This window comes from Lepidochelys kempii, chromosome 7 (genome assembly GCF_965140285.1).
Source record: "Lepidochelys kempii isolate rLepKem1 chromosome 7, rLepKem1.hap1, whole genome shotgun sequence".
Lineage (NCBI taxonomy): Eukaryota > Metazoa > Chordata > Testudines > Cheloniidae > Lepidochelys > Lepidochelys kempii.
Genome location: NC_136386.1, coordinates 98,408,613 through 98,480,701, shown reverse-complemented (window position 1 = coordinate 98,480,701; position 72,089 = coordinate 98,408,613). Strand labels below are relative to the sequence as shown.

Sequence of the window (72,089 nt, the reverse complement as noted above, 5' to 3'; positions counted from 1 at the left end):
AATGATTTTTTCTTCCTCATGAGGATTTCTATGCTCTGATTTTCACCATTACTAATGTCATGGAATATTTCTGCTAGGGCTTCTGCTTTTTCTTCAATGGATTAATAACTCTAATGGCCTTCTACAATGAGGCCTGGTATAGAATTGCTCTTCCTCTGTATTCGATTAATCGTCCTGAACTACCTATATACTGCCCATGTTTTAGTATCTTTATTTTTTCACAAGACTTTCTCCAGCTTTCTTTTTTCCTTTTTAATAGCCCTTTGCATAACTGACTTGTTTATTTTATATTTCATTAAGTCCTCACTATTAATTATATTTTTTGGTTTCTTATATGTGTTGTTCCTTTCCATAATTGCTTTTTTACACTCCTCATTCCACCATAGTACATGGTTTCTACCTTTAGGGTAACTTGATATCTTAGGTATAGTTAACTCTGCTATCATCATGACTCCCTTAGTCATATTGCTACTAAATTCCTCAGTGTCACCACTTATACATTATTCATTCATATTTTATTACCTTTGTTTCTAAATAGTTCCCAGTTTGCTTTTGTTATTTTCCAAGTAGGGGGCCTTCTGCCTTCCTTAACATTGCTTTTACCTTGATATACTATAAGTACAAGGAAGTGATCACTTCCCATTCCCTCCTCTTTATGGACTTCCTAGCTGCATTTGCTCGCTATACTACTTGACACAATTCCCAGGTCTTGACAGGAAAGATTTCCATCAGCTGCATTAAACCTAGTGGGTGTATAGTCATTCAGTATTACAAAATTGTTTTCATGAGTTAATTGTTCTAGATACTTGCTTTTCTTTTATAACTTTTTTTCACTTCCCCACAATATCTTATGGCCATTTAAGGAATGGAGTTAGGGATGAAGACCTTGTTATAAGGGCACTGGACTGTTTATTTGTGGGACTTTGATATGCTGGAAGAGGAGAAACTTTTAAGTGACCTGGCTGGAGGGCAAAGTCACAAGTAGAGAGGCCACCACAGAGCCAGAGCTGCTATTCGGGGGAAAGGAAGCACCAGTTGACTAATGGGCTGCTATGCCAAACTCAGTCACAAGCAGTGTACCTGTGGTGAGTCTACTCATAGTTACATGAACAGGAGTTTTCTCATCTATTATTTAATTCCTGATTCACCAATTTTATTTAAAACCATATAGGTCACAGAACTAGATAATACACTGTAGTGCATAATCCTGCACCAGCAGGGTGATGACCTGACAGATCTTTTCCATATTTCAATTTCTATGATAACAAAATATAATCAGGTTTCTGAGTAGCAGCCGTGTTCGTCTCTATCCACAAAAAGAACAGGAGTACTTGTGGCACCTTAGAGACTAACAAATTTAGGAGAGCATAAGCTTTCGTGGGCTACAACCCACTTCATCCGATGCATGTAGTGGAAAATACAGTAGTACGACTTTATATGCACAGAGAACATGAAACAATGAGTGTTACCATACACACTATAACGAGAGTGATCAGTTAAGGTGAGCTATTACCAGCAGGAGAGAGGAAAAGAAAACCTTTTGTGTGATAATCAACACGTTATAATATAATATATGATATAATCAGTGTTAGAAAAGAAGTGATCAGGTGCTGCAGAATATCAGATCTGGTCATGAACTTTTTACTCCCTACAACTTAAATACACTGACTAGCAAAAGTTGTCTATTCATTTACTTATAAATACCAATGACAGACATTTCAACTGACAAACGTTCAAGCTGTCAAATTGCAATGATAAAGCTATGTAAGAAACTGCTTTTTTGTTAAGCACAATTCAATCTATACCAACTACTTAGACACAGCTTGTCATAAATAGAAGGCTACTGGTGTTACAGCATAGTGACTAACGGCCGATTTTGTATTCTGTTTGACTGCACAACTTTATCTAGATATGTTCTTGGCAGTCCATATGACAGTGAAAACACCAAGTACTTCACATAGTCTAATTGTGTGAGACACACAGATGCACAGTTTTGTGATGTGATAAATGGAAGAGGCAACAAAAAATGCTAAGTCTCATAGCCATACAACACACTAACAGCATAATAGTATTCACTCATTCTACATTCAAAGTGCTCTCCCATGCCTCCCAGCACTGAAGAAGGCACTGTGGCCGCCGCTTTTCTATGTCCTGGCCCTTTTGGCACTCATCCAGGTTATGATCCTATATCTGGATATTTTCTCTTCACTCTGTATTCAAGACTCTGTCTCCTGACACCCCACCAAGTCACTCCAGTCTATCCCCTTCCTCATTCACTCACCCTCATATTTCTGCACTTACATCTGTGGTTAGCAAAAAAGGCCAGAGGCCACTGATGAAGTGACACTGCTCCTATCTTCTACCTCTTTCTGAAAAGTGTTATGCGGCTTGCTGGCAAATGACTTTAAAAGGAGCATATAATACAGACACTTTTTCCTGCTCCTCAGCACCAGCAGGAGATTCTTATGATGATGTCAGGGATTCACAGCTTTTCTTATGCTGATAGTCCACAGCTCTCCCTTCATTGCCCCTTGCTGTTTTTCTCAGCCCTTTCCTACAAAGGCCAATCATAGGAGGAAGAGCAGACTTTGAAGACTTGCCTCCTGAACTTTGCCCCTTGGGGCACCTCATGAGAGCTGTTGGACTTTATTTCCACTGGTCACACAAGACATTTTCAAAAGGTTCTACTGGTGAACTGTGAATTTCTCCCACATGATGATTCTGAAAACTTTGGCCTAAGTGACTCTGCCAAGGTAGCACAAAAAGTCTGTAGCAGAGCCAGGAACTGAACCCACAGCTCTTAAAATCCCACTCAAGTGTCTTAATCTCGAGACCAACCTTCCTCTCCTTTTCACTCCTCTCTAGAATTACTGCAGGGTACAGAATCTCATTTAACTAGCTGTTGTGTGTCTAATGCCTAAATTTCAGACTGCCTGAATTTTGGACAGAATGCTTCCACAAGGCAAGAGATCAATATTGGTACCTATGGTGGTGTGAAGGTGAGAGTCAGCCTTGTTATAAAATAGATTGGATAGGCAGTGTGGGCAGGGTTGCTGGAACAGAGAGTGTCAGGGGCTATGGCTCTCTTACTTTTTACCAGCCAAAAGGGCGAGCAACGGGGCTCCGGAGAGGAGCGAGGCAAGGGGGTGGGGTTCTGGGGGGAAGAGGTGGCGCAGAAGTAGGGCCTCAGGGGGAAAGAGCAGTGTGAGGGCAGGGGCTTGGGTAGAAGAGGCGACGTGAGGGCAAGCCCTGAGAGGAAGGAGCAGCACGAGGGTGGGGGCTCTTGGAGAAGGAGCAGTGTGAGGGTGGGGACTCACTGAGAATGGGCAGCGGGAAGGCAGGGACTCAGGGAGAAGGGGTGGTGCAGGGGCTGTGCCTTGGGGGCGGGGTAGCATGGCATGGAGAGGGGTGGAGCCATGGTTTGAGCACCTGTGGCCCCCCCACTTTTAGGGTGCTTCTGCCACTCCTGAGTGTGGGGCTAAATTGTACAGGACTTTGAAAGTTTGCAGAGGACTTTGAAAGTAAGACACTTGTGTTGGAAGTGGGGAACTAGTGAAAGGACTTAAATAGGCTGTGATATAGTCAGAAGAATAGGCCATGAAGATGACTTTAGAAGCCAGTGGAGCCTGCAGCCCTATGCACATTCCGCATGGTGTATGTAATAGGCAGGTCCAGATTAAAGTATAGGCAACCTAGGCCTACACCTAACGTCTGGTTCAGGAAGGACTTTGGGTGAGCATTGTTCTACAAGACATGAAAATATCTCATTAAGTAAGTCTAGGTTCTAGTATATGTGTTATGGTTTTATTTTATATGTAATCATTTGTTTCCAATATTTCTACTTGTCATTACTTGAATCTCTATAATTTGTTAAATAAATGTTCACTTGTTTTTACTATAAACACATCTAAGTGCTGTGTGTCCAGTGGACCAGTGATCTGAGGTGTAACCGGTAAGGTGGATTGTACTGCTTCTCTGGAAGCAGTGAATTTGTGAATATTGTGTGTGTGTGTGAGGATCTGGACACTCCAGGAAGACACTTGGAGGTCTCAGGGGTTGAAGTGTGCCTATCTCTAACCTGTAGAGAGAGAGAAAGATGGGCCTATGTAGGCCTACAGGGCAGTGCTTGTGTTGCCCATGGCTGATGAAGTTGGAGAGCTGACCCATAGCAGGCAGAGACAAGGCTGCCTCACATAAAGGGCGGTAGTAGTAAGGTGTCTCAGAACTCTATGCACACCTGGGAAGCATCACAGAGTGCCATCAACTTTTTCCATTTATTATTACCTGTGTGAGGAAATGTTCCTCATTTCATTTCACAACAACATTCAGTTGTTACTTTCCTGCAGAGCAGAATCCTGACTCCATGGAATAATTTTTCAATACATGCAAGAAGAATTTGGTACACAGTGCCTCTTATGAGCTATGGGTCTTACTTATTAACTTGATACTCAATTCTATGTGCATTTGCACACCCAATTTTATGTAATAAATAAATTGCCACAATTATATCTATATATGCAAATGGCCAGTTACGTGTCTAGCCAGAAAACTGAATCCACAAATACTCAGTTTGGTAATTGCACACAAATTAGGTGTACAATCGTGCACACATTTTTGTATAGGAAACTGTGTGCAAGCCATTTATAAAATCTGGCCCACAGAACCTGGTTTTCAAAAGGTATTTAGGTGCCTTAAGACACAGACAGCCAACTAATTGGATTTTTGTAAGTGTGTAAGCAGGTTAGTTGCCTAATTCCTATTGAAACAAATGGGATTTTCACATTTAACCTGCTTATTGTGATTTTCCACATTGCCTGTGCCCCTAGTGACAATTAATGGAGATTCTCTCTTAGCTCATAAGGCCTGCATTTTAAAAAAACAAAGGCCCTGGGTCCTAAACTGCTGTTGCTAAGACTGCTGCTGTATGTCTTCAATTTAACTGTTGACCATGATATCTACATCTAGATTGATATACCACTAATTTCTAAAATATGGACTGCATACTCTGTTTTATGTTATTCTCTATTTTTATATTTATACTACTGTTAGCTATCGCTCCTGCAAATAGATGCATGGAACAGTCAGTAGCAAGACTGTTTCAATTATTAAGTAAGTTTCAATTATTTAAAATTTCAAAGTAGCCAACATATCATGTCAAACCGGTAGCTGACCTCAAACTCTCTTAGCAATATCCAATAGTAATTTAAATGCTCTTTTTCTTTCAATAGAGCCAAATTTAGTCCTAGCATAAACTGGTTCCCGCTCACTTCATAGCTGAATTGGACCCATTATTTCTGCACTAGAATCCAAGACTTCACATCTGCATAGTACCTTTTCTATGTAGCTTGAGAGCTTAATTTTTGTTGAAAGGGCAAACACTTTCAAAATGGCTGTGGATGACTTTCTGTACAACAAGCAAGCTGACATCATACCATTGGACAAGGAACATTAGCCAGTATGCCTGCTTATGTCTCAAGAGAATCCCAGAGTTTAATCCCACATCTCCAGTTTGCCAGATTCATATATTTTTTTAAAATACAATTGCTTCTCAGCGTCACTAAATTATTTCACTTTTTTTTTCTGATCAGAATTCCAGAGTAGATCTACAGCAATATATCTACATCAACTTTCTACTGCTCTTAAATATGTATTTATGGAGTAGTGGCTAAAGGAAAAGTAGCAGGGGAAGAAATTTTGCCAGCTTTGGCATAGTATGTTCTGGGAAGTGAGGAAATAGTCTGTTTCTTCCTTTGAACCAACTGTACAGCACTTCTTTACTCCAATGGAAATATGTGGGTGTCATCCAAAAACTTATTTCCTACAACTGAAATCAGCATGCAGATGTGCACACTAAATAAAAGAACTGACATCACTGTGAAATGCAGTCACTTCACTTCATGGTCAATTAAAAATTTACACCAGTAGGCTGTTTCCTTTGCAGGGGCCTTAACCTCTTCCAGGGGTAGCTCAGACAAACCAAAGGAAAATGAAGAAAATAAATGTATCTGTTTAAAGGCCAAAGTAAAAGTTACTATTCAATAAAATGGCCCTTGTTTATGACACCCAAAGTAGAAAAGTTCCAGCAAAAAAGAGAGATGGTCAGGCTACAGTCCATGTTTATGTCATTTTTCTTTTTCCCCTCAGTAAAGGCCTTTTGCAGACTTCTCCTGCACCATATTTATAAACTGTTTATATTCAGGCAAACAAATATTTGGTCTATGTTTAGAGCACAATGCTGTGGCAAAGTTTCTGAAACAAATATTTTTCAGATTTTGAAGGATGTTTTGGAGACCCACACCCTTAAAGTCTTCTAATTGCTCCCTCTGCAAAACGCAAATACTTTTTATTTATTAAATATCCATTTTAGTGCCTTACAAAGGTAGAAAAGGTCTGAACATATGAGTGCTGTCATGCTAAATCTGCCTTGGTTATAAATCCCAGATAGTGACTGTCTTCTTGGTTTTAGAGTATGAGTGGAGTATCAGGAACCACACCTAACTAAAGAAATGACTCACAACTTAGCTGCGACAGGTTTATAACATTTCTTCTGCCCTGGAAAAGACACGCATTGCATTTAGAATCTAGGTAGGGCTGGGCAAACCCAAAAATGTTTGGAATTTTTCTGAAGTTTTAATTAGGCTCCACAGAATGAAGGAGCTGTAGTTGGGTGGATATGTAACTGTGACATGTAGCAAAGTATCACAGAATAGAAATCTTATTACAATAATTATTACAATTATGACTAATTCACTAATATGTCTCTTTTGTCTTCTAAGAGAATTGTGAAATCAAGCACATTTATACTTCAGTCATGGAAGCATCACAGGGATGAGTAATTCCCTTCAAACTAAAGACTATCCCCTTCTATGGCATCTTGATTATGAAATGTCATAGACAGATGTTCCTTATATATCAACTGTGTGTTAAAATTACTTCACAGAAGTTCTCACTATTGTAGGTCTTAAAATGGCATAATGGAGAATCCCCTCCAATATGGTGCATTACAGATGGAGAGGTGTTCCTCCCTCACCCCCAAATACAAAGAAAAGTTTTCTGTACAAATCAGAACTTTAAATTCAGGGGATCTGGATTCTACAACATTATAAGACATAATAAAATAGAAAAAATATGAGTTTCTATTAAGTTAATTAATATTTCATCTCTGCTTTAAGTGGAAAGGTAATATTGGGTGTGTCCATCTGCGGCAGCAAATCTCAGATTCTGGGTCAACTGACTCAGGCTCACACTATGGGGCTAAAAATAACAGTGTAGACATTCCTGCTGGGGCTGGAGTCCGGGCTCTGACACCAATTACGCTTGCCTGGTATCAGAGCTCGGGCTCCAGCCTGAGCAGGAATATCTACATTGTTATTTTTATCCCCATAGCGTGAGCCTGGCCAGCCCAAGGCTGTTCTGAGACTCTCTGGAGCAGGTACTTTTTGTTCTGTTTTGAAGTGTAAACATACCCCCGTGATTCACCTGGGTACTCTTGCTTGCTATTTCCACTGAATAAAAAAAAAAAAAAAAATGTGTAGCACGTTTACATAGCAACTGACTCAGCAACTGGCGAGTATTGCCCCTGCAGCATGCAGGCAGGGAAAAGCAAAGAACCAATTGTGGAAAATGAAATAACTTTCAAGTGAACTGAGGGAAATTTAATTTGATTCTAGAGTTGACATGAGATATATGTCTGAAATTCTAGTGGTGATGCAAGCAGTATGCCTCATATGAACTGGATCTGTGCCTGTCCTGGCTGATGAAATTGGGTCATTTATTAGAAGACATGTCAGAGCAAATAGCTGGCAAACCTCAAAAAAGGTGCGGTCAACCCTCTGCTAAAGAAAACAACTTTGGATACCAATATCCTTCACACCTGTCTTCCAGGGTCAAACTTCACTTACCTAGGAAAGAGTTAAGAAGATGTCAGGACAAACTCTTTCAACAAGTCATATCCAGAAGTTTCATGGACATCATTATGAGGAAAATAGCCTTATGTGAGTGAGGACTAATATATAAACTTCAATTTTCTTTATAATGTATAAACTAGTTATTTTTAGTTTAAGTGGAACTTCTAGTAACAGGATCTCAGACAGCTCTGTCAACTTTGCAAAAAGGTGAACCTTTATCTGGTGAAGCTACAAACTGTTGCCCCAGTTGTCAGTAAAAAGCTCAGAATACGTTAGGAAATTAAGAGAGAATGAAATATTGACAAGTGTGAGGTATTGTACTCAAATAGTTCTCATTAGGTCATTAATCACATCCAGAATATGTAGGACACTTGAGGAACTTGGCACCATCTGCACACACCTATTGAACTCTGAGAAGATGTGTGTGGGGCAAACGGGAGCCTGAAATCATGTCTATGAAGTCATCTACCATTAAATCCCATGCTTTTTACACTTTTTGGAAGTACTGTACATCTGGTTTGCAGTACGGTGATGGATACTGTCAAAGAACTGCCAGTAAAATGAGAGGATTTTCCAAACTGACAAATTCAAGCTTGCCCATCATTAACCCTGATTCAAAAACATTACTGGGATGAGATCTGTGATCCCTTGACTTGCTCAGATCTCCAGGAAGGTGCCATGAGAATGGAGCAAGTAAGAATTGCAACCTTTAAGTACCAGGTAAATATAGAAGAGGGTATGATCCTCCTGGGCCACCCCAATATCAAGGAAAGCCAATATCTCTGCTTTCCCGAGGCAAGTTCAAAGGAAACAGGATGCCAAGATTCCACAGGCCATGCCAGCCTGACCAGCCAAGCGCCCAGAGAAAGCCAGCCAGCATGACATACCAAACACATCACCATGTCCCCTGAACTCCAGTCCTGACTTTGATGCTCCAAAGACTATGAAAGCTAGAGAATTCTTTCTCTAAGTAACCTTTTTTCTTTTTGTATTTTGTGATCATGGGGATTTGTGATCACTGTATTCCTGATTTTCCCTCTAACACTTTTTAAGATGTGAAGGTGTGTGCATAAAGTAATAGCAAGTGTGTATCCAAGTCCTAAGCAAGTTCTACCTCAAATCACCTTGTGCTGCCCTGGATTGTAAAAGCATTCCTGCATTTACCACTGTGCCCAAAAGGGAAGATTAAGAGTTGCTGACTACTCTATTACAGTGGGTAAGGTAGGAAAGTCTTTCAATATATGGCAACCTAGATATGGCTTCAAAGGGATGAAAAGTAAATTATTCCTCCTTAAGTTTCCAGGGTTAGTATTTGAAACCTAAGGAGGCAAACTTCAAGATCTGATGCTTGACTGTGTTCATCTAATGATCTGATTGTGATTCCATTCCATATCATTGTTAATTTATAGACTTATTGATTCAATTCCTATTGTAACTTTGATTTGATAACTGTGTGTTTAATTCCTGCTTAGTTTAGTAAGAAGGTACAGTAATTAGTCTTTTGCTGAAAGTTTAATTTTAAGTTTCTTTAATGTATAATAAAATCCATAAAAAAGCATATAGAACTGTTTTGTTTTCTTTTTTTCCACAATTACAACAAGGGTCATGAATCCTGAAGGCAAAGGTAATTTAAATGAGACATTTGCGAGCTATAGTTCTTCCCTTAAATTAATACCTACGTACGGCATATAATCCAATTAGACTTCAGATAGGACCTGGTACTAATTTGGGTGGTCAAGAATCTCCCTAGGATATTGGAGAGAGGAAAAATGCACTGCCTGACACTTCAGTGGCCTTTGATATTGCTGGTCACAGGATGTTGCTCAAATCATGGCAGGACTTGGCCTGGGTGAACAGAACCTGCACCTGCTCATTCTGTTCTGAGTGATCCTTCACAATGGTTTGGGGCAACCGCTCTCAGCTGTGCAGGACCTGGGCTCAATCCTAACATCTTTTCAGTTCAACATCAATATGAAGTCCCTCTAGGAGATCATCCAAAAGGGCTGCGGTGTCCTCAGTATGCTTATGATACCCAGTTTTATATCTCCCTTTTATTCACTCCAGGCTGGCACATCATCCGATGTCTGCCAGTAACTGGAATCTGAATGAAAACCAACTAGCTGAAGCTCAGTCTGGACAAGACAAGTGTGATGGTCAACAGCAGGAAGAAGGGGAAAGTCCTTAACCACTCTATCAACTGGGGGCAGCTGCCTGACCATTAGTAAAGTGAGCCTATATCTCAGGGTCTTATTAGTGTAAGGAAGACTTGTCTGTGCCTGCTGTGGCTCAGCTCCCTGATTCCATCTGCCACAGGCAACACACTCACTCTCCTCTAAGCCTACACAGACCCACACTCTCTCTCCAGGTTAGTGGTAAGCACACACCAATCCCTGTGCTCTCTTAGCATCGCCCTGTAGTGCCTAGCCTGTCCAAAGGACACTCACAGAACTCATACATTCGCTGCTTCCAAAGGAAAAGTATACCACAGCTTACCAGTCATACCTCAGATCACCACTCCACTTAACATATAGCAGGTAAATAGGTTTATAATGAAAACAAGTAAAAGTTTATTTAACAAAGTATAGATTCAAGTAGCAGAAACAAGTAGTTACATATAAAATAAAAATCATCTCATACATTATAGAACCTAGAGTTAATTAGATACTTAAATTAGACACTTAATTCGATACTTTAATATCTAACAGAGCAGCGCTCACCAAAATCCTTCTAACATTTTACAGCCACGCTTGGCTGTGACCCTCCAATCACGAGACAAGTCACACTGTCAGCTTTCCTCCTCAGTTCATCCTGGGATATATCCCAACAATCCACTGTCTTTATGGGATCCCTTCTTGCTGTGTATTTCCTCCTATAAATTTCTTCTCTTGCAGATTTCACAATCTCTTAATTAACATTTGGCTCAATATGTGAATAGGTATCCGTTGTGAGACAAACAATGTCCAATACACACATCACACATGAAGAGACAGAGAGAAAAGTGGCTGTTACCTCTTGCTTGAAAGAACCTGTACAAGATGCGTCACTTCCTGGTTACTTGCCTTAAGAACAAAATTCTCTGTCCAGACACACACCTCCTTAAATACGGTATTATCCATCCATACATTTCACAATGATTATGCTGACCAAGGGGCTACTGGCTCTTGGTAGAGATCTCACATGCCACCTTAGTGAATTCTTATGAACACATCTGACCCAAAGGATCTCTCTGCTAGCTGGCATCAAGACCTTAATGGATCATACCATCCTCTTGCCCCCCTTTTTTTTGCATCATGCCAACTGCTCACCAGTTCTCAGTCCAGTGCTGGGGTAGAGAGAGGCAGCTACTAAAAGCACTTTTTTTTGCATTACAATGAGTACAGATGCTGAATGCTAGGTCTGTGTCTCTCTGGACACTGCTAAGCAACCTATGGCATCAAACCCTAACGCTTCTCTCATCTGGTAATTAATACTATATTGTTTTATATATGAAAAAAATTCCACTGGCATATTGGTAAAAATAACTTCACAGCCATGAGGAAGTGAGCAGAGTGCAATATTTCACAGATGTAAGCAAAACCCAGCAACCTTTGCAGCATTTTAAACAGGTTTATAGCATACAAATGAATACAAGTATGATGATTAAGTTATTTCTTATCAGTATTTATTATTATTATTCATTTGTATTATGGCGCTTAGGAGCCTCAGTCATGAACCAGGACAAAATTGTGCTAGGTGCTGTACAAACACAGAAGACGACAGTCCCTGCCCCAAAGAGCTTACAATCTAAATATCTGATCATGCCCTCTCACTTTCCACCATACCACTCTTCAGAATTGTCTTGAAATCAAGCTGTAAGTTGAGAAAGTTTACATAACAACAGGAAAATAGTCCAAGTTAGTGTAACATTCTAACAAAGTAAATAAATAAATAGGTCACGCAGACCAATTCTGTGCATATGTATTCATGGATGCTGGAACAATTTTTATAGTGGGGGTACTGAGAGCCATTGAACCAAACTGTAAACCCTGTATATAATGGAAACCACTTCTAGCCAGGGGATGCAACAGCACTCCTGGCACCCTTAGCTCCAGCACCTATGTATGTATTTAATAAAAACATTTTTCTACTAAAATTGTGTGAAATTTTTCAAATATATAAAAGCCATAATTGGAATACTGAATGTGTCTACACACATCCTCAGGGCCCTAAGTTTTGGACTTGTGGTTCCCATGCTGCTGCCAGAACATGCTTACTTGTGTAAATATTCATATCTTCTCAACTGAAACCTAGAGACTCATATGCTATTATACAATATGTGTAAAGCAGCTAGCTTACTCCATAGATATACTGACACACAAAAATGCTATGTTGCAAGTTATTGTTACATATGTAACATATTAACATATAACCACAAAAGGTAAGGCATCTAACAGTACATGTCTTTTCCTGTCTCACCCAGAGAGACACAGCTCACCATTAGAACCACCACACTACAACACAGACAAAACATCAAAACCTAGACCAATAAGCATATCAGGCTTCCCGCATCCCCTGTTCCAAACTTCCCACCACCATGAACCAACCAGAGTTCTCCTAAACTTTCTGCCCTACTATCTGTTCTGCACATTTCTGGAAAAGTCACATTCACATATATCCTCCATTGGGTACCTGTGGCACATAAAGATTGTTCTTTTTCATTGTATATTTAATCAAACAAACCAATCTACAGGAAAACTAGATAAATGAGACCACAGGAGAAGCAATAAATAAAATGTGGTCTGTGACCCACATGTGTACGTCCTACTCCTAAGAAGTATTCATTGGTTTTATACTAGTTTAAAAACATGTTATTCCTATTAATATGAATTGGCATCACATTAGTACATTTGTCCCACATTTATAATGTCAATATAACTTTGTCAGAATTAAATGGCAATTTGGGCCTCTAGAAGATACATCTGTGGCCCACATCCTGCAGGATGATATGCCTGGGTGGACTCCTCTGCTCATGTGGAGCCCACAGTAGCACCTGCATGGATTAGTTTTCAAGATTGGGGTTCATATTATTACTTCATGTTGTATCATTCCAGGATGAAGTTTTAAAAAAAGAACATTTTAAAATAGGAAATCCAATTGGCATTAATGAATAACATGCAACTTCAGTGGTATGCTGCATTTAATTAATTAAGGCCTAAAGGATTTTTATGGGATTCTAGTATACACTGACATCATTTTCCTTTTTAAAATGAAAGATTCAGGGCATTTTTCCATGAAAGTACCATTTGTGTATAAAGTTGTATAAATTAAACACCTTGGGTGGCTCATACTATAGATTAGTTGTGCAAGGCATTAGCTAGAAAAAAATTAAAAGTTATTACTGCACTTTTCATATACCCCGGTTTTGAACGGACATAGAAACTAAAACTTTTCTAAGAGTGGTCTCTCTAAAATAGATCATGGTTGATGTACACTGGCAGGGCAGCAGACAGAAGTTTGCAGATGCCATTGTCTATAATGTCCCTGCACATAAATAAACAAAGGACTTCAAAAATACATTTTGTGAGTATTAAATTTATCAAGAGGAAAAAAATCACCTGGGAAGAAAGGTGGACAGAATACTGTTGTTTTGTCCAATCTGTTCTTAAAAACTTCCAATTCTGGGAATATGTACTGCTCACATTTCTTACTTGGAACAGGGTTCTCTTTCACATACAACTGTCAGAGATAGTCTAGGTTTACTTGGTCCTGCCACAGAACAGGGGGCTGGACTTGATGACTTCTCGAGGTCCCTTTAACTCCTACATTTCTATAATACTATTTAGTACCATACCAGAATGGCATGGTTTAAGAAGGAATGATAAATTAACTCTGAATTCTCCTTGTTATTTTGTATTTAAATCAGATCCTTAAACCTATAAAGACATACAGCTGTTTAAAGAAATACGTCAATGGTATTAGCTCAGAGAGAGTGCAGGATTCCGAACAGAGGACTAAAGAAAGAGGAACAAAAAAGGGATGCCTACCATTAATGGGGGATTTAAAAGCAAAAATATGTCCCACATACTAAATGGAACTCTGTTTAAAAATACACTCAGAAGCCAGATATCTTCCTGATAGTGTTACACCTTTTTGTGGCCTTTGATACTGTTGATTATGGTGTTGCTGAAATGACTGCATAAACTGGCATGGGGAATGGAAACACCAGAGATCTACTCTCTCTGTCCTGATTGATCTCACAGGATGATGCTGAGCAACTGCTCTCAGCTGTACAACCACCAGGGCTCAGTCTTGTCAATGCTGGCTCTGAATGCCCAGATGTGTGGAAATGATGTCTGCCTAACCTTCCCAGTTCCAATCCTTTTGCCTCTCACCTGATACCAACTTGGTGTCTCCATCACCTCTGAATTTGGCCTTAATTTCAGTTTATCCAACATGAGCTGCACCGACCAGCCAAACTGAAATAGAAACAAGGTTAGCTGGTGTTGTGTTTATACACAACAATAGTGACACCCTTTCACCCCACCAGCTCCTCTCTCACTGCCTTGTACCATAGATGACTCGTGTCTCCCCATACTGGCGGGGATGGGTGGGGGGAGAGGGTGGCAGACCCACATCCTAAAGGGGAAGACCATGTGTCTCCTCTGTCCAGCAATCCCACCCCTGCCATGCACCCAACCAGAGTTACCACCAGAGTGGGCTCTGTCCATCTCCTGCTGTGTGTTCCCCCACCCCCACCAGGCCGCTCTCCCTGCGTTTCTCATGCGGCTCAAGCTGGCCACTCCAGGTCGCTGATCTGTGCAGCAGCTGCCTGAGAGAGCCTGGCTGGGGCGGCAGCGGGCCACTCCCCACCCAGGCCCGGCTGCTGGGGACAGGAGCCGAGCAAGCCAGAAGCATGCCTCTCTCCCCAGCAGCCGGGCCCAGGCAGGGAGTAGCCCAGCCAGGCTCTCAGGCAGCTGCTACACTGCAGTGACCTAGAGTGGCTGGCGTGAGAAGCTGCTGGTCCCACCCCTTCCAGTCCCTGCTCGGACCTGGCTGCCAGGGACAGGGGCCACGCTTGCTGGGGGGCAGGCACAGCGGAAGGACAGAATCCCTCTGCCCTGGCAGGCCAATCTAGGGGGACACTGAACCCCACATGCTCCCCTACGTGTCACCTCTGCCTTGTACCACCTCTCTGCCTCTTTGGTCTCAGCCTGAAGGAAGTGTTTTCCCCCGGCCTGGCATTAGCAGTGCTTAATTGGTAATGAAAGAGGTACTGGGGCTCAAGCAGCATCTTTACTTTCGTAACTGACACAGTAAGACCAGAGGTGCCCGGGGTCAGGCCTGTCGGGGCTCAGAACAAGCACAAATTAAGCAGTGGATGATAGCCTAGCTGCCACCCACTCCAGCCGACTAGAGGCCACCAGCCTGTCCCCCTCCCGTTTCAGGATCCCCCAGTCCCAGCTAACCGGGTTTCTATTTGGCCGACTACTACAGCCCAAGCTGGATAAACTGCCCCTCCTCAAGCAGTGTCCCTGGGTGCACCCACCTCAACCAGCCCCAGGCCAGCCTATGTCGTCTAGGTCCCACCACGCCCCCGTCAGAGCCTCCTCCCCCATGTACCCCCCCGCATCATCACTGCTCGGGCCCGGCTCCGCCCGCTTCCTTCGCCGCCTGGCGCTCCCCGCTCCCCCGCCCGGAGGGAGGCAGACGGATGACGTCACCGGATCAGGCCGACCGGCAATGGGCGCCATTTTGAAACCCCAAAACCTCCAGCGGCTGCAGCTGTGTGCGGCGGCGGCGGCTCTGACCCGGTCCCGGCCGGCGCCTCCCCGTCGTGGGCCCCGCAGCCCCCCGCCCCACACACACTGCGCGACATGGCAGGTGAGAGAGACGCACGCCGCGCCGCGGCCGTCAGCTGGGGAGGCCTGGGCCTGGCCTAGGGTAGGGGCCGGGTGGAGGGCGCTCTGCCTTCCGAGCAGGGGCGGGCAGCGAGTCAGGCCTGGGCGGGCAGCGCGGATCCGGGCATGGGAGACCGAGCTGGCTCGGCGGGGCCAGAGGGCTGGCCGGGTTCGGGGTCGAGCCGGACCGCGTGTGGGCCTCGGGTAGAGGGGCAGGGCCGAGCCGGTGCTGGGTGGGGGTTGAGCCGGGCTGGGTACTGAGGAGCCTGGCCAGGGCTGGGTAGGGGGAGCTGGGGCCGGGTTAGGGGTCAGCTCGGCCTCCTGGGGGTTAGGTGCCCGGGGCCGAGTTGGGGTTGCCCGCGCCGCTCGCCCTCACCGCGCTCTGTCTCCGCAGGGGTGGCAGGAGGTGGCGGAGGAGGAGGTGGTAACGACTTCCAGTGGTGCTTCTCCCAGGTGAAGGGGGCTATCGACGAGGACGTGGCGGAAGGTAAGACGGGGGACCTGGCGCTGCGGCCCGCGGTCGAGCAGGAATCACCGTGTCAGAGGGGTCCCCAGTCGGGGGTGTCAGTGTCTCCCAGTCCCGCGCTCCGTTTAATCCACCCCGGCCTCCGCCTTAGACCCAGACACCAACACCTATTTTTGTCCAACGCGTCGCGCCTAACGACTCGTGCGGGGAGTCGGTGCTGGTGCTGCAATTCTCCTGCCCCAGTGTGAATCCCGGAGGATGGGGTGTGTGTAGGGGGGTGGTGCGATGACTAAGCTAGTGCCTGTGTTTTTCAGAACGGCTTGCTCTCACAAGATAGCATAACAGAGAAGGTGGCTTCCTCCTCTTCTTCATTTATAATCACTAGGGAGATGGGAGATTGACAGTGGTAAATTTTTTTTAAAAAGAAAGGTAGTCAGACATGTCAAGTTTATGCCTTATGCGGAGAGGAAGGCTCCTTCATTAGGGATACATGTCAAAAGCAGTGTTTAGAATTTCCCTGTGGCAATGAAGGATTTATTCATACCTGCTGACATTTGAAAGCTATAAATAAGGACATTTGGGTAGGAAATAAGTACCTTTTTAAGCACAATTGAAATATGTTAGACTTGTAGAGTATTTTGGAATAAGAATAGTAAAATGATAAATATATTTTGCTTTAACAAGTCCATCCCTTCTAAATAATCAAGATTGACGTGTATAGTGTTGCTATATGAGTTTCAATGAGTTACAGTCTCTGTTTTTAAAAGATCTCCCATATTCAGATTGTCCCAGTTTGAGTTTCATGCTTGTAAAGAGGATGTCATATGGCTGCATACATCTGCCTCATGTATTTGAGTTTCTACTACATGAACTTAAAAAAATAAATAAATAAAACACACATACTTTAGCTACTTATGTGGATTGTTCTGGAATTACTTTTGAATGTATTTTTCCAGAGCGTAGTTAATTTTATCCATATTATTTTCCACTGCAAAAATATTATGAGTATGTTTTAGTTTTGTTTTGGGCAACACCATTTTGTCCAAATACCTGGCATGGGAAGACACTCAATTTATTGGAGCAGATAATATTCAGACTAGAGATGGGTGTATGTATCAGCTGTTTATTTCTATACTTGTAACACCCTGCAAAGTTGTGAATTTATGCAAATTAATTATATTAATAGGTTTTCAGGAATTCCTGAAACACTGTCTTTGTTTCTTTAAACCACTTGTCAGTGAAAAAGCTTAAAGAGCCACCGCTGCTTATATTTTAAGAAACAATCCAGTTTGGGCAAAATATTTACTATGATAAAATTACCTTTCAGTCACTGTTGATTACCAGGATATTTGTATATAATCAGAAGCTCTCTCCTTTCTAAATAGCCAGTAAGTTTTACTACCTCATGCAGTGATTTTGTAACATCAGAATTCAATGTGCGAGAAATGTATATTATCAAAGAGCCAATGCACATCATTACAGGATGTATTGGCAAGTTAGAAAGACTTAAGCTCCATCCCTTGGCATAGTCAGTGATAGGAAAAACTGTATAGCTATAATTTATAAAACTCTTAACAATGTACTTTCCAACTATGGGCCTGATTTTAAGTACCTATTAAATCAACAGGAGTTCTGCCTAAGTGAAACAGAAGCACCTGTTGTGGCCTCATTCACTTTAGCATCATAAACTACATTTAATCTGGCAGCGATCTTGGCTCAAGGTGGCAGAAAGTCCACCCAAAAATGGCCTCTAGTATTGCAAGGCTCACATAACTGCTGGCCAGTGCAAATTGAAAGTAGACAGTACTTCCATCAGAAGGGGGACAGCCAGGGTTACTAGGTAATGTGCTGATTCAGCTTATTTCTAAGCAACCTCCACCAACAGATCTCCTATTTAACACATGAGCATACTAAAATTGCCCTTCTGTTGTGGATCCCCCAGAGGATGATGGTGGTGTTTCCTACCCTATAAGATGAGTGAATCCCCCTTGTGTGCAGTGGGCCTCTTTGTTGGCATGGGGAGTGAGGTCCGTGCTCGACTTAATCTCATTCCTTCAAGTGTGCACTGAGCCCAATATTTTTAAAAGTTTACCAGTGTGGTGGTGTGGCTCTTAACATTCCTCTTCAGTCTTTTGTCTGAGATTTCAAGTGTAATCCATTTGTTCATAAAATTTGAGTAAACTAAAGGCATTAGCTGGATCTTTTATTTCTAAGTAAAAAGAAAAGGAGTACTTGTGGCACCTTAGAGACTAACCAATTTATTTGAGCATAAGCTTTCGTGAGCTACAGCTCACTTCAGCTTATGCTCAGATAAATTGGTTAGTCTCTAAGGTGCCACAAGTACTCCTTTTCTTTTTGCGAATACAGACTAACACGGCTGTTACTCTGAAACCTGTCATTATTCCTAAGTGTTTTTGAAGAGTGTCTTAAATAATTTTTATATGAAAAGCATGGACTTCAGATGAGGGGCGTTTCATTAGCTCTATATCAAAGTACATTTTAAAAATAATTTTTTATTTTTTAGCTTTGTTTTTTCCCCTATTATAAATCAAAATCTTGTAGTCTCATTTGCTCATAATACTGCTTAATGCTTTACCTTATGCTTAACTTTACACCTGTAAGTAGTCCCATTGATATGAAAGCGCATGTGTTTTACAGGATTGAGACCTTATTTATAATTTGCTACACTTGAAATACTGTTAGCCTTTGGCATTTGTTAGGGTTCTTTCTCTCACTGTTTGTCTTTAAACAGGAATATTTATAATCACATAAAAAAATAACTGGTCTCCCAGTCCTTCATTGGGCTCTGCTAGTGTGCATCAGTTTGTTCTTGTAGCATTCACTGAAGTCTGAGAGTCTGCACCAGTAGTGAGCATTGCAGTATTTGACCCTAGGTGTTGGGGTTGGGCCTTGATTACTGAACTGTCATCTAATCTCAGTCTTTTTTATCAAGCTGTCCATATAAACTAACTTGATGGGGCACTATCAGCTTACAATGTAGTCATGATAGTATAGACCAGTGGTCCCCAAACTTTTTGTCACACCTCCCTGGGAGCTGAGAGCAGGTGCCAGGTCTGTGAGCGGAGTTGAGGGGTGCTCCCTTCCTGCCCCCCTTGGGGGCTGGCCTGGGCCCTGCCGCACCCTCTCCGAAAGTTCCTCTGCGCCCTGCCCCAACCCCCAGGAGGGCATGCTCCACAGTTTGCGAACCACTGGTATAGACTATACTAACTGCAAATCTCCTGTCACTTTTTGTGGTCTTATAAATAAATTTTTTTTAATTGTCTTTATCTTTTGCTCTGTGGAAAAAGAGATGTAAGTGGGGGAACTGACTCTACAAAGAAATCTGCAAATGACAACACACAAAGTGCTGTCCAATCCATAAAATACACAAATGGAGAGTTTTTTCTATAAATTTATTAAGTACCTCATGTTTAGTTAAGTGTGCTTTCAGTTTTAAAGTTAGAGGTATTTCTTTAATGTACAAGATCATGTTCAGCATCTGTTTCTGGTATGATGCTGTTTTAATTAAAATACTGTTCTGAGTAGTGTGAGATTGTGTGCTGATACAGGTAAGTTCTACCTGAAATATACATTTTCAAAACTTCTTTTCACCTCTTTGATTACTATAGAAAACAGAAGTTTGCTTTCTTTCTGATGCTATCCCTGTGCTGAAACAGCTTTTATAAATTTATAGTTAATCATTTTTGCTGAGATTGATACAGAATTGTTTTTTTATATGTATATCTTTAAACAAATGGAAGTGCACTCTTTCGGGATATCCGTGATGGCTCCAAACTGGTGACATAAAATGATGATAGATGTTAGATTTATTGGATATAGAAGGATGTAGTTTTCAAAGTAGGAGAGTCTGAGAACTGCTAAAGAATGATATTGAGGAAAGAAATTTGATAATATCAAACAAGTGTTTCAGTTACTAAGTGTAACAAAGATAGACTTCTTAAAAGGTGGATTGCTTAAATCTCAATTGTAGTTTCCTTATTTCAGGGAAATATTTTGCCTAAAGCCTCCGTGTTGATAACCCCAGATTTCACAGATTTCACGGGCAAGGATAGCTCTGGGATTGCCTAACTTTGTTTAAAGTAACTTTCTAAATGTAGGCTTCAGTTTTGATGCTTTGTGAGCACCAATTAGATCTGTGATTGATCTTACTACTTTCTCTAATTTGTCCTATCTGATCAATAGAAGATAGCTGTTTTTCAGCAGACTTACTACTAAATTAATTCTTTAAAACAAACCACAAAGCAACAAAAGTGGTCTAATCACAGTAATTTCCCTTCAAATAAATTTGTCCAGTACTCTTGGAAGTGTCTTATCACGTTGTGTATATCAGCATACTGATATGCTTGGATCCTTGAGGTCAAAAGGTATAACCATATTCCTTAGAGCTTGTCTACACTACAAAATTAAGTGACTTTAAGTTGGCATACAACCACCACAATAATTAAAGCGGCGGTTCATGTCCACACTTGCTCCTTCTGTGGGTGGTGCTCTTCCACCTACTGAAGTGGGGCATTGTGGGACACTGACAGCTGGAGCCTGGCAGCCCTGGAGGGTTGGCAGGGGGCTCAGAGTTGCCTCCCCTGTACACAGCTGTCAGGCAGATGCTGGCCTCACAGTTGTGAGCCAGGAGGGGGCTCAATTTCACAGCAGGGAGCCTACCAGCAATTAAATTAACATTCTTGTCAGTTTCATGGCTGCTATTAGTTCACATTTGGGCTCTGGCTATCCCCTTACAGCCTGAGCTGGAGACAAAATGAGAAGAAATAATAGCCGTGAAACTGACAAGACTGTCAATTTCACTGCTGGTGTGCTCTGTGCTGTGAAATTGAGCTCTGGCGACTTGGTCAGCTCTGGGGCTCCCACTGTGGGCCCTGCTTGGAGGGTTGTCCTCCTGCCACCTCCTGGTGAGGGATTTGGCGGAAAAGGAAAGTCTAACCCTGGCCAGGCTCTCCTTCCCACTCAGTCCCTCCCCAGGAGGCGACAGCAAGGCTCTGGGATGTCAGTGCCAGGCGGGGGAAGGCTGTGAGCCCACACCCAGCTGTCAGCACTGGTATGCATACGGGCGAGGGTTCACAGTGGGAGCCAACAACTAATGTAAGTAATGCACTGTGTACACAGAAACTGCATCGCTCTAACTACACGACATAAGCACTATGCCTCCTGGTGGAGTTACTATGTTGCTATAGTGGGCCACTTACTTCAGCGGAAGCACCATTGTAGTGTAGACACTGACATAATTAGGTCGACATAAGGCAATTTATGTTGACCTAACTCTGTAGTGTAGACCAAACATTAGTCACTCTCAAATCTGGTTGGTGGAGTACTATGGATAACTTTAAAATCTATCTGGCCATCACTACAGACTTTTTTCCTGTTTTAATTTCAGGAGTAACAAGTCAGGGAACTGCCTAAACATTGGAAGGAACCTAAGACCCTTATCAGACTGTCATCTTGAGGGTTTTTTAGGCTTTCCAAGGTTAACAACAATGTCAAAATGTGTTTCTCTTTAAAGCATTGTGTGTTAAAGATGCTGTCTTCTGTAATCAAGTATTAACTATATATATTTTGCTATTTATATCTGAAGTGCTTTCTAACAGTGTGACTACTTCACAAAACAAGTGCTACTTTTAAGAATTTATGTAGCTTGAATTTCTATCGTATTTTTAGCTTTATTTGGACTTCGGTGTATCTTGATCTGTCTTTGAAATAAAAGGATGAGTTTAGGCCCCAGTCCTGCAGATGTCTGCATGTTTGTGTCGCACGTTCTAGCAAGTGTCCCATTTTGGCTACCTATTTGGATAGCCCTGAGGGGAATCCAACCCCCTGTCTGCTGGATCCCTGGAGTGTTTAAAGCTCCTGCAGGCTGAGTGGAGTCCAGCCACTGCCCTAATCTTGGGGTCCCTGGGCAAACTTTCAGGGTGAAGACTTTCTGTGTGGCATGTACTCTCTCTTTTCCCTCATGCCCCCTGAATTTTGGAACCCAGTGTCTAGCCACCTAGCCCCTCTGGGCGCAGCACTGACCCTGCAGACTCCCCGCTACTTAAACACATTCCACTCCCAGAATTCCACCCGAAAGTGTGAAGTTTTTGGTTTACAATTTAACTCTGTGGCATGCACTAGTTGTGAAGCATATACCCACACATACACACTCTGTATAGCATTACATTTTTATGCTTTCTTACCTTGAATCATGTCAAGCACAGGAGAGTACAAAATAAACATCCTAAATGTAGTGTTCCTCAGTAGCTCACCCTTCCCTTGGGAGTACTCGGGGTCATCTGTGTTCTGTCAGGACAGGCAGGTGCAGTCCTCTGCTGCTTTACCAAACCTCTCCCTTGAGCAGTCTCTCTCATCTTAATCTGATCAAAATGGCTCTGCTTCCCTCTGTTCCCCTTGTGAATTCATGTATTGGGGCCGCTGGCTTCTTTTGTTCTGCTCCAGGTAACTTACCATTACATTCCAAAGCTGTTGTTGCCCCTCCTCACTTGCCCATAGACAAGAGGAGGAAGTGCCCAGCTAGAGCAAACACATTGTCCTAAGGTGTCATACTTTTTGAATACACCATCCTTCAGTGCCCATCACTCAGTTGTCTCTGGCGGGGCAGAGACAACTGACACAACCTGCTAACTCACGATGGATCCACATACATATAGGCTTTCTGTGCCACTGAAATTTCATGATGCAATTTCATATCATCATCCACAGTTCAGAACTGGTTCAGACAGAAGCCCCAGCTCGTCACAGTAGGTGCTCACCCATTGAAATTGATGGAGTTCCACATGTATGAAGCTGCGGCTGTGCTTTAGGTACAGACTCATTCTTAGAAGCAATGTCACATTGATACTGTTTTGTCAGACTTAAAATCTCTTGAATGTGTATGTCCACATATTGTGGTGATAGTCCTATAATAACTGCATTTATGTGCACCTTCACTCTCTGCTCACTAATCCATTTCCACCAGGTCTATTGTGAACATTCCAAACAGTAACCACTTCTTTTTTAAAAAAAGCTGGCCGGAGAAGTTTCATTCCCTTTCTGTCCCAAAATGTGTAATGTCCCCAAAATACACTGTCCTGAGGAGCAAGGCAGTTAACATTAAATCCTATAACTTGTCTTTTTAAAATCTGAAAAAAACAACAAGGAATCTGGTGGCACCTTAAAGACTAACAGTTTAATTTGGGCATAAGCTTTCGTGGGTAAAACACCACATACATCTGAAGAAGTGGTGTTTTACCCAAGCAAGCTTATGCCCAAATAAAACTGTTAGTCTTTAAGGTGCCACCAGATTCCTTGTTGTTTTTGTGGATACAGACTAACACGGCTACCCCCGATACTTTTAAAATTTGAGTATCTTGTAACCTAATAAGGCTAGAAACAGGATTTTGAGCCATTGGAAAAGGAAGAGCCCCACCTCAATAGTGGACATGTGGAGCATGTTCTTCTCACTGCTAAGATAGGAGACCTTAAAATCAGGTTGTCATATTCTAACAATTGAAGGACTCTATACAATTTTTGTAGTCTCTGAGATTATGAACATTCTGTATGTGTCTTTACCAAGTTACAAACTCGATTTTAAATTTGCAGCCCTTTGTCTTCTGTAGTCATTTTGCCTCCGTGTTGGACCAAAATTTTTTTCCAGCTTATGGTAAGGAAGAAGCAACCTAGCATGTAGTGGGTTGATGAATCTGGGGACTCTGCTTGTGTAACTTCCAGGGAAAGTGAGCTCACAAGAGGCTTTGCACTTAGGATTTTCATTGTTTTTCTAAATGATCTGTAATTTCTGTAATTGTTTTATCTGTTAAGTAAAAGAGCAGTGGTGACTTCTGAGGTTATGTCTACATTACATACCTTTTGGCATCACAGCCATGCCACTAAAATGCACGCAGTGTTGCTGCTGTATGTCAGCAGGAGAGAGCTCTCCCGCCGACAAAAAACTTCCATCCCCAACGAGCAGCAGTAGCTTTGTCGGCAGGAGAGCTCTCCAGTCGACAAAGCGCTGTTTACACCCGCGTTTTTTGTCGGTAAAACTTCTGTTGTTTGGGGGGGGATTTTTTTTCACACCCCCCCCAGAACGACAAAAGTTTTACTGATGAAAGTCCAGTGTAGACAAAACCTAAGTAAAGTGTCTGTGTGTGTTATATGCAACAACTTCTGCACTGCTTCAGGAGAGAGTTACACTGGCAGCCAGAAGACATTCTCACCTTTTGATAGAGCTCCGGGGGAGGGAGGGGGGGTGAGTTTAAGCAACAGGGAATCTGAGAATAGGGCTAGGCAGCTGGTGGGTTCCAACTCTCATAGGGGAAGGGGGCACTAGACAGAGGATCTGCACCCCAAAGATGTGCTTAAGGACCCAAGGATGGGGCCATTGGTTGGCCTCTGAGTCTCAGTAAACTTAAAACAGATGACAACTCAGCAACTGGGTCCATTTCAGCAGTTCTATAATGTGTGAACACTGAAAGCTACTGCCCTCTGTCTCCCAACTGAGCTCCTGTAAAGCAAAAATACTTGGTTATTACCTTGAAAAAGAGACTGGCAGAGAGGTAGGTCTTGTAAAGACCACAGGTCACGGGGACTTGTTTATATCATAAAATCTGACCATTTATACCAGTACAGTGTAATTACCAAGTGGACATTCTCACTCCAGAATAAAATTGCCTTCAGTGTAGCTTATGCTGCTTGGGAAGGGTTTAAGTTAAAGTGGGAAAAAAAGCCACTTTTCTACTGGAATAATTGTGTCCACATGGGGACATTACATTAGTATAAATATATTTGTGTAATTAGAAGAACCTTCTTGTGTCAACAAGCTGCTTGTGTTAACCTCTGTGCCAGCTGGATTTTGTAATAATTGTGTGTTAATTCAAACAACTTTGCCAGTAGTACAGTTGAAATAACTTCCGAATAATTTAAATGAATTAAATGCTCTTTTAGTAAATCTAGATTATTGACATAGTTCTAGGGGTTAGAAAACATGTCCAGAGAATACCATAACCGAGTTCCTTTTGAAAATCTTGGCTTGCCTCCTGTGTATTTACCTTCTCCTGCTTCTTACCCCCTTGTGTGTTTCTGTCCCTTGTGTGTCTTTGCTTCTGTGGCAGTGGTCCCGAAACTGTGAGGCACACACCTCCCAGGGTGTCACAGAGGAACGTTTGGGGAGGGGCATGGGCCAGCCCCCACAAGGAGACAGGGATGGAGCACCATGAGGCTCAGGTCATCCCCCACAGGGGGACAGGGATGGAGCACCATCAGGCCCCAGCTGTGGCCTTGCCCCCAGCCAGGGCCCGCACCGCAGCCTGGTCACAGCTCTGCTTCAAACCCCGATAGCAACGCCCCTCCCAGCTCAGCCTCGGCCTCTGGCTGCGGCTCCACTCCTGTCCCCTGACGCCCCTAGCTGTGGCCCAGCCTCATCCCCTTTTCCGCTGCCCGCCAGCCCACCCTTGGGAGCTGTGGCCCCGCTCCCGACAGGGAGGTATGACCATGAAAAGTTTGGGGATTGCTGTTCTGTGGGTTAGTGGCTCACTATGGAGAGGGTGACTGTGAAGGTATTTCCCTTCTCATGGTTGAACTCCAGCAACTGCTGTTTCCCCCTTCCTGTGTTGGTGTTCACGTCCTCAGCCCTTTCCCCCTCTCTTTTTTTCTTGTAACTAACAAATCTAGGAAAGCAGGTGTATTTTAACGTGTTAAAATCCTAATGAAGTTGGACAGGATTGGATCCCAAAACAATCCAAAACTCATTAATTTTGCTTAACTAAAACTTTTTTCTCTACATACTGCTAGCACAAAAGTTTTCAAAAAGATCTAACTGTATGCAAACTTGAAGGGACAGTAGCAGGTGGGTTTTGAGATACAAGAAGACAAATATTAGACAATCAAATTCAAATCAGAATACATTTTAAATGACTTGTCATTCCAAACGATTTTGCTTTTTTTGCATACTTTACAGAAACGTTCTCCTATGCCTTTACAGTAAATACGGCAGTCTTCAGGCCAAAACAATTATGCAGACCAAAGCAAACAGGCAAAAATATGACTTTAATAATGGAAGTTGTTTGTGACCTTAACTATGGAGAAACTATTCTCCCTCTGCGGTATCTTAAGTTATACATGTAGTTAGGAGACCACCCACATTGTGAAAATCCTTGTTGTTGTGACGAATTAGGGCATCTCAATATTGAGAGTACCTACACTGAATTTCAACACTCTTCTGCACACATTAACAGAAGTGTTTTGAGCAAGACTTCCATTTACTGCCTTACAAAAAGGTGGTCATTTTAAATGCCCTAACGTCAGATCAAAAAGGATGGGTCCCATCTATAGAGATTGAGTGTCGTAAATTCCAGGATGATAAAGTGGCCCTAGGAATGGCTGACAACTTTGAAGCTGTCATGTGTCCCATGACTTCTTAGTTTCCTTCCTCCATAGACCATCATGTTAAAAGGAGCAAAGCTGCACAGTAGATTTTCAGAGAGCAGTTAAGTTATATCAACAGAACTACTTCCAGGAAGAAGGTATTCCTTCAGATCCATTCTGTCACAGTAAGCCCAGGTCTAAGTCAGCGTATCTTAGGTCAACTTACCTGGCCGTGAGGACGGCGGCGAGTTGACCGCTGCTGCTCCTCCGTCGACTTCCGCCTCTCGCAAGCTGGAGTTCCGGTGTTGACGGGGAGTGCGATTGGGGATTGATTTATTGCGTCTAGACATCACCCGATTCGGCAGATAGTGAGGGCCTGCCCTAAGAAAGCAACAAATCATTGCCTGATTAATAACAGTGCATTATAGAACCATATAAATCCAAAAGACCTGCTCTCTTGCCTAATTTACAAGTGTACCTGCTGAGGCCTATGACCGCTTCCTGGGCAGAGTGAGTCTCAGTCACCCTCAGGGAAACATGCAGGGCAGCAAGTTGGACAAGCCCTCAGAAATGTTTCCAAGTAATACATAATTAATCTCATAGCTCTCTCTGGGTTTGCCACTCCTAAGAGTAGTGCTTCATGGTATAATAGGCCCAGGAATCTATTTTTTCTCTTCGGGAAGGACTGGGCGATGATATTATGATGTTGATGCTACTTGTTCTTTCCTCACTTTTCTGGAAATTTCGGTACTGGTTACTTCCTTCTTGTCAAGGATTGCCTGATATATTCCAGTAGTAGAGAAAATTGGTGGTCCTGCAACTAGTAGAAGAAAAGTATTCTTATGTGACCAATTAAATGTAATTAAAAATACATCAAGTTTAGTGTGGTGACTTTAAAAAACAAAACCCCTACAATTCTGGTTGCTTTTTTTAAAAAAGTGGCTTGCAAGGGGGAGAGGATGGATGTTCTAAAACATTGTTAGAATGACAGGCTAGAGAAGCAGAAGTTAAGTGACCTTTTCCAAACTGGAAGTTGCAGTGGTGGCTCTACTGTGCTCTGTGTAGTTCCCTCAGCTCCTTGGCAACATCAGAACAGAAGAGTAATCTTGTGTACTCTTCTGTACCCCATTTGACTTCCTTCTCCAAAACTTACTTTCCTGTATGTACTGTCAGCAATTTATTATGTTTATCCCAGTGCCCCACCCCCCACCCAAAAGTCATTCTAGTGGCTGCACCTCCCACATGGCCTCATTAGTTTTCCAGTAGTGACAAAATAAATGATTGCTCCACAGGAAAAGCCCATACTTTCAGTCTCTAGCAGCCAACCCAAATGGCTACTGTAGTTGCAAGATGATTCAAATATCCGTTTGACCTTGTTTACCTCTGCCACCTTTGAACTTTGTCACTAACTCCACTTCTTTTGTTACCTTATCCTATTACACCATGTCTAGATATCTACTCTCCGTATCAAACATGTCTTTAATACACCCAGCATGTTTTTTTGGGGTTCTGTATGAAATCCAGACTGCATAGTTCAGTGGACAGAGCACTGGACTGGGAGTCAGCAGAGAAGTGGGTTCTAATGCTGGCTCTGCCACCAACCTGCTGTGTGAGCTTGCCTAATTTACTTCACCGCTTTGTACCTCTGTTTCCCTGCACCCTTTGTTTTGCTTATTACAATGTTAGTGTTTGGGACAGGGACTGTATCTTATTTGTACAGTGCCTGACATAATGGGAACCCAATCTGTGTTGCTGTAATGCAAATAGTAAATAATAGATCTATTTTAAGCAAGTGACATCAGCCACTCATAGGCATTAAACAAAATCAGTCTCTGTGAAAAACACACACAATGATTGTCTCCCAATTTCTGCTTTTTGTTGTTTTTTGAGAGAATGAGTCAATGAGTACTTTGGTAGGTAGAACTGAAGGATAGAATAGATGTTAGGCATTTTCCTAAAAATGTTTTTTTCCTTTGATTTATAGGTTATCAGTAATAGCTTAAGAGAAGGATTAATTTCAGTTTCTTTTCAGAGGCAGTTTACCAGTTTCCACTATTAAAAATGGTCTTGCTTGTTGTATAGCGTTCAGATATTATGGTAGCAGTGTGCTTATTTGTACAGCGATAATAGTCTGTAACTTAAAGGCTGGACATTTAAATTTGAAATAAATTCTTGAAAATATCCTAAATCTATAGATTTGTATGCATCAAATTTGGATTGCCTCCACTACTTTCTTAAATCACTTGCTCATTCATTCTGCTTTTTCACATTTTTTCAATTTCTCATTGTATATGTGATGTACACACCTATTTCATATATCTGTATCTGTATGATGGGGTGATAATATTTGTATCTGTTTGTGTCAGCTTCAAGGAGCTCAGGATTGTCAAAACTATTTTTGAATTAGATCATTCTGTTCAGTGCCATTAAAAACTTTTACGCCATACCATCCAGTATTCAGAATATTCTATATGTATTGCAGAAAATTTATTTTAGGAAATGTGTCTTAGAACTTTAAAAAATAGTTTCAGGTTATGAGAGAGGCAAAGTATTGTCATGGATCAGAAACTGACTGAGATAGGAAATAGAGTTGGGGGGAATGGACACTTTTTATTATGGAAAGGTTTCAACAGGGTGCCATAACATTATATGGTAAGACTAATGTTTAATTTATTAAAATTATCTAGAAAAGGAGATGATCAGTGAGATTGCAAACTTGCAGATGACACAATTATCTAGTCAAGGCTGGAGAAGACTTTAAGGAACCTCAGAGGGCCCTTAATCAAGTTAATTGAAGGGGCAACACAATGGCAGATGAAATTCAGGATTGATAAAATGTAGCGTCATGTGCACAGCAGAGAGTACTTTGAACTACTAATACACTTTATTGGGTTCTAAACTAGCAGTAAACTCAGGAAAAAGATCTAGGCATCCTTTTGGACAACTCAGTGAAGGCCTGTGCTTGACTGTTTAGCAGAGGGGTTTTTTTAATTATTTTTTTTGCTTTAAAAAAAAAAAAGGCAATTTGATAGTGTATAAGGAATGAATGGAAATTAATACTGAAAATACTGTAGTGCCATTGTATGGCAATGGTATGCCTTTATCCGGAATAATGTGTTTTGTTCTGGTCACTCCATTTCAAAACTGATGTTACAGAATTAGAGGGGAGGTTCAGAGGCTGATAATAAAAATATTTATAAGTATAGGTGAACTCATAAGTGATTAAAAAGATTGGAATTCTTTATGTTGAAAGGAGACAAATTTCAGGGGACATACCATATATACTCGATCATAAGTCGGTTTGTTTATAAACCGACCCCCCCAAGATGGATAAGTGAAAATGGAAAATTTTTATGACGCATTCATAAGCAGACCCTGTAATTCAGGGGTCAGCAAACTTTGGCTCCTGGGCCATCAGGATAAGCCACTGGCGGGCCAAGATGGTTTGTTTACCTCGAGCGTCTGCCGGCACGGAGGTAAACCTAACTAGACGAAGTGTCCTGGCGTGGCAGCTGCTTACCCTGATGGGATGGGAAAGCAACTGGTGGGGAAATTTTTTGGGAAGGAGAAGCCGGGGATCAGGGGAGTAACACCTGTGACCACCCCCCACATGATCCCACCCCTAGCCCGGGACCCCAACACTGTCCCCATCCCATCCCTTCCCACCTTATCTGCGGAGGTCCAGGGGAGGATGTCTCTGACCTGGCTGGAGCTGCTCCAGCAGGCTGGGCAGTGCGGCCGCAGCCTGCTCCAGCGGGCCAGACCAGGCGGCACGGCTGCAGCGTGCTCTGGAGGGCAGGGCTGAGTGGCAGGGCTGCAGCCTGGCAGCCCCAGAGCTGCAGCTGCTTCGGAGGCTGGAGGGAGAGCAGCATGGCCAGAAGCGGAGAGACTCTGACCCCGCCTCTTCTCTTCTGGCTCTGCTGGTTGTGCTGCCTCTCCTTGCTCCCTCTGTTGGGGGAAGGGGCTGTGTCCCACCTCTCCCCTCTATACCCGTTCATAAGCCGACCCCCTTCTCTGATGCTTCCCTTTTTTACTAAAAAAATTCAGCCTATGAATGAGTATATACGGTAAATACAAAATAATGGTATAGAGAAAATTGGGAGAAGTGTCTGTGTATTTGTCTCATCAGAGCAAGGGGCTATTCAAAAGAATTAAAGGTGGCAAATTCAAAACTGATAAGGAATATTTTTTTCATACAATGCCCAATTAGGCTGCGAAATTCATTGCCCCAGAATATCACTAAGGCCAGAAACTTAGCAATACTGAAAACAAGATTAGATATTTATTTGGGTAGCAAAAATATTCAGAATTGTTGCAATAAATGCAAAAATAAAAAAATTGAGAGGATATAAAGCTCATATTTTAGGTTGTAACCCTCAATTGTTGGAGATTAGCTTAGAAGGAAACCTGTCCTCTGGGGAAGTTTTCTCATACCTGTTTCCTTCCTGGGGGTCCCAGGGCTTGAGGTCCAGTCTGAGCCCAAACATCTACACTGCAATTTTATAGCCCCACAGCCTGAGTCCCGCAAGCCCAAGTCAATTGACACAGGCCAGCTGCGGGTATTTCCAGCATAGACATACCCTTGTGGGCTTCGCTTGTTACCTAGTTCTATTCAGCAACTGTTGCCACTCAGCAAATGTACAGCAATAAGATATAAAAATAAGATATACATGCCCAAAAGTATTGGTTTTAGTTTTGGATAGTAATGCTGTAAGTTAGATAGGATTGTTTTGCTGTCATATTATCGAAGTGGAATAGTTATCTTCCTCTGTATTGTGTTCAGTTTCTAGGTCTTTAAACTATTTGGCTCAGTTTACACATTATAATGCTACTTTGTCTCTATTTTATGTTTACAGCTGATATTATTTCAACAGTTGAATTTAATTACTCTGGAGATCTTCTTGCGACAGGAGACAAGGGTGGCAGAGTGGTTATATTTCAAAGGGAACAAGAGGTCAGTGACTTCAAAAACAATGAAGTGTGCCTACTGAAGCTGCTCTTGAGTTTTTCATTTATTAACATGCATGATATTGCTACAGCTTTTGATATCACCAACTTTAAATGTTCTCATGTTGTTTTCTAGTCCATGATATTTCTTTAGAAAATTTGAAATTGTTCCGATCTCTTTATTGAACTCAATGATGTATCTGAAGCAATGGCCATTCCAAGTATTTCTGTTGAGCCTGTACAATCACAATAATTCTGCAGATTGCCATGGGCCCTGCTGTTTAACTTAAAGCTCAGGGTCAGGGTGACAAAAAATTGTAGTCTTTTAGAAATATTTTAACTGTCTTCAGAAAGAAGGCATGGACAGCTCAGCTGCTAGGAGGAAAACAGAGGGTGCTTGAAAATTGAAGCATCAGCAGCTTGCTGTGTTCTAGGAGCAGCTGACTCAAAGATAGCAGAGGCAGCAGCTTCCCAATCAACCCCAAAAATATGTGGCAACCTGGCAGGGAAGAGCATAGAGAAGGCCTTCTTCAACAACTGTTTAGCAGATAATGTCATTGAGATGGTAGGCACCAGTTAAAATTTTCCTGCGTTACTCAGAATGGGCTGGCGTGTGTATATATACACTTCATATTTGCATATTGTTTGTACCATAATCTTCACAATAGAAGGGGGAAAAAACACAGAAAAATTCTGTATCCTCAATCTGGATAAATACAGATGGTTAAATTTAAAATGTGCATAATCCAGTTTATTACAACACACAAATAGTGTACATTGGGATACTACACTATAAGCTCATGGTATGTAAAGAACATAGATTTACTGTCTGAGCCTTACACAGCCAAATACTTGGATTACCATCGCTTTGCCATATCTGTAAAAGAAATCTTTATATGGTTGTTGCTACCAAGTGGAATGTTCACTTTCTTTCAACATTTTTCTGCCTCCAAAGAGCATTTTTATACCTTGCTTTGAAAGCCTGAGGAAAATCCTGTCTCTGAGCCCTCAAGTATGCTTACATTTATATCTACGTTATAGAGTTAAACATAAAAACTACATTAAAAGAATGTTCAATTCGCAAAGTCAAGCACTCAGAAGTTATGAATTACCGGAATTAAGGTGTCCCATGCAGCCTTAACTTGTACCCCTCGTGTGTATGCATTTTGACAGTCTTTAATTCAAATTTACATACTATTTTTACAGAGCCCTGCTTCATTAAGTGTATAGATGGGTAGTGCTCAGTTAATGGGTAGTCAGTATTTCATTTTAGCCTCATTGTTCAATATATGGACCTATGCCTTATTTACTGGATACAATTCAAACCCTGCTCTGCATACAGAATTATTAATTTCCTCATGGGCTTGTCTGTGGCACTCATCATTGTAGCATCTGAATTCTTCACAAACATTAATCTTCACAACACCGCAGTGAGGTTGGGTGGGGGTATTCCTGTTTTACAGATGAGGAACTGAGGCACAGGGAGATTAAGGTAAAGCCACTAATTTAGGTCATAATTTGAGGTGCTCATGGCCTGATTTATTTTTATTTTATTTTGTAGAGAATTTAGCATTTTATAACACTTTTTTTTATATGTTCAGAGCACAGCTCTCATTGATTTCCATTGCAGTTGAGAGTGCCAGTGTTTCTTCAGTTCAGACCCCTGGCACTCAGAAAATGAGGAACACATAATTAGTGGCAACCTCTGAAAAGTTTGGTTTAAGTGATTTGCCCAGCATCACACAGGAATTCTGTGGCAGAGGCGGGGGATAAAATCCAGATCTTCAGAGTAGCTTTCAGCCTTGTAAATTGTGAGACCATCTTTTCTCTTCCTGCAATGTCCTTCCTTATTCACTGTGCAGCTTCCAGCTTCTGCAGCAATTGAGGCAAGGTCCAACACACAGCAGCCTCATTCCCTTAGTATCATCCATTCTATGAATTGAATGAGGCAGGGATCATATGGAAAAAAATAGTATATGATCATTTGTTTGTAATATTGTAGTTGTGTTGGTCCTAGAATGTTAGAGACAAGGTAATATCTTTTGTTGGACCAACTTCTCTTGGTGAAAGAGCCTAACTTTCCAGAGCTCTTCTTTAGTTCTGGGAAAGGTGACCAGAGTGTCACAGCTAGATACAAGATGGAACAGATTATTTAGCGTACATTGTTAACACATTTCAAGAGACCATTCAAGGTGAAATGCTACAACTGCACTGCTGTAGCACTTGAGTGTTGATGCTTCCTACGGTGACAGGAGGAGTTCTCCCCAGGCTCATCTTTTGAAGGTGTTGTGCAGGTTTCATTTGAGGACAAAGACTGAGAGGTCTGATATGGCATGAACTCACATAGACAACTAAGACAAAAGCACCATATAACCGGTAGGCGAACACTTTTCACAAAACAGTCACTGCATATCTGACCTCTCAGTCCTCATCCTCAAGGGAAACCTGCACAACACCTTCAAAAGGCTAGCCTTGGAGCTTGAATTCATAACTTTACTAGACAAAACTAAAAATCACAAATTTAATAAAAACACTGGATTTATGATTTATTACAACAATCTGTAACCCACTTTTACCTCCCTTTTTTGTTTTATGACTTCAGAGGTTAACTGACCACCTTGAATGGTCTCTTACAATATGTGTTAACTACTTAGGCTGAACAATCTGTTCCACTTTTTATTTAGCTGCAACAATCTGAGTACCTTTCCCAGACCTGAAGAAGAGCTCTGTGTGGTTCAAAAGGTTGTCTTTTACCAACAGAAGTTGGTCCAATAAAAGATATTGCTCACCATGTCTCTCTAGTAAATGATCATGTAGTTTAAGACAGGATTATAATGCATATACACAAGGGAGATAAATATTTCTGGGGTCATCGAACTTTTGAGTTCTTGACTTAGCAACCTTAGTGTTGGTTTAACGTGACTATTTGTGTGTAATTTGCATTTCTTAACAACCTAGGGAAACCAAAAAGAAATTCCATCAAGTGGAGCCATATTGACTTCTCACATGTTCCAACCTTTTTGATGAACCATGTGAGAGCATAGGGGATTGGTCACATTTAAAGCTGACTGGGTGGTATTCACACTAGGTCCTCAGAGGCTGTGCAACCCACAAAGAAATTGTCAATATATGTATGTCAACTTTTTTTTTCTTGCATCAGTTATGGGACCATTTTTGGTCCCTCTCAAGTGTGTCCTTTAGGTAATAGGCTTGGATTCCTTCATCTCTCTCAGTGGTGGAAACCTGTGTTCCAACCACTATGGGACTGGATCTCTGGGTGGCAGCCCCATTTCCCAACTATTATTACATGATAAGCCAAACTGCATCCAGCACCTGTAAGCTCTTTTTCTCTGAGGGCCCATGACTAGTATCTGATTAAAGTGACTCAAAAACTGTTTCTCGGAACAAAGCATTATTTATTTACCCAAATGTATAGAGAACGCCGAGAAAAGAGGTAAAACAATAAAACACTTGGTAAAATGCTTGGTTCTTAGATAAACTTTATTCTTTCCTTGCAACTTTCTCAAATTCCGTGGGTTTCAGCTGTGCACACACTTGATGGCTACTAGCCATCTGTTGGAGTCCAAAAAAAGCTTTAGTGTTCTTGCATTTTTATTAGAGAGGTCTGTCTACTAACAAAAATTGAAAAAACACAAAACTTGAACATTTGATACTTTTGTGGTTTAATTCAACTTCAGGATGCTGGTACATGTTTGAGAATATTAGCCACTAGTTTTATCAGCTTGGATGTTTTAACATTGACAGAAGTTGCTGCTTTTCTAGAGAAAACAGGCTTGTAAATGTTGAATTTTAGACGTTGCATGTTGCTGGAACCTACCCTTGGTGGCCAGCTGGGAGGATGGAGCAAGTACAGGCCTCTTTTTTTTTTCAGGCCAGAAGCCACTGCAGCAGCAAACAGACCCACAAGTTATGGCAACTGCGTTTACTTCAGTTTTTGAAGATGGTGGCCTATCTGGTTCCTTTCCTTTGGAACACCTCCTCAGGAGTCCCTTGGGGAATCAGAATTGAGTACTCCTCTTCTGAAGTCATGAGCATTGTCCAATGGGGTTCAGTTTAGGTCATCTTTACCAAACAAAGAACCTCCTCATTGCTGTAATTTCAGGTCAGAAAATCCACAGATAGAAAAATGTTTAGATAGTCAGCAGGTCCAAAGCTATTTTGAGACATTTGAAGTCTTGGGTCAGTCCACACACATTATTTCAACTATCCTATGAAAGTCCCAACTCGATGATGATGATTTAAAAAAATACAAAGCTATGAAAAGTTGGAATTGAAATAACAGGAAAACACAAACAAGGCATTCACTGAGCCATGCACAGAGAAGAACAGTTTGAGTTTTATAGACAGATATTCATAACATCCCCTTTTATTTTTTGGTTCTTTTTGCATAGCTTTTTTTTTTTTCTTTTACACTGAAAATTTGGGTTGAAGGTTAGACTTTAATTCAGTCAGAGCAAAAAGTCTTTTTCCTTCTAAAATCACACTTTTGGGGTAATTTTTTTATATATATATATATAGGCTTATCTGCTTCACAGACTTTTAGACCCCCAATGGCAGAGGTCTATACTGGGGATATGTCTACACTGGCAGAGTTACAGTGCTGGCAGTTACAGCGCTGCTCAAAGAGCACTGAAGGGAAACTGCTTGTGTGTGCACGCTGTCAGCTGCCCGCACAATAGCATGTTCACACTTGTGGAACTTGCAGCAGTATTCGGAGTGGTGCACTCTGGGCAGCTATCCCACAAAGCATCTCTTTTCTCTTCTGTCGCTAAGAGTTGTGGGAAGGCGGAGGGGATTGCAGGGCATCCTGGGTGCTGTCCCAATGCCCTGTGAGGCATTGCTTCACATCCCAGAAATCCCTGTGCTTCCATCTGCATTTGGCACCATCTTGTAACGGTTTGTGTACTGGGTGGTGGGATCACATTGTCATTCACGTCTGGGATGATGAGCAGTGTCTGCAGAACTTTTGGATGAAGAAAGCCATATTCACAGGACTGTGGTGAGCTCGCCCCAGCCCTGCAGCGCAAAAACACAAGAATGAGAGCTGCCCTGCCATTAGAGAAGCGTGTGACGATTGCACCGTAGAAGCTGGCTACTCCAGACTGCTACCGATTGGTAGCTAACCAGTTCGGAGTGGGAAAGTTGACCGCTGGACTCGTGTTGACGAAGTGTGCAGGGCCATTCATCACATCGTGCTCCAAAAGACCATGACTCTTGGCAACGTGCGTAACATTGTGGATGGCTTTGCACAAATGGGCTTCCCTAGCTGTGAGGGACAATAGATGGCATGCATATTCCAATTCTGGCACCAGACCGCCTAGCCGCCAAGCACAATAATCGGAAAGGGTATTTCTCAATGGTTCTCCAGGTGCTTGTGGATCACCGTGGGCGTTTCACAGACATCAACGAAGGCTGGTCTGGAAAGGTGCATGACACACGCATCTTTTGGAACACTGGCCTGTTCAGGAAGCTGCAAGCAGGGACTTTCCTCCCGGACCAGAAGATCACCGTAGGGGAAGTCAAAATGCCCATTGTGATCCAGGGAGACTCTGCCTACCCCTTAATGGTGTGGCTTATGAAGCCATACATGGGGCACCTTGATAGCAGCAAGGAGTTATTTGCAATAGGCTGAGCAAGTGCAGAATGACTGTTGAAGGTGCTTTTGGCCTTTTAATGGTCCGTTGGCGCTGCCTATGTGGGAGGCTGGACCTGGCTGATGACAATATTCCTATGCTTATAGCTGCATACTGTACGCTCCATAATATTTGTGAAGGGAAGGGCGAAAGCTTCACTCAGGGCTGGACTGCTGAGGCTGAGCGCCTGGAGGCTGAATTTGAATAGTCGGAGACCAGGGCTATTAGAGGGGTTCAGCACAGGGCCATAAGGATACCTTGAGGCAGCAATTTGAAGCTGAAAGCCACTAATATTTGTTGCTGTGCTCAGAAGTGCAGTGCTCTTAATGCTAGGAGGTGATTGTGATTGGTGCAGATAATGTATTATGAAGGTTTAAGAAAATTGCCTGCTGCTTTTCAGGGCTATGTTTGCTTTCAATTAATAGACTAAAGATTGCTTTCAAACCAACACAATTCTTTTATTAAAAATCAACAACTGGAAGAGAGAGAGAAACAAAAAACACATCAGCACTGAGGGGGAGGGGAGGGTCCCAGGAGGAGGTGGGGTCCTGGGGCAGTTAGATTTGTGTATGTCCAGGTATTATATCCAACCTTCTCCTTTAGAGTACAGTGCAGTGAGTACTGTACTTCAGCAGGGCTAAACTGCAGAGGGACGGTTGTTGAGTGCAGTGCGTACTGGGAGTAAACAGTGCTGGACTGTGATGGGGGAGGAGTGGAATGCAGCGGGTACTGACTGGAGCCAGGAGGTTGATAAGAGTGTGTTGGTGGTGTCTGGGGGAGCGCATGGGAAAGAGTTTTGCAGCAGTGGCTGCAAGAGAGGCGGTGTGCGGAGCTGCTTGGTCTGCAGTGCTAGTAGCACCTGGAGCGTGTCCACTTGTACTCCATAACATTTAACAGCCACTCTGTGGCTTCGTTCTGGTGCGCCATGTGCTCCTTTCGGTCCCTCCTCTTGCTGTCCCACCACTTCTTCAATTCCTGTTTTTTGACCGCCCTGGCCCTTATGCGGCTCTCCTATATGCAGCAGTGATCCCCCCACCCGACCCCCCAGTGACAGTAGAGTGGTGCAGGAAAGTTGCCCTTACTGGGGCAAGAAACAAGCAGCTCCGCCGAAGAACTTGCGGCAGCGGGTTGCCCGGTATCTTCATGAGAGTTTCCTGGAGATCTCTGAGGCAGATGCTTCTGAAGTGAGGGAGTCAATCAACACCCTCTTCCTCTGCTCAGACTAGGCATGTTGTGGTACACGCATCACAGAGACACAAGCCTGCTTTCTACAACCCTCCTGCCCCCAACAACTCACTTCAGTGATTCCCAAAATCAAAGCCACTTATCAGGGGCCTCATCTTCTGTTTGCGCTTCACCAAGATCCGACAGCTGTGACTGGCTAGCCTCCTCCAGGGTAGAGAGGAGCTCCTGGTTGCAAACATCTCTGGTTTCCAAGTCATCGTTCTGCCTCTGGGTCCCCTTTCCCTGCCACATCATCGTCCAAGATTTCTTCCTCCTGGCTCGGTCCACTCTCAACTGGCATGCGAGCCCCCAAAGAATCCACAGTGGACTTTGCAGTGGAGGTGGAGTCACCACCGAGTATCCCATTCAGCTCTTTGTAGAACTGGCAGCTCATAGGCTTGGCACCAGAGCGATGGTTTGCCTCCTACACCTTGTGGTAGGCGTTGCACAGCTCCTTCACTTTGACCCTTCACTGCAGTGTTTCCCAGTCATGGCCCCTTTCTGTCATGCATTGTGAAATCTGTCCAGAGGTATCATAATTCCTATGGCTGGAGCACAGCTGGGACTCGACAGCCTCCTCTCCCCAAATTCTGATGAGATCCAGCCACTCAGCACTGCTCCAAGCGGGGGATTGCCTGGTGCGTGGAGCAGGCATGGTCACCTGGGAAGATGCACTGAGACCACTGCACATGTCACTGAGCAAACAGGAAGGGGACTTTCAAAATTCCCACAGAATTCACGGGGTGGGGATGACTGGTCACCTGAGGGAAGGGCAGTAGAGTTCAAACCGATGACCAGAGAGGCAAGAACAGGCATTGTGGGACACGTTCCAGAGGCCAATTGTAGCTCTGTAATCAACCAGGGTGTCTACACTGGCACTGTGGCACTGTATCCCCAATGCAGAAAGCTGTATACCTCATGTCGGGGTGGTGTGTGTGGTATTTTTTTTGTTTGGTTTTTGTTTTTGTTTTTTTACAGCGCTGCAACTGCACAGTTTCTGCATACTAAGTGGCTTGGCAGTGTGTACACCTCAGGAGTTACAATGCAGAAAGCTGCTTTACTACACAGAAACTTGCCAGCGTAGACAGGGTCTTGAGCTAACAGTTACTGCTAGCAGTAGAGACTTGCCATCTTCTGTATGGATCAGCCACTAAAGGGAGATGAGGTACATATTTTGATAGAAGAATTTGATAAAAGAATGTAGAGATTCAGGAATCCTGGGTTTTGTTCCAAATTCTGAGTGTAGCATACTCAGTGACTACAAACTGTTCTGCCCTTGGTCCTGTCAATCTGAACTTGTTCCAGTCCTACTCTTGCCTTCCCACTTCCTCCCCTTGGCTCCTTGTCCCAGTCCCTGTCTCCCCACCATGGCTCCTTATCCCTTTGCATTGTAGTTATGCTGCTATTTCTTTCTCAGAATTTTCTGAGCACCAGCAGTGGAAATATTGAGAAGACAGGAGACGGTATTCCTGCTTTTAATTCTGGTGCCTGGCACAACAGCAGTCCCTGGCTGCTGGGACAGGCAACTGCAGGGAAGTCCTGCTTACCCCCCGGGCTAGAGCAGCTGTTCTCAAACTGTGGGTCGGGACTCCATTTTATTGGGGTCACCAAGTCTGGCTTAGACTTGCTGAGGCCCAGAGCTAAAGCTGAAAGCCTGAGCTCTACCACCTGGGGCCAAACCTGGGTGGCGGGGCTTAGATTACAGGTGCCCTCCCTGGGGCTGAAGCCCTTGGGTTTCAGTCTTGTCTCCCCTTCCCTCCACCCCCCCACACGGTACTGGGGCTTTGTCTGGGGGAGGCGGTGGAGGAGGCTCGTGTGGGCTCAGACTTCGGTCCCCCCCTCCTGGGGTCGTGTAGTAATATTTGTTGTCAGAAGGGAGTCGCAGTGTGATGACAGTTAGTGTTGGTCAGCCTTAACTATACGCTTCACTACCTGTTCCACATGATAACTGTTAATGTACTATGGTAGGCACAGAGCTAACTCTGATATTCGCAGGATGCATCTTCCTGTTCCTTCCTCAGTGACTATTCACAGTAATCTTTTCTAAAAAATATTTAGAATTATGTACAATTAAGGGTAACATAATACACAACTTTTTTTAATCTAGATAATTCCCAAACAAGGAATTACCTGAGGCCTCACCAGCCTATTCCATATTGTGGCTGTATTTCATGATGGTTATAGTTAACATAGGGAAGCACCTGAACAAGAGCCTGCTAATAAGAGTGGGGAATGAATGTCATAGTGGCCTCAAACAGAGTGGAAGCCAAGTTGACATCTTGAATTATGCAGTGTCCTCGCCTTCCATTGAAATGAATGGAAGTTTAGGATGCTCAGCACATTGCAGGATTGGACCATCTTTACTTGATTGTTGGGGGTTTGCCACATATTGGTAAGGGGAGATGACAATTTGCAGGACACTTTTAATGCAAATCTGCATTAATGTCGATTTGCAGAGCAATTTTAGAAATTACATGTTGACTGTCCCAAATAACAAGAAGAAACATTTGTATAATATTAATCTACTGTAAAACTTCTGTTTCTCTGCAGATCTCTAAGTCAAGACCAGCTGCAGATCTCCTGCTCCATCGCTATTTGGTGCACCACATGCTCTCTGTTGCTGACATACCAGCCACAGAACCGTACTGTGGACTGGAGCTGCCCAATAGTGGTAAGAGTCCACTATCTTCCAATATGCGCAGTTTTGTAGAGTTTGTAATGTTATAACATTGGTATATTAAAAAAAATACATTTTAAAAACTTTACAAAACCACACATCTTGTGAGAAATGGGGTCTTTCCATAACCATATACGACATGTCTAATGTGCAGTGAAATTCTGTGGCTAGAACATTGCCAGCAGAGGGCATACTGGTGCATCAAACATAGCAGGATCAGACTGGATTTTGCAATTTCTAAAACTAAGCAAAAATGGACATTTTAAATTAAACTTACAATTTGTATTGTAAAAGACCAGTTATACAGAATATCATTCTAATGGATCTTGACCAGTTCATCAAGACTTTGCCCAGTAGCATTTCCCAATTCCTCGTTCACATTTATTTTGTCATTAATAGTTGGCTGATTTTATCTGTTCTTAAAGTGTATATAAAGTGTTGTCATTTTCTAGGTACATAAAGAACTTCTATTTCATTAATAAAAATGTTCTGCTTCCTTTCAGAATAAAAGCCGTCCGCATTCTCGGGGAGAATATAATGTTTACAGTACCTTTCAGAGTCATGAACCTGAGTTTGACTACTTGAAGAGTCTAGAAATTGAGGAAAAAATTAATAAAATTAGGTGGTTACCACAACAGAATGCTGCTCATTTCCTGCTGTCTACAAATGGTAAGGACATTTCATTGTGTACTTTTATTTTGTAAAACAGCAAGATCTTTTGATACTCTAGTTGAATTTCATAGTCTTATCCTGGATCCATTTGTTCATTACTTTCATACAACAGAATAGTATCCTTTTTTCATAGTTTTAATTCCATGCAAGACATGTTCAGTTTGATACCATGTGTTTAGAATAGTGAAGTAACTATGCATTAGCTGTTTTAGGGGAATATGGGAAGATATACCTACCAACCCACAGAATGTGTCCTTGGATGTAATATGCAAGCTGACATAATAGCCAGCAGTACTTTCCCTGCCTGATGTTCTGCTTGCATGACTGAAGGCTATGTAAGAAGCTCTGTTTGCTCTCTGCTTCTGTCATGCACAAATGTGTTTCAAAAGGTAGGATTTAGCCCCATATCCTTAGCATAGCTTGAGAAAAGTAGGCTTTAAGCTTTCTTTGTGTTTCTCTGATCCTGGCCCTGTCCAGTGGCAGGGCCGTTCCTCAATGACAGAGCAACCTGATGTTAGTGATGCAACATTATTTCTGGTGGTTCCCACAATGTGGTATGTTTCCCAAACATCAGAGCCTGGTGCCTGCTTGGAATAGCTTTCAAACTAAAAGGAACAGCTGTATTGACAGGAATATGTTTGTTTATATTTCCATTACATACATGACCATGGTATGTTGATACCATACATACAATTAAGAGTCTCACTTAAATAAATCTGAAATATAGCCCTATCTCTCCTCTCTGCCTTATTAAATTGGGGAAAATCTTAATGGTTATCTTCTAATATATGTTGTTAATAGTAAATACTTACATTATGGTTTCCACTAAAATACTCCATTCTGGATTGTAGTACCATTGTGGTGGGTACTGTAGTACTGCTGTTTCACCATAATGCACTATTAATAGGGAAGGGCTTTTTTGTAGGTTATTACTCCTACGCTATGTCCTGAAAATGCCGGTTGGCAAGTCTAAAGAGATCGTATGAACTTGAACTGAAACTATTGTTGGGTTTTTTTTTGTTTTGTTTTGTTTTAAACTGGTTTGAAGTATTACATCTGACCCGGAATCTGTCTGCCAATTTTTGTTGTTTTACAATCACTTTTTTCTAGTTGTAACTGTTTGTCTCCCCTATTGCTGTGTGAAAGATGAACACAGATGGAAACTACACAAGAAAGCAGTGAAACTGAGTACAAAAGTGATATCAAATGCTGAAAACAAATGACATCAAAATTATTTCCCTCTTACCTTTCAACTAGTGTAACCTTATTGTTTGTAATTAATAGATTTAAAAAATGGAGCAAGTGTGATTAAGTTTCATATGGAATACTGCAGTATACAATTGCATTGGTGTTCTTTATCGTAAAATAACTTACAAAGTGAGTGTGAAAGAACTTGGTATCTTTGGTTGGGCTGGGTCTTGTATGCCTCTGGAAGCCTACACTTTATTGTACATCTGACTGTTACACAGTTATTATTTGCTGATGGTATACTTGCCACTGTATAAGATTTTAAAGGAAGGCCCCTGCCCAGTTTGTAATCCAAATAAACCCCCTTACTCAGAGGCCTTGAAGGTACTAGTTTATAGGTTTAAAAAAAAGTGATAGCTTTTCTGATTAGCATTTGGGGTTTGAGAATAAGGCTCATTCTTCCTTGTCTCCCATGCAGAATTCACTTTTTTCCAGAACGCTAGCAAACAATTTCCCTCAGATATCTGTCAGTTCTACAGATACAGCAGTTTGCTTATTCTAAATTGAATTAGACAATTTATAGAATGGAAAGAAAACTTAAAAAGGTTTCAGATGATATATCTGTTACCTGGATTCTATGAAAAGGACTTGCAGTCTATCTGTAAATTTTAAGTTACGAAATAACTGGATAGTTTACCTTGTTCCTTGCATGGTAGAAATTTCTTGGCATTCTAACAGCCAAAGCTGCTTTTTTGTCTGTCCTGTTGACGTTACAGTCCCTTTGGCAATTTTTCAACCTAGCTCCTTAGAGAATGTTTCTGTCGCCTTATCCAGCATTTGACTGGAATCATCTACGTTTTATGGAAGTGTCAGCTCATCAACACTGAGTGAAAGAACGTTGAATTTCTGAATGGACAGTCCCCTCCTGTTTGTAAAGTTAAAAATAATTGGTTTTCTTTCTTGACATGGACTTAGATTTAAACAGTCTACTTTCTCCACTAAATCACTTTTCTGTGTTATACCTCTGTCCACAAATAAATTATTTAGTCTTCTAATCCGGTGTGTTCTCAACTTTTCTGTAATCTGACCTCATTGCAACAGAAATAAATTTTGGATTCTTTCCCATAATTTCAGGACTCCCCGCCCTGTAAAGGAAGGGCAGAGGGGAGGGTGATCATGACCTACAGGATGAAAACCCATACCCTATTACCTTTCACAAGGTTTGTCCATTATCTCATGATCACCTGTTAAACAGAACACCAGGGACATCAGCTGTGAAACAACAGAACAAATCCCTGTACATTTCAACATTGTATATCAGTCTCCTTTTTGTTTATGAAAATAGTGCATATAACAGCTTCTGAAAGAAAGGTTTATTCAAATGGGTATGTCACACTTTTCATAGAATTTTAAAATATAAAGGAAGTCTCACTCCTCAGGAGGTCACTGGTTCAACTGCAAATCTTTGTCAGCTTGATGGGGAATAACAGAAACAAATTACTAAATGCAAATACGTTGTGCATGCTACCCAAACCTTTTACTGTATATTCATATGTGTATACTTATTTCTTAAGGAGGAGAAACTTTTTTTCAAACATCCCTCCTTAAGTCAGAGGAGTAGATTTTTTCCTAACAGCAAATAAAAATAGCAGACTTCTTCAAAATCACATTCTTCCTCTAAAGGAGAGTGGATGATTCATGCTTCTCTGCTGTTTCCTTGTCTTAGCAGATAGAGGCTAGACTTCTGCTTAGATTTTTACCTTGACTTTTTTTTCCCCCAACCATGTTTTTACCTCAGGATTAGTTAGGATAGAGTCAGGGGCTTTGAATGTTTTTCCTTACACTCAGTGTTTTGCGGAGTCAGTCTCCTTCAGGTGCAGTGTGTTCCTTCTCCTTTAGTTGATGGAGATGATTTTGTGAGAAATGCCCCCTCCATTTATGATATGTCAACAGATATAAGTATACCCAGTACTTATGGCTTCATAGTTTCACTGATCCTACATTTCTCCTCTTCCCTCTCAAAAGTCAGAACCACAACTTAGCCCAGAAGCCCATTAGTACCTTGGTTCTGCTGTAAGCATGGAAGGGATAGAATAATCATATGCCTTCTTGGAGAAAAACTTTTAACATGGAAATTTGTGGGACCGAGTCAGTCAAGACGCACTTGCATTAATACTCCTTGCTGGTGGTCCTCAGAATATTTTTGTCACAGCTTTCAATCTATCATATATTGAAAAACTCAGCCTCATTCTTGGACAACTTATTTCACATAGATGACCTGCTAGTCTCCAGAAGCCTAGGGTTTAATTCTTTGTCTGAACCAGCAGACCAAGATGCTCCTGACCTTCACAAGGCGGTTCGCCCTGTGTAGTGCTCCTCCTTAAATCTTCTTACACAGCCTCACTTATGGGTTCAAGGTAACATTCCTTTCTAACTTTGTCCCTGGAGACTGATTCTTCCATCTTTCTGCAGTGGAAAAAAGAGCTTTTCTGTCTTAATAGTTCAATATCCTTATGTGCACAAGGATCATGGGGATTGGTGACCCTGAAGGAGAATAAGATTCATAGATATTTAGGTCAGAAGGGACCATTATGATCATCTAGTCTGACCTCCTGCACAATGCAGGCCACAGAATTTCACCCACCACTCCTAAAAAAGACCTCACACCTATATCTGTGCTATTGAAGTCCTCAAATTGTAGTTTGAAGACCTCAAGGAGCAGAGAATCCTCCAGCAAGTGACCCGTGCCCCATGCTACAGAGGAAGGCGAAAAACCTCCAGGGCCTTCCAATCTGCCCTGGAGGAAAATTCCTTCCCGACCCCAAATATGGTGATCAGCTAAACCCTGAGCATATGGGCAAGATTCATCAGCCAGATACTACAGAAAATTCTTTCCCGGGTAACTTGGATCTTACCCCATCTAAAAACCCATCACAGGCCATTGGGCCTATTTACCATGAATATTTAATTACCAAAACCATGTTATCCCATCATACCATCTCCTCCATAAACTTATCGAGTTTAATCTTAAAGCAAGATAGATCTTTTGCCCCCACTACTTCCCTCGGAAGGCTATTCCAAAACTTCACTCCTCTGATGGTTAGAAACCTTCGTCTAATTTCTAATCTAAATTTCCTAGTGGCCAGTTTATATCCATTTGTTCTTGTGTCCACATTGGTACTGAGTTTAAATAATTCCTCTCCCTCTCTGGTATTTATCCCTCTGATATATTTATAGAGAGCAATCATATCTCCCCTCAACCTTCTTTTAGTTAGGCTAAACAAGCCAAGCTCCCTGAGTCTCCTTTCATAAGACAAGTTTTCCATTCCTCGGATCATCCTAGTAGCCCTTCTCTGTACCTGTTCCAGTTTGAATTCATCCTTCTTAAACATGGGAGACCAAAACTGCACACAGTATTCCAGGTGAGGTCTCACCAGTGCCTTATATAACGGTACTAAAACCTCCTTATCTCTACTGGAAATACCTCTCCTGATGCATCCCAAGACGACATTAGCTTTTTTCACAGCCATATCACATTGGCAGCTCATAGTCATCCTATGATCAACCAATACTCCAAGGTCCTTTTCCTCCTCCGTTACTTCTAGTTGATGCGTCCCTAGCTTATAACTAAAATTCTTGTTGTTAATCCCTAAATGCATGACCTTACACTTCTCACTATTAAATTTCATCCTATTCCTATTACTCCAGTTTACAAGGTCATCCAGATCCTCCTGTAGGGTATCCCTGTCCTTCTCTAAATTAGCAATACCTCCCAGCTTTGTATCATCTGCAAACTTTATTAGCGCACACCCACTTTTTGTGCCCAGGTCAGTAATAAAAAGATTAAATAAGATTGGTCCCAAAACTGATCCTTGAGGAACTCCACTGGTAACCTCCCTCCAACTTGACAGTTCACCTTTCAGTAGGACCCGTTGTAGTCTCCCCTTTAACCAATTCCCTATCCACCTTTCAATTTTCCTATTGATGCCCATCTTATCCAATTTAACTAATAATTCCCCATGTGGCACCGTATCAAACGCCTTACTAAAATCTAAGTAAATTAGATCCACTGCGTTTCCTTTATCTAAAAAATCTGTTACTCTCTCAAAGAAGGAGATCAGGTTGGTTTGGCACGATCTACCTTTTGTAAAACCATGTTGTATTTTGTCCCATTTACCATTGACTTCAATGTCCTTAACTACCTTCTCCTTCAAAATTTTTTCCAAGACCTTGCATACTACAGATGTCAAACTAACAGGCCTATAATTACTTGGATCACTTTTTTTCCCTTTCTTAAAAATAGGAACTATGTTAGCAATTCTCCAATCATACGGTACAACCCCTGAGTTTACAGATTCATTAAAAATTTTTGCTAATGGGCTTGCAATTTCTTGTGCCAATTCTTTTAATATTCTTGGATGAAGATTGTCTGGGCCCCCCGATTTAGTCCCATTAAGGTGTTTGAGTTTCGCTTCTACCTCAGATATGGTGATGTCTACCTCCATATCCTCATTCCCATTTATCATGCTACCATTATCCCTAAGATCCTCTTTAGTCTTATTAAAGACTGAGGCAAAGTATTTGTTTAGATATTGGGCCATGCCTAGATTATCCTTGACCTCCACTCCATCCTCAGTTTTTAGCGGTCCCACTTCTTCTTTCTTTGTTTTCTTCCTATTTATATGACTATAGAACCTTTTACTATTGGTTTTAATTCCCTTTGCAAGGTCCAACTCTACTTGACTTTTAGCCTGTCTCACTTTATCCCTACATATTCTGACCTCAATAAGGTAGCTTTCCTTACTGATCCCTCCCTTCTTCCACTCCCTATATGCTTTCTGCTTTTTCTTAATTACCTCTCTAAGATGCTTGCTCATCCAGCTTGGTCTACAACTCCTGCCTATGAATTTTTTCCCCTTTCTTGGGATGCAGGCTTCCGATAGCTTCTGCAGCTTTAATTTAAAATAATCCCAGGCCTCCTCTACCTTTAAACCCATAAATTCTTCAGTCCAATCCACTTCCCTAACTAATTTCCTTAGATTCTTTCACAGGTAGATTTTCCAACGGAATATAAGTTGAACCATATTGAAAAAGCAGGTGAGCTGAAAGCTAAATTCAAAAGACTATTCTCTGGCTCCAGAAGGTGGAAGGAGAGGCCTAATTTTGCTTGCTGTAAGAAGATCTTGTGGTTTGGGGGGGTGTGAGGAGGGAAAGAGGCTGCTGCCTTCGGGGATGCTTATCTGGGAAATTGAGTGCATATGAAAAATTATAGTAATTTTGGAACTATGGCATGGCTTTTTCCCCCCTTGAATAATAAATCCAACATGGCTTTTATAGTCCTTAGATTGGAATCCAATATTTCAGGGAATGGCTGAGAAAGCTGTTTCCTGGAAATTCAAAGTTGAAGTTAAAAGAAATCCAAGCATGTTAAAGAAATAAAAATGTACTGGTAGAGCACCCAGAAAACCTTAACTCTATACTATAGTGACACCATAAGGGAAAAAATATGAAAAATCTAATGTCTCTTTGGACTTAATCTAATCCAGGATATCAAATACTAAAATGCCTTTATATGATTATTTTATGCTGGTGCTACAGAGCAGAATTAAGGTGTTAAGTTCTTAACTATGCATTTCCATACAGTAACATATTTGAATTTCTTTTCATTTCAGTTTTAATTCCAAACTTCCTCAGTTTATCTTGCTTGTTTGGGGCATAATAAGAATTAAGAACATCCCTGCAAATCTCTGCATTACTGTATTCTCAACTTTAACACCATTTAAAATTTATATTTTGTCTGGAAATTGTATATAACTAGTTAAAATAGGCAACTTTAATGACAATTCTGAATGGTTTCATAAGCAATTCAAACAACGTAAAATACTTTTAGTATGTAGTGTTTGTGTTTAATCATTTTATACTATGGTAGCACTCAAAGGCCACAATCGGAATTGAGGCCTCTTTGTAATAGGCACAGAGGAAACCCAGATGAAGAAACAATCCCTGCCCGGGAGAGTTTATAATCTGGCATATAACTTTATAATAATTTATTGAATCATCTTTAATTTTGTAATTTCAATTTCAAGAATGTGAATTTTTGTTTTTAGATAAAACTATTAAATTATGGAAAATAAGTGAAAGGGATAAAAGAGCTGAAGGTTATAACTTGAAAGATGAAGATGGACGACTTCGGGATCCATTTAGAATCACAGCACTAAGAGTATGTGTTTTGGTTTTTCCTTTGGCTCTCGTTAAATCTGCTTTTTTGAATGTACAACTTTACCTTTGTACATTTTAAAAAGAGGTATTATTCATTTATAAAGTTGTCTTGTATTGCAGTTTGTATTATGTGGAGTCAAAACTGTATTGGGTATTTCAGGATAATACAGAATTAAATTAAATATATTACTGAAGTTTCATTAATTCATGGGTCCATAAAACACTGCCTAGATGCTTTGGGAAGATTAAAGACCAGAGTGCTTCCGACGCAAATATTTTGTTATGAGCTTCTTAGTGACATCTTGGAACATCTTAATGCTGTTGTAAATATAAATAGGGTTTTTAAAGTCTATTTAAAATTAAGTTAATAAAATTTTTCATTAGGTGTATCCTTTCATTCGTCTAAATAATATATAGAAGACAGTAAAATTATTAAGATAGAAGAATATTTTTGAATGAACTTTTTTTTAACATAAGACTCTTGCACTACCTAGGTTCAAAGATAGTGTATCACTTCTACTTATCTCCCTGAATAGCCTGTTGTGTTAATGACCCATCTCGCAACATGTGTGTGGATCATAAATTTGCACTTAACACAGGGTGGTTATCTTTGACATGGGTGGAAAATTAAATTTAAAGAATATTTTTCAGTAACGTTCAGCTCACTTTTTAATTAAACTGTTTGGCCATCTTGGCCATGTAGGTCTAAATTTAATGGTTTCAAGGATGCATTACAAGAGACATTTGATCTTGTATTTGATTGAGTGGAGCTTGTACTGAAATTGAAAAGGCTCAAAAGTTTTTTGTTTTTTTTTTTCCTAATGGTTTTGATTTACTGCTTGTGGATTTAATGTGTTTAGTATTCAGATAAATGTTATTGATAACATTTTCTTCTATTGCACCATCATAAACTAAAGAACTGGATCCATTCCTAATCCTGATTTGCCCTTTTTAAAATATGAAGCCATTGCAGAAGACTATGGATTGAATGCTGTGTCAAGACAAAACAGAATACAGTAGAACCTCAGAGTTATGAACACCTCGGGAATGGAAGTTGTTTGTAACTCTGAACAAAACATTATGAAAACATTCAAAAGTTTGCAGCTGAGCATTGACTTAGTACAACTTTGAAACTTTACTATGCAGAAGAAAAGTGCTTCTTTTAACCATCTTAATTTCAGTGAAACAAGCACAGAGACAGTTTCCTTACCTTACAATTTTTTTTTAAGCTTTTCCTTTATTTTTTTAGTAGTTTGTTTAACACAGTACTGTGCTGTATTTGTGCTTTTTGTCTCTGCTGCTGCCTGATTGCGTACTTCTGGTTCTAAATGAGGTGTGTGGTTGACTGGTCAGTGTTTGTAATTCTGTGTGTTCTTAAATCTGAGGTTCTACTATACTTACAGTGCAGAAACGAGAAGCCTTTCTACTTTTGGTTATGTGTGTTTATATTAGTATAAACTAAACTGAGGGTATAAAAACACAGTATTATTAAAGCCAGTCACAACCCAATCAAATTGCAATAATAGGTCAAGTCACTTTTCCAGAGCAAGATTGTATGTGTAGGTAAAATTTTTCTTAGTGTCCTATAGCTATAAATAGTAAAAACTACTTGCATGGCACAGTTACTAGGAAGCTTTGTGGTTCAGGGTTTAGTTTCACCAGTAACTTATTAATAACATATGTTCCTTTTATTTGAGATTTGGTAATATTTACACTTGTATGTTTTTCATAATCAATCACCCAGGAATGATTCAGGTGGTTTCTTAATATGTTCGCCTGATGCTATTTCATTTTCACATTCTAGTCTCAAAAGTTACTTTTAGATTTCATTGTGTGAATTTTACTTCACCCTTTCTTGTGCATTTTAGAAATCTGCTTCACCCACATAAAACCTAAATAACTAGATGCAGGGAATGTATCGTTGTCAAACAGCAGGTACTCCAGAATTGCAGGTGTAGCCACTCCTTGACCCTTGGGGTGTTAGGCCTACTGGATTCATATAAAGACATCCCCATTCCTTCAATACTGATCTATGAAACTGGCACAGAGGGCCTTTCCACTGGACATGAAGAGTGGAAGCGCTCTGTGTGGCTCATGTGCCCACTGTTCTTCTGTGCAGCCTTGCAGCCAGGAGTTAAAGGAGAATTTCACACTTAATTGCATTAATTGTAATTTAGATTTTGCTTAACCTTTCCTTAATTACACTAATTCTAGTGTTCCTGGATTTTGATTGTTCTTTTATTATAAAACTCATGTACCCTAAAATAATAATTTTAGTCCACCTCATCCTAGCACTCTATTTCATCCATTATATTTTTTTTCTTACATTTTAACCTTAAATGTTAAAATGTGACTAATCATTAGTGGCAAGAAGAGGAATGTTTTTTATAATAAACAAGGTATGTGGCAACTCCAGAAACCTCTTGTATCTAAGCTTTTTAAAAAAAAAATTGTTTCTATTCTCTTGGTGTGTTAAAAATAATTTATCAATAGTTCAGTAAAAAGAGCATCAGATTGTGTTATGAGGACATGGTTAAGTTGATTTCATTTGTAAATTAACTAATTTTCTTTTAAAAGTCCATATTCTTGTTGTTCATCCTTCAAATAGTTTTTTCATTCCATTTTAAAATGTTGTTTTAAGGGTTTTTCAGCTCCCTTGTTGATGTTTAGAAGGGATTAACTGACAAAGGAGAAACAGTCAGTGCACCAAGTGCTATCAGATGCTCAAAGTAAACAGGCTTAGATCTCTTTTGTTTAGCTAATTTTTGTTATAGATCTTACAAGTAACTGCAGAAGATATGTTTTCAGGTATATGAGAGTTTCAAATTGAGTATCTCGAAATTGTTCAGTATAAATGTACTTCTCTCGATGGGGAGGTATGGGAGAGTCTTACATATTTGAAATGCAAAAAATGGCAACCTGGGATCTGGTTTGTGAGTGCTAATATGGAAAATCAGAGTAGGGTGGGCAACTGTTTTGTTAGATTTTTTTTGCCCAGTGGATTTGAAAAGTGCCCCAGAACTAAGTGAACTGTGTTCCTGTACAGAGAGAAAATGAGATTTCTGTAGTCTACATTGCTATTTTACATAATAGGAAATATGACTATGTATACCATAGTTGAATGAATTCATCTTTAATGTAAACTTTTGAATCACAAATTACTAGCTCTTTTTTATCTTTACAGTGAACTTTTCCCCACATATAAACACTGACTTTTCTTGTATCTTCTCTTCCCCTTTGCAGGTGCCAATATTGAAACCCATGGACCTAATGGTAGAAGCAAGTCCCCGAAGGATATTTGCAAATGCGCACACGTATCACATAAACTCTATTTCAGTAAATAGTGATCATGAAACATACCTTTCTGCAGATGACCTAAGAATTAACCTATGGCATTTAGAAATCACAGATAGAAGTTTTAGTATCCTTTTCCTGTATGAATTCTATGATTACATATAAATTTCTGTTTTGACTATTAATAGAAACACTTTCATTGTTATATCTGCAGTTTTACTAAACACAAGTTCCCTAAATACTTCCATTTAACTCTAGTCATATAATTAAACACTAGTTCAAATGCACTAATTCACAGTGAAACATGTTTTTGAAATGAAAAGCTGCACGTAGGAAGATATGTAGAGTTTAATTTTGCAGAGCAGAAAGTGAAGACGAGGTGAAATTCTGGGACCATATATCTTAAATGTGGGGGTCAGTCTTCCATTAAATGATCTTATTGATAATATATGTAAAATAATTCCATTTCGCTAGAGAGTTCTATCTCCTGTTGTATTCAAAGTGTCAGCTATGTAGTCTGATGTTAATCTTGAAATAAAGTAAAGACTTAGAATTTTGCATAGCAAGTATGGATATGCCTTACAGACAATACTGAAAGTGACCCTTTTGCTTTGGCTCACGGCTGCCTATTTCAGGCCAAAATGGTCCAAGAGATATTTTGGCAAGTAACGTAGGTGTCTTCAATAAAAGCAAAGGTGAGAGAAATATAAAATAGCCATTAAGTTGTTTCAGGGCATAAGAGGAACGAAGGCCATTCAGTGTTCTGTTTGTAAGATCCTGCAAAAAATTTCCACACAAATATTTTTAGTTTTTAGGGTACAGATTCTAGGACGAGCCCAGGATTATTTTTATGCTACTCCTGTCCTTTTACAATCAGTAAATGTCCACAAAGCAGAAGGGAGGAACTTACCTTATGCTTCTAAAAATATACTACAACCATAATTAACCATTTTTTGGAAATTGTATTTTAGAAATAATAAAAATGGGAAATGCTATTTGTTGCCTTTACCAACCAACTTTCAGACATTGTAGATATTAAGCCCGCTAACATGGAGGAACTAACAGAAGTGATTACTGCTGCAGAGTTTCACCCACATCATTGTAATGTGTTTGTCTACAGTAGTAGCAAAGGAACTATACGACTCTGTGATATGCGTTCTTCAGCCCTCTGTGATAGACATTCAAAATGTAAGTAATTTAGACTATATCTTCTTGCTTTATAGACTTTTGTCATATACAACAAGAGACCGTGTAGGTGTTCTACCTATATAAACAAACATTAAAATGTCAAATTCTGCTTATTGGTAAAGAACTTACAAAGGTAAGGAGTCATAGTTTTGTAGAATGGAACATTTTAATTGTCTTGTTCTAGGCCATCAGCAAGCAGAAGTGTAGCATGAGACAATTGACGATGTGACTCAAGTGCTTTTGGCACCAGTGAGACCTGTCTTCTGTCCAGACTCAGTCTTGGTGCTTCTCAAAGGTATCTGCTTAACAAGTGCCAGTTAAGGGCAGTTTATTGACATCTACCTTTGTGCATTAGGAACTGGGCTGAGGCTGCCAGAACCCATTTCATTTGTGACCATTTACACCTATCGGAATGAATTTTATTCATAATGATCTGTGCTGGATTTGAAGCCAGTTCCCAGAGGTGAAAGGCCAGTGTTTTTGAAGCACTGAGCCACACAGCCTCATATAGGTGAGGAAAGCTTTTATATTTCCACCATAAGGAATAGGGCCCATCTTTACACACAGCCTGTTGTTTCTTGGTTGTATTACAGTAGTAATGGTTTTATATATCACTATTTCCTGGGGTTTACCTAAATTGCATTGATATTTCTAGGTAAACTCATATTCTGAAGCAAAGATGAGGGGTTTTTGATTGGGGAAGAGAAATATTTAAACATTGTGGCAAGTATGGTATGGCGCATTTCCTTTTTAGTCAACTTAGCTTATATAATTGGAAATGTCAATGGCCAATCTAACTTGTCATATTTTTGTTAGTTTCCTTTACTCTGTAAAACGTACGGTAGTCTGTGATGTTTTCATAAAAGGTTTGTAAGAAAGAACTTTGCTATTATTCCCTTGGTGTTGAATGGTTCATCTTGTCATTGATTTGAAGAATTAAGAGTAAATGACTTTCAACCTAACCAAGAAGCACGGTTCAAGAAAACAGACAAAAATCCTCATTGAATTTCAGTGTAAATACAAACTTGCTCTTTCAGTAGATTTTGTGTGTGGTGCAATTTATATTCACTTATAAATAAACCCTACAGCACCACTAAAAGATGTGGGATCTGTAAAAGAAATGTACACTGGAGATGCTGACTTCTCTTACTGTTTCACATTTAAAAATTTTTTAGTTTTACATTATGATAAAGTTATAGAATAATCAGTAGTCCTAGAGGGAACACAGTGACTTTTGAATTTAACTTCATATACTGGGTTTTTTTTTGTTAGTTTCTGCCTCTTAATGTTCATTCCAAAACTCCAGGAATTGCAGCTTCTTCATATGCCCTAATGGGAGAACCCATTGGAGCTTAGCAGCTAGTGGTTCTAGCTATGAGAACTTAGTGCCTTTTTAAAGAAAGATCACCTTTTTAAAAAAAAAAAAAAAAAAAAAAGCTAAGCAGGGCTATAATCTCTTTTTCTTTTCTTTTCTTTTTTTAAATGGAGGATTTAGTATTCAGGTCCATGATTTTAAAATATGTAAATACTGAATAGCATTGCCATTTGTAACATTTTGAGTATTGGATTCAGTTTTACTTTACATCTTAATTTACAGTTTTTGAAGAGCCTGAAGATCCCAGCAGCAGATCATTCTTTTCAGAAATTATTTCCTCAATATCTGATGTAAAATTCAGTCACAGTGGTCGATACATGATGACAAGAGACTACCTTTCAGTTAAAGTGTGGGATCTCAATATGGAAAACAGGCCTGTAGAGACATATCAGGTAAAGTGTTCATATTTTTTAATTTTAAAAAAAAAAAGCATCTTTTTCTTTTTTTAGATCTGTCTAATACTTCCTTAAATGTTTTAAGGTTCATGAATATCTTCGAAGCAAGCTTTGTTCTCTCTATGAAAATGACTGCATCTTTGACAAGTTTGAGTGCTGCTGGAATGGTTCTGATAGGTAAGGTTAATTTCAGAAATTTAGTCCCCAATCCTGAGAACACTTAACTTATGTTAAGTATGTGAACAGTCCTTTTGAAGTCAATTTGCAAGATTAAGGTCTGAAAATATTTACCTTTTGCATCCTCAAAAAGATGGCAAAGGCAATGTAAACTTTCTCTCAATTAACCCTATTTTAGTTTAAATTATTGCTGCAGTTGCGTACAACTAGCTTTTTTGGATATTGACTTTAAAACTATCCTGAAACAATTTTTTCATATTTTTTTTAAATAAGACACATACAGAACTGGTTTTCATTATTTTGAAAGATCAGTTTTTGTTTAATTTTATTTCCAACCTTTCTGTTGGGCTTTGTCCTTAAATTTGTTGTCAGAGGTAAACAATACATATAGAAACAGAGGTAGCTGTATAATGCAGTTTTATGTCTTCTAGCTTTTGTTTTGTTATATGATCCATGGAAACATTAAAAATTTCTGGATAAAAAGTGATATACAAGAGTGTGGTGGTTTGGAACTGCGCTGTGATAACTTATTGATATTGTATGTTGGCCTGTTTATTGGGTATTTACTGTATGAATATACTGCTATATTAGCTCAATAGGGGTATGTCTGAAATACAGGCAGGAAGGAGAAGAATGGCTCGAGAGCTACCTATCAGCAAACACTGGAGAGTTGTTAAGGGACAATGCCAGCACTGCTAGCTTGATTCTTTCTCAGTCTCCAAACATCCTACAAAACTGGTTTTGGCCAGGACCCACCAAAGAACAAGAGAACCATAGCAGGGTATAAATAGGAACATGCTCTCCTGGGGAGGTAGAACCTGCAAGGAACCAGATTAAAATAAGACTCTGACATAATGGCTCACTCCAAGTTTCTGGGGAAACTAGACCTGCCTATGTCCCCATCATGGGATGATAGGACTCTGAAATAAGATAGACATGCATATAGACTTATTTATTTTAAAATCCTTTTGTCCCCTAAGGCTTTGTTTCTGCAGCAAAATAAACAATGTTTTTGTTTTAAGAAGGCTGTTCGGTCAATATAGACCTCTGGTCACAGATTCCTGAAGGGAAGAACCTGATACGCAAACACAGGAAGATCTGCAGGGCAGAAATGTTTGATAGGGTACTGTAGCACAGGTCCCAGTCAAGGAGAGGGAGCATTGCAAAATTCCACCCTGGGATAGGTATAAGAATGAGCCTAACACCTGAAGGAGTGCACTAGGAGAGATCAGAAAGGGGACATAGGTGCAGCTACATCTGTAACCATGACAAAGAACTTATTAGGGTCATTGCAAAAATCTCACTTGGAATATTAGCAGTCCTACCCTGCTCGTATCAAGTTCCAGAAAGGAGTTGTCAATCTGTTTACATTTCTGCTAATACAAGAGTTAAATATCTTTCAACAAAGTTGATCATTTTCTGAAATTTTCAGGCGAAAGGTTACCTGCATTACCTTTTTGATTTCTCAAAGTCAAAAGAACTATCATAGGTTTAGACTGTTATAAACAAATCTGTTCTATAATTAAGGCTCTGATGTCGTTCTTGTTACACAATTTATGTGGTGCTGTTTGCACCCCAGAGAAGTTCTCTCCCTCTCTGGTATAATCCAATCAGTATAGTATTCCTTGTATTTTGATATTAAAGTCAACTCGTTTTACACTGTTCTCAATTATTGAATTTTTACTGTGATGTAGATATTTGTATTAACTTTTATAATTTGTTCTCATCAGGGGAAGGTAGAGATAACTGGTATCTGGGAAGTGGCTTTGGGCTCCAGGAAGCAGTTTTGAAATACACATCCAAGTGTCTGCAGTGCAGGAGAGCTGCCCTGCATTTCTGGTACTGCTAGCTGGAATTGGGTGGTTGCTCAAGGACTACCTTTCCCCCTGGCTGCTTCCAGTGTTGTAGGATGAAGAGGGGGTAGGGAAGGGATAATACTACAGTAGGAGTAGGGGCAGTTCTGTCAGCTGTGACAGGGAGGGTGCTGCTACTTCACCAGCCATTTTTTCTTGTGCTGGTCCAGAGGGCTAGAGCAGGGAAAGGTCATGAGTGATTTGTCTGTGTCTGTAAGAGAAGAGACAGTGAGGGGAGAGGATATGTAGGATAGCAACGGGGTGGGGAGAGAGCTGGAGAGGAGGCAGTGGTGAATGTGATGTATGAAATAAATGATGTGGGAAAATGGATCAAAGGAGTGGCAATGAGGAAGGACATAAAGTAAGAGAAAAGAATATAGTGCAAGGTTCTAGTTTTAAATTTGAGCCCTGGCAGTCATTCATTCTGTGCACAGAAGAAATAAATGAGGTACACTGCAGTGGAATAATATATTATGGTCTTTAGTAATCCAAGTAAAATATTTCCTTTTCTTCTGGTTTTAAACAGTGCTATTATGACTGGCTCCTACAACAATTTCTTTAGGATGTTTGACCGTAACACACGACGGGATATTACATTAGAAGCATCAAGAGAAAGTAGCAAACCTCGTGCCATCTTAAAGCCACGCAAAGTGTGTACAGGTGGTAAGAGAAAGAAAGATGAGATAAGTGTTGACAGTCTGGACTTCAACAAGAAGATCCTTCATACAGCATGGCACCCCACAGAGAACATCATTGCTGTAGCTGCCACCAATAACTTGTATATATTCCAGGACAAAATTAACTAAAGATGGCTTATTTGAGGACAAAGTCGTCTTCTTGCATAGTTAAGCTCAGTTGTTTCTGTAAAAAAGAAGGCCTTGTTGTCCTACCAGTAAAGAACATTGATGCACTTACTTCCCTTTATAGATAAAGGAGAGAAGCTTGCCTGGTTTTGAGTTCATGGTGTAGTTCTGCCTTCAGTGAGGGGGATGTGAGTTGCAATTTTCAACAAGAAAAAGCCCACTAGAAGCAGAATTGATGGACAGTGCTCAATAAAGGCCAATACTCAAATGTATTTATTTAAGTCTGAGCCTTCCTTTCCAGTTTATAGACCAAAAATTTAACACCCAAGAAGAAAACTTGTCATAAAAATATAATTTCTGTCTCTGCGCTCTTTCTCTGCTGTAATATTTGGGCCTTTCAAAACATTTATTGTGCTTTATGCCTGTAAACATTCCTTCTCTGGCCTTTTATCTAGGCTTAGGTGTTTTTATCTCTGAGCACTTAGGTAGGTCTTGAGTTGGGTTTGTAGGCAGGTTTCCATGTATATTTACTCACCATCTGTATCTATAACCACACCTTCTGGTGTAAACCACTTAATAAAAATAACAAACTATAAAAAGTGTTTTTAAATCTGAAAGTATGTATTCAGTCTTTTTATTTTTTTATCGCATGTATTGAGGTTGTGAAAAATAATTCTGATGGGAAGATTTGAAAAGTTTGTCCCAGAACATTTTTGACAGGCAGGTATGAACAGATTTGTGTAGTATGAAATATTTCGTACTACTCTAAAATTAGTTTCCACAAAACTGTCATTAGTTGAAATTGTGTTGGTTGCCTGTAAAATTACATCATACTTTATGCAAAAAGTAGGAGATTGAAAAGGTTGGTATAAAGTTATCTAGAGCCATACTAGAAAGAGACCCCCTTCAACAGAAGGAAAAAAATATCTTAAAACATTCAACAAAATTGCTGCTTTAACAATTAAAAATACGATTTAACAGATGCCTCTCAAATGTTCGACATAAACACATACCTTATGTGCATTATTTTTTTTTTTAACCTGGTTAGTACCTCTTGTTTTGGAAAAAAATATACTTTATTTTAAATATTAAAATTTGGCATAATATGTATATTGAATTTCACATTGCAGTTAAAAAAATTAACTTATTATGCCAAACAGCAGCACAACATAACAAATTTTAACATATTGTAACCCATGTTGAGACCATGAGATAAGGTTATATGGAGGCTACATACAGATGTGAAATGCATTTGTGGTAATGTCTGTTCCTGTTGACAACAGAAGGTTAAAGAATAATTCTTGGTACTCTCTTTCAAAAGGGCCTGCAACTCATCCCTCAGTTTTTCACCCAAAACAGGTGTGGTTGTAAAATTGTACCTGAAATAATTGCAGGCACATTTTAATAGCATCAAATTACCTAGATATGTAAAGGCTATAAAATGTGCCTGCAAAATCAGAGGTGTCTTCTGAAAATCAGATCCTTTGAGCCTCCGTGATGAAATAGAGAAGTGTGGTTTACACTCCATTTTTAATAAAATGAAGGTGTATTATGATTACTCAACCAGATATGGATATGCAAGAAAAAAATGTCTCTGTTCCTTCCCTCTCAATTAACGTCCATAGTGCCACTCTTGTTCACAATAAGCTAGTAAATACAGCTAACTTTTTGGGGTTCTATGAATAAAGTTTAAATAAAAATCTTATACTGTATATTGGTTGTGACACTATTTGCAAATCTTGAAATGTGGAACTAGGTCATTTAAACATTAGATTTGACCTTGTTCTTAAAATACATAATAGAGCTAATACAATGGGATTGTATATACTTGTTCAATTATTTTGACCAAAAAGTTTAATAAATTTTAAATGTTTACCTGAACGTGCTCTTTGTATTTTGACAACTTTTTCCTTATTTTTGCTTCTGAAATTTTAGCTGAGTTCTGCCAACATAATTCATTGTAGACTTCCATGTTAAATTGGTATGCTTCTTAGGAAAGGGAAATGACCAAGTATGTTTAGCAAAAGCCTATAGAATCTCCTGCAAACACTTCTTATGCACTTCACTTGGTTCACTTGAGTAGTCCCATTAATTTTCCACTGAGCAAATTTAAATATGTGTAAGGGCTTGTCTACACTTAAAACGCTACAGTAGTGCTTCAGTGTAGACATTATGTATGGCTGACATGAGGGGTTCACCTGTCAGTGTAGGCAATCCACCTCCCCAAGAGACAGTAGCCAGGTTGACGGAAAAATTCTTCCATTGATCTAGTGCTGTTTACACAGGGACTTATGTCGGCTTGACGCCCTTGACCAATGTAGTTAAACCAAACTCATTTTCTAGTATTGATCGGGACTGTGTGTTCGTAAGGTCAGATCCTTAATTCAGAAGGACATATCACCATACTAGATGACTGTAAATATAGTTGGGCTGCCTATTATAGAGCCATTGTGGTTGCGTCCAGCAAACCCCAAACCATGAGTAGGATTAAGAGAAAACCAAAGGGTTCTGTAAGAGAGATTATATAAACGAATTTAAATTTCTTTGGTTAAACAGCTGGTGGTTCATGAAAAGCTTTCAATGCATCTTACTTGGAAACAATTTTTCTTGTCTTTTTGTTTTGGTGGGTGGGATTCTTCCACTCCAGTTTTCAAATATTTGCACAAAAATAAAAATTGAGATTAATAAAATCAATTGTTTGGTATCTGAAATCAGTTTGGAACACCACATTATTCTTTTCAAGTTAGTCTTGATCCTGACCCAGGATGAAAACTTCCATTGGCAGTGGTGGGAGCGAGATTTCCATTGTCTGTTTTCTAGGTAGATTGTTATACTGCACCCAACACCATGGTATCTTAAGTACTTAAGGAGACAGGATTATAGTATGATTTCAAGTGGGAGGTATAAACAGGAGAAATATTGTTAGTGTTAGATATTTGTAGTACTGGATGGATTAGCATATTTATCAGTAAAAGCTAATAAATGTTGATTTCACTGTGTACACCCAAACTGATTTTAAAAAAAAAAATTGATGATGATAGAAATTTACAGATAGGTAAAGTAAGAAAAACGCTCCTTGATAACTTATTAGCTTTAAATCAAACTATTTACTCAGTGTGTATTGACATCTGATGTTGACAATTTTAACTTTTTGAATTTCAATATGTACTGTCATAAATGGTTGGACTCCCGCAAAAAAAATTTCCCACAATTGTGAAAATTTAAATGGATAAATTGAAAAAATGCTTACAAATATATCAATATAATCAGTCAATTTTTTTAAAAATTGAATTCTTCAAGCCTATATGTGTTGTCTACAAATATTGCAAGAGAAATTAAGTTCCAAGTTCTCATCTTGGCAGGTAAAAATGTTCAGTTTAGGAAATAAGGATCCTTATTTTATGCAAACATTTCTGAGAGGGAGGATAAATCTGTAGGAGCGAGTAATTTTCAGTTGTGAGGAAATGAAAAGTGTAACTGTCCTGAATCTTTGTATCAGAATTTACAGTTGTCAGAATTTCCCTTTTTGATCTATCCTTTGATACTCTTCTTTCCCATAAAATGTATTGATGTTTAAATGCAACAAGCATATCCAAGAAGATCCTCCCTTTAGAACATTTTAAGATTTGTATGCTGTAATCAGTTGTATAAAACTCCTTTTGATAAGGGAAGGCAATGTTGTCTAGTGGCTAGAGCACTAGACTGGGATTCGGGAGACCTAGGTTCTATTCCTGCCTCAGCCTGCTGAGTGACCTTGACAAATCATTTCACCCTCTGTGCCTGTTTCCCCAGCTGTAAAACAGGGATAAAGTGCTTTTGAGAGCTATAGATGAAATGGAAAATTTCTTACTGATAATTTTCTTTCAGCTAGCAGCGTCTTCTACAGTTCTGGACATCTGGGGTTACTCTGCTCTCTTTGCAGCTCGCAGAGGCAGATCAATATGGTGCCACACGGTCTGGCTACACCTCAACTCATCTGGCAGCAAGCAGGAGCAATTTCCAAGCTGTAAAGCTTGCATAACTGCTGGTTTTATACAATGTTACTATGCATAAAAATGTCAAGAAACGTTTTTCATGGAAGCTTTTAATATTCTGAACTGGATGTTCATTGACATTGATACATCCATAATCATAACCTGTACACTTGTGTATATACATATGTAGAAAATTGTGATTGTAAACTGGTGCAACTTCATCACCTCAGAACAATGAAGTAGTCAGGGAGGGAGGAGTCAGGCAGGAAGGGGAGCACTTAGTGTTGTACAACCCACAAAAGAAGACAAATGAGGTGCCTTTACGGTTAATGGGAAAACACTTAGAACTCCCTACTGCCCAATGTAACCACGAGTGTCCATGCCAGGAGGGGGGGAAAGGTTCTTTTGTTTTTCTGTTTGTTTTTTTTTAAAAAAGCCTTTTTAAAGGAGACTTAAAATTGAAGTCTTCATCCAGAAACTGAGGGACAGCCTCTGCTATGAAACTGTTCAGCGGGAATAGGTAACTTAGATTCACTTTTCTAATATGTCAGATATAGAAGTGTAAAGTCTGAAATAGCATCTTTGTTATTTTCTGTAACTTTTATGTGTTTGCTTTACCTTATTATTTCATCTTTGAATCTCTGATTTTTTTTTCTGTTTGCTCTTTTTATTTTTACCCAAAACAGGTCTCTCGTTTGTGGAGTGTGTGCACCAAAGTGAATTATAATGGGGAGGCTGTTTTCACACGTTCAGGGGTGATGAACCAGAGGGAAAAGTCTGAGAGGCTGGTAGCTAAGAACTCTGGATAGATAGAGTTGGGGAGACCTGTGACTGAAAGGGCTGTTGGGATCACCTCGCAAAGTAACTAGGCTGGTGAAAGCCAAGGTGAAATCTTTGCTTGTGGGCTGGCTACTGGTGTCAGGATTCTGAGCCATGGCAGTACAGCATTAAGGCACCCGAGTTACAGGGACAGAACCCCTTACTGGTCTGAGTGATCCCCAAAACCTCACACTAGGGTCTGCATCTTTTGTGAAGCATTTGGGGCTCTGCATTTTTATGATTTGCAAACAGGTGGGAGGGAGGCCAAACATCTGAACAATGAGATCAAAAATCTCCTGATTCAAGTTCAACTTGGAGTTGTTGCCTCTCCGTCTGCTGAGCCACTCTGCCTTTTGATTCAGGTCCTCTTCGATGTGGATCGCTCTGAGGGAAAGGAGGAACTGCTCTGCCCACCTCATTATTTCTATTGCTCCCCTGTGTAGTGTTCTCCTTGTTCTCCGACTTGGTGGTTTGTCTTATTGAAACAGGATGTAGTTTCTCCTTAGGATGGGCGGGAATCTTTGCTGTGCTATCTTGACCAGTCCCAGCTCCAAGAGGTTTATGCTGTGGCTCCACAGAACTTGGGCTCTTAAGGTTCCCCCAGTGAGCTTCCCAGCCCTCCAGGCTGGTATTGATTGCAGGGACTAAAGGATCTGGAAGGCAGATGGGCATGCCTTTGTGGTCATTGTCATGGGCAGACCACCACTGTAAGGAGCTGAACACCTGTATTCAAACCTATACTTATTTTTCATGTGTTCTGTGCAGTGATCCCACACCTTTCATATAATGGCTTGAAGACTTCTGATATTTGATTGTGCCCAGGGAGTGATGCATGGAGTCCAGCCAGTTGGAGGCATAATGCTATGGCAGGCCTTGTGTGGCTCTGAAGCAAGAAACTTTCTGTATTGAACAGGAGAGATTTTCTTGGCATTGATGATGAAGCTGTGCTCCTGGAGAAGGTTCAATATCGAAGATGTGGCCCTTTGCACTGCTGACTGCAATGGTGCTCTGATCATGATATCATTCCAGAAAGTGTACACATGAGTTCCCTGCATCCTGAGTCTGGGGAAGTTTTAACCTAAGCTGGTAAAAATAAGCTTCAGGGTTTTTTTCGTGCAGGTCCCCACATCTGTACCCTAGAGTTCAGAGTGGGGAAGGAACCTTGACAGGCCTCCATCTTTCTATCCATGGATTTCTTAGGGGGAAAACTCCTCCTTTGTTATCAGCAATAGTCTTTGGTTCTTGGATATTGTATAGCCTGAGATTGCTCTTGTTAACATACTTCCCATTATCAGTCTTGTTCTATTTATCCCGAATCACTTCCTCGAAGGAGGAGTGAAGGGGTATGGCAGCCTCGGGAGGATTTTGAGAGGAGAAATTTACTCTGAGGTTTACTCACAGAAGCCTGCTCAGGTTTGGGAGCCAGACAGCTTACCTTACTCACAGAAGGAGTAGTCGTCAGAGGACTCCTGTCAGCCTGCAGCCCGCTCAAGACAACTGCCTCAGAATCTTTTGTGCTTTTTCTTTTCCTTTTTGGCCTTTTAGATTTTTATTGCTTTAGGAATGTAGAAATTGTGCTGCAATTTTGGTGAGTTCTTTTGTGGCTTGTCTTCCTTACAGCCTGCAGCCTGCTCAAGACAACTGCATCAGAATCTTCCCACTGGGTCCCATTCCCTCTGGGAGGGGGGGAACTCCATTTTCAGAGCCCTCCTGGTTGGCTGATTTGAAGCCCTGCTTCTCCCAGGGTGCCATGGACCTACTTTGACTTGTGTCCCCATAAGCCTCCCCTCTTTGTTATGCAGGGGTCCCCTGGAAGTTGCCCTCTGAGTTCATTGATCAGGGTTCTCCTTGCTTTTGGAGCTTCTCTCTACTCTGCACTGGTGTTTCTGGTCCTTTCTTCTACTCTTGGAGTTGTGGCTGCCTGTCCAACTCGCAGACCCAGGATCTAGCTCAGTTTGGGACAGAAGGCTTGGGTGGAGCTGGGAAAAACTTGCCATTTGCAAAGCCCTAAAAAGGTGGAAAAGTTAAATTAGGAGGAATGGTGGCAGCAAAAAACTGCCACTGTGTGCAGCTGCAGTGCTAGAGAAACAGGTAGCAAATAGGAGCAGAGGGGACGTGGCTGGACTGTGTAGCGCCGAAATGTTGACCTGACTCAGTGAGTTACAGAGAGGAGAGATTTCAGAGTAGCAGCTGTGTTAGTCTGTATCCTCAAAAAGAAAAGGAGTACTTGTGGCACCATAGAGACTAACCAATTTATTTGAGCATAAGCTTTCGTGAACTACAAGCTTATGCTCAAATAAATTTGTTAGTCTCTAAGGTGCCACAAGTCAGTGCTTAAATTTTCAAGTGATTTTGTAGGCTCAAATTGAGGGCCTGATTTTCAGAAGGCTGCTGTTCAGCCCTGAATGAAAAGCAGCTCCCTTGAAGGGGTCTCAAGTCAGTTACCTAAAAATTGAGACAACTAAAATCTTTAGACCCTTTAAAAAAAGATAGGCCATAGTGTTCAGTTTGAGTGTGGTTGGAAGTAGAAAAAAAACAGAAGAGTTGGGCTTAGTCTCAACCATTTCTAATCACTACATGGAGAGTTGGTAGATAAGTTAATGGTGAAAAAATCAATGGAAAACTATGGAGCCGAGCACCAGAGTAAGCTGGAGAATTAAAATCAATGTATTTGCTTTTGTATCTTTCTCCCGTAAATCTAAGTAATACATATAGCAGAGAGCGCTTCACTTGTTTGAAGATGCAGAGAGTATGATTCTTTGAAAAATAAAGGTCATCATGCTCATTCAGTGTGCATTTTAAACTTCTAAAAATAGGTACATTTTCAGATAGGTGATTTTGAGTAAAGAGTTGTATCTTAGACTAATTGGTAGTACTGGTACATTCTATTGCTAGGGCAGACAGAGTGGAGAGAGAGACTAATCACATTTTTATAGAACTTGCAAAGTGTGAAATTACAATATGCTGAAGTCATCTAGGAATCCTTTAAGCTAGATTGATAACATATAGTATGAACAGAGGATGAAGATGCTCGTGCTAAAAAGTATATTTCATGGTATTGACTGTGGAATTCTCAAATATTTAATTCCATGGATTAATTTAAATAACATATTTAAATACAAATTATACATGATGCAATTATGTGGCGTTTCTGTGCTTCTCCATGAAGATATCCATAATTCAAACTGTATGAGATGTGCCTAACTTTTTTTCTGCTAGACCGTGTCATTTCTTGACTTCCTCTTAGCATTTTCTATAAAAGTGAAAAGTTAAAATGTCAATTTTCTGTTGCCTAGCTTCTCTCTCCATCCATCACTAATAAGGAATACCTCCCACCTGTGGAATTTGGATGTGGTCCAGCATTGCTGGATGCTCCAGGACTCAGTTCAGGTCACCAGATTTTCTGTGTCAAGCAGTTCAGTTTTTCCAGACTGTTTTTATTTTATAACTTAAATTAATATTCCATGAAAATGAATAAAAAAATATCTCATCTGACAACTTCTCTCCCTCTCCTGAGGTTAGGAATTACCAGAATATTGATGCTCTAACTATCTGGCTTCTCTGGTACAGCACCTATTGAGTGGGCTCCCTTTGCCTTCCACCACTGCAGAAAGGAAGCTCTAGAAGCATTGAGCTAAGTCCAAGAGGTGCTATAGACAGCTTTTCAGGAGCATCAGAAGCCGAGCTGTGTCCTGTTGCCACAAGCCATCCACCCTCACTTTGCCAAGGCCTGGGCTTGAGATAGCAAGCAATGCCCTGCTGCCACAAGCTGCTGACCCTCACTCTGCTGGGGAATGGGGCTTTGAGTTGGACAGGTGTTTAGGCCTCAATTCCACCTGAAGCTGACTTCCATGGGAGAGTTAACCAAGAACCAGAGGGTTCCCATGGAGAGGGGAATCCTTCACAGCTGGCTCATGGGTAAGTCTTGCAAATGCAAACAAACCCCCTTCCAAAGGCCATAGTTCATATTGTTAATGAGCACATGCTGTAAAAATTGGTTTAAACCCCTTCTTTGTCTTCTCCCTTGAGAGACTCTTTGCTGGGGCATTTCTCTTCACAGAGGCTATCAGTGTTCAGAGACAGTCTCACTACCTTTCCCTCACCCTGCAGCATGTCTGGGCCTGCAGAGAAGCCTGCCACTTCTGTGAAGCTCTGCCACAGGCTGCAGTGTAATGAGATTTATGCTGGTCTGGTTTTCAGCCTGTGGCCCTCTCACTTTGCCAGGAAAAGGGGCTCTGAGTCTGACCAGTAGAAAGGAGAGTCTCTCTTTGCCCTTCTCCCTCTTCACTGGATGGCTCCACACTTAAGCATTAGTAGCACTTCATGCAGTCTGTGACCAGACGGTCACAGACTCACACGGCTGCACCATCACTTACAGGGAGGTAAGTGAAAAATCCCTTTCTCCTTTCAGCAATCCTGTTTTTAATGGGTAAGGCCCAGAGAGGTGTCCCCTACAGTAGCGAGGATCTGGGGGAGCAGACAGGCATCCTTCCAGGCTCCTGGGGCCATCACGCAGGCTATTCCTCACAGTCAAGATATTTGTACCATACCCCTTCTTGGCTGAGTGGGTCCCCAGACCAGGATGAGCAGTGTGCTATCTCCCACCTGTAAACAGCAACCCAATGTGGGTAAAGCAGTTGCCTCACCAGTGAAAGAGACAAGTCACAACTTCAGCAGAGGACTTCTTTCCAAAAGACCCTATAGAAAATAGATCAAGGATACACTACACAGAAATTTTGAGACTCAACTGTAGCCATTCAAACCAAAAACTTGTCCTGTACTTGATAAGGAAAACCAGCTAGGTGACAAGCAAGTGGGCTTATTAACTAGAGCTATGATTTTTGCCTGGAATGAGAAATCTCTGGGTTCTGTTTGGGTCAGATCCTGGGTATGACTTGTGATGATTTATTGCTCCTAACTTAGTGTACTATAAGTTATATTGTAAGGTAAGTAACCATTTTTTTTTGTTTATTTTTTAAGTCCCAGGATGTAATGAGTTCTGTACCCATAATATATACACTAGCTGTCCACTAGTTATACTTGTGTATTTGTAGTGTATTCTGAGCTCTCTAGGCTTGTATAAATGAACTGGTAGTTGAAGCAGGAAATCCATGTAGGAACTGCATGTACAAAAAGCAATTAATAATTTGACCACAAGATAGAGCTAGTCTAGTACTTTATACAGTAATATATATATACACCATATAATATTATATTGTTAAATGTTCAATATAGTAATAATAGTGCTAGATTAATACTGCTGTGATAATATGGTTACATTTATCCATCAATTTTTTGCCTTTTTTTCAACCATGTGAAAAGGTCAGAGGGTTATAATTTTTTTTCTGTGTCTAGTGAATCTTTAGTTGGTCAAGTTGATCCTCATTTTTCATTAATGCAGCATATATCAGGTGCAATATGAATGACCTCACTACAACCTCTGATCTTCTGCCAACTAAGGATTTTATCCAGCAGAAATTTTGTGGCTGTAGTGCAGACTTCAGAAGGCTCTTTGTGCGGCTGGCAAACTTAACTCTCTGATTCGACTACAAATTTAGAGTCTGGAGTGAGCCTGAAATCTTGGTCCTACAATCACTTGTCTAATAGAAGTTGCCTGTAAGATGTTTTTTTAAAATGACCTCCAAGGTCACTTTTTGTAAAATGAGTAATGTTTTTTCTTTGGAATACTTTTCATGATGTGTATAGCATGTCAGAACAGTGAACACAAGTTTATTGAGTGAGGATCCTGGAACTGGGGGAAAATTGAAGTAGTAACATCTCTCATTTGATACTTAAAGTAATAAGTAATTTAAGGATCTCCAATGATTTTGACCTATCCTGCCCCCTACAAACCTCTTACCAGTCCCTATGCACCTATCCTGCCCACCCTCTACACATCCCCTACCAGCCCTCACACGCCCTTATGCACCTATCCTGCCCATCCCTACACACCCCCTACCTGCCCTCACACGCTCCTGTGCACCTATCCTGCATGCCCCTACACACCCCCTACATTATCACGGTTTTTACTCCTTGCCAAAGATGGTTGAATTGCTTGCCTGGTCTCCTGGATTAGCTACAAATAAAAGTGTATTTAAGTTTAATTATGCGGTTTGGCCCTTTTTTTCTGTTGGCTTATTAGTTAGGTATATTTGGACCTCTTCTCTGTGGTGAAACTTTATTTTAATGAACCCACTAGTCTTGGCACATAGAGAGTACAACTTTCTTTTAATATTAATTGGGGATGCAAATTATTTATATCCTACTCTTCTGCTGGCACAGGATTGTTCCCACAGAGTGTATTCTCATGCCTTGCTCAATGTAGTTTGACAAGCTGCAAGCCATGGCATTTCCATGACTTTTCTTTGAGAAAAATATTCTACATTGTACTAGATCTCACCAAAGTTAGGCCCCAACTCTGAAAAATGCTCCATGTGGTTGGACTCGCGTTGAGGTAAATGGGGCTCTGAGCTGAGGCAGAAAGGTGTTGAGTACCTGCAACTCCCATGGGAATCAGTCACCTTTCTTTGTATGCCAGAAGCAGTAGTGCTAGAACAGGAGCCATGCTGGCGTTTGAGTTTTCCCAGTGAGTTGTATTACCCACGCACAGCACTGTTGGGATGCATCAAGTTTATCTGAGAAATGGAATTGGAAAGCTACATGCTGCCTTTGAATCACTTGTTCTTTCTGAAAGTATCAGAATGGACTGCCTGACTACTATTCTGTATTGCTCTTCAGGGATTGAACCTGACCTTTCGAGGTGACTTGAAGAGGGAGAAGATGAGTTTATATACTTTGTATTTTTTTTAAATTAAAAAGTTCTGCTTTATTTTTGACTTAGGGCTTGTCTGCACACAAGCTAGAACCAAAATGACAATTGGTTTTAATTCATGCCTTTAGTTGTTTCAGTTCAGTTTGCATGCAGAGAGAGACTTGTTTTGCTGGACCTTTTCACAGAGGATGGTGGCACTGATCTAGATTGAGAGCATGCTCAGCCTTTCACTGAAAGAGAAGTGTTGAACCTTTGACAAATGTGCTTTCCTTGCAACTGTCTGTTAGCCATGGCACTGTACATTTATTGAACTCAAATGCTTAAGTTCAGTGATGTTGGGAATAGCTGATATTAGGTATACAAAATCAAAAAGCTCCCAGTGTTGATTTGGAACCATCGAGTTTTGCAGATAGCTGGCCAATGTAATTAGGAGATCTTACTGTTACCTCTTACTTGCAGTGTTTGGCAACGCACATTTGTAGCATCATGCTTCAGTTTAGGCCCCAGTCCTGCAAGGAGCTCTGTAAAGATCGGACCCTTGTATCTGCTAGGAGCCCCCACCACAATCAGTGAAGCTCTGATGCACCCAGCAGGAGCTCCACTCTACATCAGGGCCCAACACTGTAAGCCTTTACAGAGCCTAGCACAACAGGGTCCTGATCCTGATAGGGAGCATACTGGGCTAGTGCAAAACAGTAATATATGATACGCATGAATATATCTGACACCTTTCACAACCACTAAGAAAACATATGTAATTTACATTGCAGGTACCAAGTGAAATTTGCTTGAAAAGTGATTTTATTTCGACTGATGAAAAAGCTATTGTTTGTTAACTTATTATTTGTCACCTATGTATAAGGACTCAGTTAGGAGCAAAGATATTAATCCTTTCATAAGGGATGATCTAAATGAGAGGTATTTTGCAACTCAAATTATTTTGAGAATTTTATACTGGAAATGGAACAATAGAAAAGAAAATGGTGGTGCAGTAAATGTAGCTGAATAGGTTTTAGAGTCTTGTAGGATGCAAACAGCATTGTGGCACAGATTCTGATGCAGCCTTAAAGCTTTACAGCTTGTACTCAACAGGGTGACACACTTGGGCTATAAAGGTTTTAAACCACACTTAATCAACTCTTAAGTCAGTGTCCACAGAACTACATACCCCAGCATCCTTCCCAAAAGCAGGGAACCCCACTAGTAACTCTGTTTCCCTGGGTTAGATTTCTTTACTTCTGTTAATATAAGAAAATGAAGCAAAACATATTTCCTTCCTTTTATTAATGGTTAGTATTTTTCTTACAAGTCATGTCACAATCTACTCTGGTAATGTTTAACTGAATATTACTTCAATGATACCAGGAAGTCTCTCTCAAATGCATTTCACAGCTTCTGTTAAACTTCTTTAAAATATCGCTAATTATACCAGGATATATTTAAAAACAAGGAACTTCCAATGCAACAAGAAATATCAATCTAACACAATGGAAAAAGGGCAGTTCTACAAGCTTGTTACATAAAAATGTGATACACATGCACACACACTGATTTTAGGGGGAAAAAGCCAACCCTGCAGGTTTGAAGAATATAAACTTATTTGATATTTACTACTAATAATTAAAACAAACCCTACTGGTGCTCACTTCTGTTCTTAAAAATTACAAAAAAATAATTGCTGTTAAGTCTTTACACTAAAATGTATTTATTTTTCTTGTACACTTGATCTGACAGCCACTCAAACATCTAGATAATGGTCTATAATATTTGTCGGGGGGGGGAGAGGAGATGTTGAATAAAAACCAACAGTAAACTTTGGCTCCTAATCATGGAGTGAACTCTGCATGGGTGCAGGCATCAGCCCACACAAAGCTCATCTGGGGCTATAATGAGTGAAACTGTGTAAGGAGTTTTAGGCTTCAAACAAAATCTATTTTCAAATGCTTTACAATTTGATGGGAAAGATTATTCAGAAAATAAAGAAATCCTAGAAATCCACAGTTGAAACCTTAAGAAAAATATAAAAAAACAAAAAACAGGTCTTGATCCTACATGTACTTAAATTCATACACATGTAGAGTCTCACTGATCCCCAAAGGACTACTCATGTGTAAAGATAAACATGTGTAACTGTCTGCAAGATCAGGGGCTAGGTGATGAGTGCCACTTCGTGCCTTTGCAGCAGCAAACTATCCCTATAACTGTGATGACATTTTTGGTGATGGGGCATAAATATAGTG

General features: G+C 40.6%; 2 protein-coding genes across 3 annotated transcripts in view; one reads left to right on the top strand and one right to left on the bottom strand.

Moving 5' to 3' along the window:
- Nucleotides 1–15,601: 15,601 nt before the first annotated feature.
- Nucleotides 15,602–60,120, top strand: PPP2R2D (protein phosphatase 2 regulatory subunit Bdelta). Of its 2 annotated transcripts, XM_073354023.2 has the most exons (10): nt 15,602–15,767; nt 16,179–16,271; nt 31,475–31,572; nt 41,624–41,789; nt 49,088–49,200; nt 52,443–52,620; nt 53,517–53,681; nt 55,279–55,448; nt 55,537–55,628; nt 58,008–60,120. In XM_073354023.2, exons 1-10 carry the CDS (start codon nt 15,761–15,763, stop codon nt 58,285–58,287), a joined length of 1,362 nt encoding a protein of 453 aa, XP_073210124.1. In that variant the 5' UTR covers nt 15,602–15,760; the 3' UTR covers nt 58,288–60,120. The 2 variants fall into 2 exon arrangements, with proteins under 2 accessions (XP_073210124.1, XP_078709968.1); XM_078853842.1 differs by lacking the exons at nt 15,602–15,767; nt 31,475–31,572; nt 49,088–49,200 and having other exon boundaries at nt 16,191–16,271.
- A 10,996-nt stretch (nt 60,121–71,116) lies between these two features.
- BNIP3 (BCL2 interacting protein 3) overlaps nt 71,117–72,089 on the bottom strand; it is a 19,616-nt gene continuing 18,643 nt past the window's right edge. Inside the window, exon 6 of the mRNA XM_073354022.2 lies at nt 71,117–72,089. This exon is cut by the window's right edge and continues 1,454 nt beyond it. The gene's annotated coding sequence lies outside the window, so the exon portion shown is untranslated.

What these genes read in the sequence shown, in the direction of transcription:
- PPP2R2D (XM_073354023.2), top strand. An exon ending in CTGTGATAGACATTCAAAAT is followed by an intron (nt 53,682 to 55,278) that starts GTAAGTAATTTA and finishes CTTAATTTACAG; the next exon opens with TTTTTGAAGAGCCTGAAGAT. An exon ending in GGCCTGTAGAGACATATCAG is followed by an intron (nt 55,449 to 55,536) that starts GTAAAGTGTTCA and finishes AAATGTTTTAAG; the next exon opens with GTTCATGAATATCTTCGAAG.